This window comes from Mercenaria mercenaria, chromosome 5 (genome assembly GCF_021730395.1).
Source record: "Mercenaria mercenaria strain notata chromosome 5, MADL_Memer_1, whole genome shotgun sequence".
In the NCBI taxonomy this organism is placed as follows: domain Eukaryota; kingdom Metazoa; phylum Mollusca; class Bivalvia; order Venerida; family Veneridae; genus Mercenaria; species Mercenaria mercenaria.
This window is the reverse complement of record NC_069365.1, coordinates 33,350,193-33,401,863: the sequence shown is the minus strand read 5'-3', so window position 1 is coordinate 33,401,863 and position 51,671 is coordinate 33,350,193. Positions and strand designations below refer to the sequence as shown.

Genomic DNA, 51,671 nt, shown 5'->3' with positions numbered 1-51,671 from the left:
CTGACGCTATTCTAGCATAAAACGCATAAAAACTGACAAATAAATTTATTGTCACTCAACGTCACTTTATCCTCACGAAATGCGCGGAATGTTTCAGTCGCTTTTTACATTGACGTCATTTCCGTTTAAATTATCCCTTTTGGGACCGAATGACGTTTACGCTTTGCCACGGAACTCGCAAATATAAAATAGCGTTTAAACACCGCGAGAATATCTTGAGCGGGGAATATCAACATTTGACAGTGTATATATTTAGAAAGAAATCAATGAATAGTATAAACTTGCCAAAAAATATGAAAATCGGACGACAAACAAAGAAGATATGGCAATTTAAATATTATCAATGAATTAAACGGCAGCCATTTTGGGCACAGTGACGCCATCGTCCTTTCCTTATATGGGCATTAGCAAATATTGTAATTAGGCAAATTTATGTTAAATACAGTTAAACATGGAGCTTAAATTTAAGGTATACACTTTTACACACATTCTAAAGTTCACATTATATTATGGCACACAAAATATGTTTCTCTTAGTTGTTATTCACTGATTTTCCATACATGGTAATACCCATGATGTCACTGTGCCAAATATGGCTGCCATTTGTGTACATAAAGGATATTCAAATGGCTATATCTTTTTTGTTTGTAGTCCGATTTTGATACTTTTTACATTAGTGTTAATGATCCACCTAGTTTTTTTCTAATAAGAAATGTTGCCAACTGTTGCATAATCCCCTTTAACACACCTGTTTTCTCTCCTGTTAAAACATCCCCGAAAAGAGACAAGAACAGCAATATTATGTCAATGACTTGTAGAATAACTTCTGAATATTTGTTAAGGCTGAAAAATATATAAAGTAAGAAAGGTAGGCGCTGAACGGAAAGGAGTTTAAGGTATACTTTACTAAACTTGAAGAGTAGAACCATTGAGGATAGCGAACTCAAACGGCTTCAGATTCCGCACAACGATTGACAATGTAGAGCATCTGAAGTTACAGCATCAACAGTTTAATGAGGCAAGTCACAAGATAAATATCAACTTCTTCCTATCATGCGATGTGTGGATTGTCAACAAGTGTACCCTAGAATATCGCATATGATACAAGTTTATAAAAAAGTTACATGACATTGATAAGACAAAATGTTTTCATCATGAGAACATTATACTACAAGAGGTCAAAGTTGATTTTTAAGGGTGCGAAATAGCCAAGAAATAGATTTTGCAGAAGGTTGTGGACTTGAGAAACAAATTTCCAAATCAAGTAGACTTAGCGCAACCAGTAAATGATAATGATTGGTTTTAAGCTTCTCAGCGCAGAGAATAGTAATATGTTAACTGGACGTCAACCCATACACAGAAGGACTTTTTTTTTGAATATTTGATGCAAGATCGTAATAAATACATTCATTAGATATGCATAATAAATTACTTAATTAAGGTGGTATTTTTGTGCTAAACGAAGCGTGACAACTGCTCATGAAGCTCTGATTCGGATCAGTTTTATTCGGATGTGCATAAATTCGGTTGTCGGTATAGAATATCGAACATCTATTTAATTAGTTACAACGTTAAAAGACAACTAAATTGACCCGTCTTTCAAATCTTGAACAGTTAAGCTGATTTTTACGTTGCAAAACGCCACTATAGGTGACACTGACGTAATTCAAATGTTCATTTTAATGAATAGACTTTTGATGCAACAAAAGTCCGGACGTTTTGAAAATAATAGTTGTTCACGAGTTTGTGATCGAATTCAACATATAATATTTAATATTTGTAAATACTCGCAGTGAATTTGAATGACATGAATTTCAACACGATCTACGCGTGCACAGGTGACAATGGCTACGCTTCAAGTATCACGAAAGAAGCAACCATACTGGAAATAGTAAGTAAATATCAAACTATTTGAATACAATTTGCAAGAATGAAATAATGGGCATTTTTAAAGTCCTTGAGAGAATACCAAGTAATATTTGAAAACGCCATTAAATGGTCGTAAGAAACCGAAGTGGTTGATATGTGATATATACCACAAGTAGGGTTTCGTTTGGGCGAGGCTGCATTCTTGAAACGTGGTTATTCATATCCTTTTTTTCTTTTACACTTAAAGGTAGTTAATCAGATTTTGGGCAAGTAACAAATTTGTTCGAAATTTTAACAACTGATCATGCGCTGAGTTTTGTTCAATGAGTGCTAGATACAAGATTTTCACTGGGGTATTTTTAAAATTTGATTTTCCTATCCTGATTGCCCAACTAAGATACAATTATTTTAGCATAAGTATCAATTTAAACATATATTATTGCCTAAGGAATTATGTGAATATAAGCAGTATTGTATGGTATTAGTCAAAGATTTGCATTGGCAATTATTTAGCCTAATTTCATCATCGGCCCTAAGTGTTCCTTCTCAAGAGAAGGAACAACAAGTTAAAGCATAACAAAAGTTCCTTCTAGGGCACATCTATATAAATATATAATGATTATCTTGTAAAATTTGGTTGCAATTTCTTCTTTAAATATTGGTCATCAGTGTGTGGAACACTAGGATTGGACGCAATGATAAGACCATTCTACCTTATTGGCATTCTATAACCCCCGTTTAAGCGCCCCGGGGCGTTACATTTGCACCATGGGGGCGTTTATATCTGCACCAAAATACGAAAAAATGTCATGTCCGCGCTATTTCCACAGTAATTACGCTAAAATAAGTTGTTAAATCCAACAACAAAGTAAATCCGTTACCACTTTTAGTTGAGTAAATACGACAATTAAGAAACACTGGCTGTACACGTTGACCCGATTTAAACTCGTAATGTCCACGTATTATTGGAAAATCGTACACGCGTGTAGATTTTTTGAGAAGTTTATAGAGATGATATAGCGGACAATTAAAAGTGAATAGTGGAATATTTTACGGAACTTGGTGTTTTTTTTCTAACATGTAAAATGGATATTATACGCAAGTGTTTGGTTTTAATCAGTTACTTTTTGAAAAATGTTCATCCCTTCAATAGCTGGTGATGGGATCCTAATTTACTAGTGATTTGGGCCGCCGTGATTTGATGCGCTAACAGTCTTCGACCTCGCACACAACAAATTTAGCAGTCATTAATCAAGTAATTCATGGCTGTAATTTAGTAGTATCTGTCCTAAACATCCGGGCATTCGATTCATTGATCCCCGGCCGCGATCATAGATTGGTAACAAAAGTACTAGGGTATGTAGCAACCACCAGATTTAGGCCATATATGCGCGATCATATTGAATAGGTAAAGTATATGCGCGCTGGGGAAAATATTTCATGATGGACCTGTGGATTCTTTACTTATGGGTGAAACAGGTCTCATAAGCGTAAATACGACTAGCTTCTACTGATTATAAAACATACCGTACGATTTGTTGTGAATTAACTGTTGTTGTACTTTTAGTAGTTCAACCGCCATTCTTGTTTAAGAGCAACATTTAAAAAACACGTTTTTTTTTCATCCTCAAGTAATAAGTAAGTAGACTCGCCCAGTTTAACCAATAACCCACAATTGACCGACCCCTCTGGTACAGTATCTAGACGCATAATCTAACTCTATACATAGAGCGCCTACTTCACCCGATTTACATTCGGAACATTTTCACGCGTTTCGGGCTTTATCGTATGTTTAACATGGGATTTTTGAACCGTCCAAAGATGTTGGAAATGTTTGTCTCATTGTTTATTTTTTTCAATAAAAATGTTACTGCTTTCATTGTCTACCACTTTTTTCCACTCTTGCCTGAAAAAACACTAATGAGTTTGTACACTGTTCAGACAATTGTGCTCTGTAGAATAACTTCTGAATATTTGTTAAGGCTGAAAAATATATAAAGTAAGAAAGGTAGGCGCTGAACGGAAAGGAGTTTAAGGTATACTTTACTAAACTTGAAGAGTAGAAGCATTGAGGATAGCGAACTCAAACGGCTTCAGATTCCGCAAAACAATTGACAAGGTAGAGCATCTGAAGTTACAGCATCGAGAGTTTAATGAGGCAAGTCACAAGATAAATATCAACTTCTTCCTATCATGCGATGTGTGGATTGTCAACAAGTGTACCCTAGAATATCGCATATGATACAAGTTTATAAAAAAGTTACATGACATTGATAAGACAAAATGTTTTCATCATGAGAACATTATACTACAAGAGGTCAAAGTTGATTTTTAAGGGTGCGAAATAGCCAAGAAATAGATTTTGCAGAAGGTTGTGGACTTGAGAAACAAATTTCCAAATCAAGTAGACTTAGCGCAACCAGTAAATGATAATGATTGGTTTTAAGCTTCTCAGCGCAGAGAATAGTAATATGTTAACTGGACGTCAACCCATACACAGAAGGACTTTTTTTTTGAATATTTGATGCAAGATCGTAATAAATACATTCATTAGATATGCATAATAAATTACTTAATTAAGGTGGTATTTTTGTGCTAAACGAAGCGTGACAACTGCTCATGAAGCTCTGATTCGGATCAGTTTTATTCGGATGTGCATAAATTCGGTTGTCGGTATAGAATATCGAACATCTATTTAATTAGTTACAACGTTAAAAGACAACTAAATTGACCCGTCTTTCAAATCTTGAACAGTTAAGCTGATTTTTACGTTGCAAAACGCCACTATAGGTGACACTGACGTAATTCAAATGTTCATTTTAATGAATAGACTTTTGATGCAACAAAAGTCCGGACGTTTTGAAAATAATAGTTGTTCACGAGTTTGTGATCGAATTCAACATATAATATTTAATATTTGTAAATACTCGCAGTGAATTTTGTATGACATGAATTTCAACACGATCTACGCGTGCACAGGTGACAATGGCCACGCTTCAAGTATCACGAAAGAAGCAACCACACTGGAAATAGTAAGTAAATATCAAACTATTTGAATACAATTTGCAAGAATGAAATAATGGGCATTTTTAAAGTCCTTGAGAGAATACCAAGTAATATTTGAAAACGCCATTAAATGGTCGTAAGAAACCGAAGTGGTTGATATGTGATATATACCACAAGTAGGGTTTCGTTTGGGCGAGGCTGCATTCTTGAAACGTGGTTATTCATATCCTTTTTTTCTTTTACACTTAAAGGTAGTTAATCAGATTTTGGGCAAGTAACAAATTTGTTCGAAATTTTAACAACTGATCATGCGCTGAGTTTTGTTCAATGAGTGCTAGATACAAGATTTTCACTGGGGGTATTTTTAAAATTTGATTTTCCTATCCTGATTGCCCAACTAAGATACAATTATTTTAGCATAAGTATCAATTCAAACATATATTATTGCCTAAGGAATTATGTGAATATAAGAAGTATTGTATGGTATTAGTCAAAGGTTTGCATTGGCAATTATTTAGCCTAATTTCATCATCGGCCCTAAGTGTTCCTTCTCAAGAGAAGGAACAACAAGTTAAAGCATAACAAAAGTTCCTTCTAGGGCACATCTATATAAATATATAATGATTATCTTGTAAAATTTGGTTGCAATTTCTTCTTTAAATATTGGTCATCAGTGTGTGGAACACTAGGATTGGACGCAATGATAAGACCATTCTACCTTATTGGCATTCTATAACCCCCGTTTAAGCGCCCCGGGGCGTTACATTTGCACCATGGGGGCGTTTATATCTGCACCAAAATACGAAAAAATGTCATGTCCGCGCTATTTCCACAGTAATTACGCTAAAATAAGTTGTTAAATCCAACAACAAAGTAAATCCGTTACCACTTTTAGTTGAGTAAATACGACAATTAAGAAACACTGGCTGTACACGTTGACCCGATTTAAACTCGTAATGTCCACGTATTATTGGAAAATCGTACACGCGTGTAGATTTTTTGAGAAGTTTATAGAGATGATATAGCGGACAATTAAAAGTGAATAGTGGATATTTTACGGAACTTGGTGTTTTTTTTCTAACATGTAAAATGGATATTATACGCAAGTGTTTGGTTTTAATCAGTTACTTTTTGAAAAATGTTCATCCCTTCAATAGCTGGTGATGGGATCCTAATTTACTAGTGATTTGGGCCGCCATGATTTGATGCGCTAACAGTCTTCGACCTCGCACACAACAAATTTAGCAGTCATTAATCAAGTAATTCATGGCTGTAATTTAGTAGTATCTGTCCTAAACATCCGGGCATTCGATTCATTGATCCCCGGCCGCGATCATAGATTGGTAACAAAAGTACTAGGGTATGTAGCAACCACCAGATTTAGGCCATATATGCGCGATCATATTGAATAGGTAAAGTATATGCGCGCTGGGGAAAATATTTCATGATGGACCTGTGAATTCTTTACTTATGGGTGAAACAGGTCTCATAAGCGTAAATACGACTAGCTTCTACTGATTATAAAACATACCGTACGATTTGTTGTGAATTAACTGTTGTTGTACTTTTAGTAGTTCAACCGCCATTCTTGTTTAAGAGCAACATTTAAAAAACACGTTTTTTTTTTCATCCTCAAGTAATAAGTAAGTAGACTCGCCCAGTTTAACCAATAACCCACAATTGACCGACCCCTCTGGTACAGTATCTAGACGCATAATCTAACTCTATACATAGAGCGCCTACTTCACCCGATTTACATTCGGAACATTTTCACGCGTTTCGGGCTTTATCGTATGTTTAACATGGGATTTTTGAACCGTCCAAAGATGTTGGAAATGTTTGTCTCATTGTTTATTTTTTTCAATAAAAATGTTACTGCTTTCATTGTCTACCACTTTTTTCCACTCTTGCCTGAAAAAACACTAATGAGTTTGTACACTGTTCAGACAATTGTGCTCTGTTGAAATTTAACCAAACACAAATTTACCTGCATAAACAGAAAGCATGATATGTCACCATGCGCGGATCCAGACTGTGTGTGTGGGGGGCGGGGACCGGGGTTCCGGACCCCCTCTGGAAAATCTTTAAAAAAGGAAGCATGTAAAGTATATGCGGCTGCTGCTTCATACGACCCCGACATAATTCATATTATTTATCTAAAAGAAACTAAGAATTTTACCTTCAAGAAAGCTTGATTTTATCATTTTCCCAAATTTAACAGGTTAGTCCATAAAACTGTCCCAGAATGCAAAAAATGAAGTGCTAAATTTCAAAATTTCCAAGGTGGGGGTGGGCGTGGGGGCAGGGGATCGGACCCCCTCTGAGAAAATTGGCTGTGTCCGTGCATGGTCACTATACCTGTCCAGTACTGGACATTATGGTAAACGCTTCTTTCCTGCACAAATGACAATTTCGCAACTTCTGTCCGGCAATGGGGTTTGTTTTCACATTATTAAACATGCATTCGAAGGTAACGACCTTTGTGACAAATGAGATGTTTGTCCTGTTTCAACAACTCCACTTTTCCATCCCCGGGTTTAGTAATGTGTAATCTGCAGAGCGCGTTCAGCCAGAGAGTCGCCTCAATTAGGAAAGAATAATTTAAACGTCAGAGGTTATTTCTAAGGTCACGGAGTATGATTGGCCAGCTTGTAATGACAACAGCTTTCAAGGTCAATACTCAGTCAAGTGTGACTTACCCATTCTAAGTGTTCCATCTCAAGAGATGGAACAATAAGATAAATCGGTTGTTAGTGAGGAAATATGTGCATTTCTGTTGATATTATAAAACGAAATTCTCACGTACTTTGATGTTTAAGACCATTGTATGATTATGACTTATCATTGATAAAGTGTGATACTGATATCAATATCAACATCAAACTTTATACTTTGGAGTTAGTTAAATAAGAAATAGATCTAATTCGTGTCATACATTTTCATTTTTACTACGAAGTTTTTAAATGTATACTTTGTCCATTTTTCACTTAAACCTTTATCACCAGATATTAACTTTAGACGTAAATTGACCTCAGATTTAACTTAATATGGTAATTAGTCGTTGCTAAAAGTGTACATCCATGCCGTGTTTAAATATACATTCATTAAGTGTATTTATTTTTAACCTAACACACAATTCTTGTTATTTTCGTATTTACATACTTTGATACTTTATAGTGATTTTTTCTCAAATATGTAATTTGGGCCATAGTATATATATTTTTACGCGTTATGTCAAATAATAGATGAATCAATCACTGTAATTATAAATAGTTTCTTAGATATGATGTTTGCTACCTTGTTATGGATGAAAAAACTTTAAGAGTAGGAAGTTTGAAACATTAAGTTTGATCAGGAGTCAGCATACAAATGTTATTTTTCAACTGTTCCTTATCTATATAATACAGATATAATTTACTCAGTGCTCAGAAAAAAGATAGAATAATGTTTTTGATTGTCAAAGGAAGATTACTGGTGTTCAGGTTTAATAAAAAATTCTTCTGAAAAAATTATATCGCTTTTAAAAAATACGAGTCAACACCTTTAAGAAAGATACATGAGATAAAAATAAAGCTGACACAATAGCATTAGCTGTCTTGTTGATAGTACTTCAATAGTTTCCTTATGAGTTTACTCTTCAATCCAGAAGATATTATGGCAATTCAGAAGATAATATGGAATGCTTTGTGTAAAGCTTGAGATACTAAGAAATGTTGTACACTGTGAAATTTAATCTGTTTTGCACTTGGTTATGTGCCAACATTGATTACACTGTTTGTTTGATATAAATGCATGGCGGCATTTATGTAAGTGAATACGTACCTAATCGACACAATTTTTTTTTTGGATTTATGACATGAGAAGTATAGATAGATTAAACTAATAAAACGTATATACAGGTATAATTATTGAATTAGAGGAAAAAGACAATGCTATGTTATATGACCTCGGTGATTAAACAGATTAGTACAAAAATTCAAGTGTTTATATTAAGGAAGAAATATGTTAAAATGATTTCGTTTGAAAGTACCTTGTGCCCTACTTTCGTTTTCGAGGACGACATAGAGTGTGACTTTATTTCGGAAGAAAAGTTTCAATCGGTCACTGAATTTACAGATACATTTAACGGAGAGACGGAATACGATTGGAGTAAAGACACAGCTGTAACAAAGAAAAGGCTTCTACTACGAGGTGAACGAGATCCAAGTCTTGCTGAAAGTCGACTGGATTTTGAATTTGATTTTAAAAACAAAAGTATCAGTAACCATGAAACGGTGAGACAAAATAAGAATGAAACAATATTTAATGGGTTTGAAACTCTGTCAGTCGAAGATAAAACACCCTTCACAGATAAAATTTTAAGTCCCGATAAAGACGGAGATAATCTGTTATTCATTGCAATAATTGCTAAACGAACAAGTCTTTCACTTCTCCTTATAGATTTGATCTCACATTATTCGCGCCTTAAAGTCTTTAACAAGTTATATCAAACCGCATTACATCTAGCAGCTCTGACTGACAATGCCGAGGTTGCAAGAAGGTTAGTTATAGCTGGAATAGATGTTGAACTGAGGGATAGAGCAGGCAATACTGCATTACATATAGCTTGTAGAAAAGGATATATTGAAGTAGTAGAAGCATTGGTCACTGCAGTAACATATCAGGAGACAAAACTTAATACATATGAAATTCCATACCAGCCTATTCCACAGAATTTCGATATACGGAATAGCGAAGGACTGACATGTCTTCATGTAGCGGTTATTCATAAACACCGAAATATAGTTGCATTACTTTTGTCAAAGAATGCAAATGTAAATGTTATTGAAATGAAAGCAGGGAAAACGTGTTTGCATATTGCAGCAGAGTCGGGCAATGATGCTATTGTTGAACTTATACTTTCAAAATCTAGACCAAAATTAAGTGCAAGAACATTTACAGGTTATACCGCGACTGAACTCGCTCATTATCGTGGTCATGACCACATTGTATATATTCTAAGGTGTAAAGGTGCACTAGCTGCAAGACCTATTGATACAATAGAAAAACCAAAGCTTGAAGATGATGATATCTTAGATGAGTTTGATGTAGAGGATGATTACGACGATGATTATGACGATGATTATGATGAAGACAGAGACAGTGAAGACAATGACTGTTGGATAATAGACGGATAGAATACTTTAATCTTCTCTTGAAGAGATATAGTTTAAGGCGTGTAAGTTAGATGCGATACTCCAAGCACTTGTTTATTTCAGTTTTGCTTAGCTTCAAGTCATAGCTCAAGTCCACTAAATAAGATGGTTAAAATTATTTCCCCAAAGTTCTTAAACATTTCCGGCTCTTTTAAAAGCTTTTGACAGTTTCGGTGAAACAATTTAAAATCTACAAGTGTACAATGTATGAACTAGTTAACGGATATAACAAATAATCTTCCCTATTTAAAACGATATGTACACGGAAAAAGTAACACAAAATCAGCTGTATTCTCATGTTTACATTTTATAGAAGTTTACATGTATAGTGGCCATTTTAATTTTTGGGATTGAACTAATTCCCACATAAACGTTTTGGTGTGGAATAAGAAGTAAGTAAGGAAATGAAACATAGTAAAAAGTCCTCCAAAAGATCATGGCACATTTTTTTAACTACTAGTATTGCAACTGGAATCCCGATGTAACGTTTAATACGTATTGTGGCTGTTTCTGTGGATCATTTGTTGTATTGTTCTACTACTGGTACACTACAGCATAAATATTTCCATTGAATATCAGAAAAAAAGACATTTTAAGATTTACGTACTGGTATGCTTCTTTTAGTATTTTACCATCTATGTCAGCGTCGGGGTGTCAAAATTTAAAATATAGGTGCCAAAATTCGGAACATATAATTTCTAATCAAATTTATACATACATATTTATAAATCAAACTCGTCGGCATTTCAGTTAAAGGGTTTGGACACCGAACATATGTTATAGTATCTCAAAGTCAGAATGAAGAAACAAAACATTCATAGGAGATTCGTAAAACAAAAAGTATTGACAAAGTTACTGCATATGGGTGAAAAACTTGATAATATCCGTATTTATTCGAAATTCATAAGCAGTTACGGCAATTATTTATGCCTCTTGAAATGCTTTATTATGTTATGCATGAATGTGAATAAAGAAATTTTGTTTAATTGATTTTATTTTAGATAAATTTGCAATTCTTTGTTTAACTTAAATCTGAAGGAAGCTGCCCTTTAATATTACCCATTTTCTTTCCTGGATTTCTTTTGAGGACTTTTTCCTGTATTGCATACTTAACTAAAAAATAAAAACCATCATTAAAACTTCATGTTGGAATTAGTTTAAGGTTTTTTCATTATTTCTAATAATAACGGGCCTAGTGACATTTAACGGGACATCTTCTAGAATTTGGGGAAACAGATGGAGTGAAAAAGGAGTGCCTTGAGGGACACATACATTCTCCATTCACAGCCAAATGCAATGTTGACAGTTATTTTTGCTTGTACTGTTGACAAAGGGTTCTCATCTGTTTTTCTTCTATTATGTATAACCTGAACACCAAAAAGAGCGCGATTCATCGTAACAGTTTCTACATTTTGCTACATTTACCATTGTAATTGAGATTTAATCTTGTAATTTCATAGAAATCTGAAGACATCGTAAATAAAAATCTGATGTTTTTGTGAATTTTGTTTAGAAACTTCGTAGCATTTTGGATCATGGCAGTTTTCCAGCTGTATTTGGTAAAGGCATAATGCGTTTTATTAAGAAGTAGGACACCCTACATGTATATAGTATTCAACTCTTTTACAGTTGGATACCATGGCATATCCGACAGAACAGGTGGTATGCACCGGGACTGTTCGTTTGACCTTCAATTGTGGTTGACGCTCTGTCTTCTGCGAAGACCTTGAGTACATAAGCATATAGTTGGCTTTTTTTTTGTTTTACGTACCATGCCTTCTATTACCATTACGTGTGTAATATATTCACCAGGCGGAGATAGCTATTATTTACACTGTCAGAAAATTTTGGAACATGGTGTATATTGGTGCATATTTAACGGGTGTAAACTATCCAGTAGTGCTTTATTTGCCAATGTCTGTTCCAAAGCGATACCAACCATGTTTCTTTATGTGTTGGTTGCATCCACGTTCTCTATAAGGTATTTTATTTTACTTTTTCTATATATTTTTGTATGCTATGAGGCTACGGGCTGCGTCCTTGGAGAGGCTACGGGCTGCGTCCTTGGAGAGTGGTCTTTCCTGTTTTCGTTTAAAGGTTAGTTGTGCCCTGCTTTAGAAAATACATAGACATACCTCTATTTTAAACGGCTAGGTAGTTATTTACAAAAATACATTAGTGTTATCATCTAATGCAGCATAGTTTTCCTCATTGAAATAACAAAGTAGGTTATGCGTATGTATTTATTACCTGAATTGGATAAAAAATCATTGGGAAACCATATGTAAACAAACATTGATTATGTCAACTGATAGATAGAAATAACGTTGGAAGATCGGTGTTGATTTTGATAAGATAAGAGGTACATGTACAAGAACTTCAACATCAAACACTTCTTGTTTTAGTATTTATCTACAAATGAACGGTGGTAATACGTTAGCCTTAGCTATCGCAACGAATTAAAGACCCACCACAACCTACTTTTACATACCACATGAACTTCGCGAAATATTGTTCTGATAATACAGTTATCTCTTAGCTATACTACAAAATTTAAGGTCTTTCTTAAGTACAATTGTATTCTCACAACATTATCTGCTAAATCTTTTAAGCCTTTTTATTTCAGTCAATCTTTTTAAAGTTTATTTTAAAGTTTTTAAACACAGCAATAAATAAATTTATCCTGTCACTTGCAGTATTTTCGACCCGATATCAGGGTGCCGTATATCTTTCTTGATATACCGTCAGTTGACACGTGACCAGTGATATACGGTCAGTTGATCATGTGATCTTATGATCGATATTGTTGTCATAAGAAATTTTGCATTGAAACCATCACCATTGTGTTGGAAATGTCCGAACTAAGAAAATGAGTGGTCAAATAATGAGTTTTTATTCAAAAACGAAGAAGTTATTGCGATTTTGTCGGTGATTACGTCATTATATAAGTGACGTCATTACGAATATGACGTCATTAAAACGGTTGTCGCACACTTATTTTTGTAAAATAAATTGCCAAATATCGGAAAATGAAGTAATGACAAGATAAATAGATTAATAGGTTAGTGCCTAAGATGGAGAAAGTTTATCTGACTCGGCTCCGGACGTTATCAGGTTCGCCTTTGGCTCACCCGATAACCTCCTCCACCTTGGCCAGATAAACTTTCTCATCTACGGCACTAACCTATTATTCTCTATATCTTTTGCTGTAGAAAAAAAGTGTGATCTTAAAAACACCAAGTTCTGTGTATACTGCTGCATTAGTTTAATAAAACTCATAGCTAGTAAATACAACTATAAGCCTCATTAATGGCACAGTTAATTTGTAACTATAAAACAATTTTCTCAATTTTCCGATGCAAATCATACATAAATCCTAACATGGAAGCCCAACAGAGTACCGTTTTTATGTGGTGTGTCTTAAAGCTCACTTGTTGTAAAGGCTAACGACGTGCTAGACATATTGATACATAGGAGGGGAAGTCCAAGCTTGATGGTACTTCAATTGTAGATGGGTAAGATGTAAACAATATAATTGATTATAACGATGGTTATGACATAGACGTAGACAGTGAAGACAACAGCCACACGATAAAAGGCTGATATACAATTTCTTTTATTTTCAGATAGTGATACAAATTGAGCAACAGAGCTTTCTAAGGTCGAAAAAAGTCTTTAAATAAAACGAACTATTTCTTATAATATAAATACATATAAAATAAAAAAACAGCGTCAATACAGCATACATCTCCATACATATACAGTGAATCAGAATAGCCAAACATCTGTAAAATTGAAAATTCAGCGTGACTTTTTAATTAAGATTCAAAAAAGAAAATGGGCAATACATTGAACGCAATAGTTATACACCTCTTTGTATATGCAGTGAAGCAGAATAGATAGATAACTATAAATCTAAAAATTCGGCGTGAGTTTTCCATTTGAATTTAAAAAAAAGATAATGAACAATTCACTGAACGTAATAGTCATTTGTCCGATATCTGAAGAAAAAGGCTGAGCATATCAGTTGGTACGAAATAAAGCATTGTGATCAGAATAGACCTGAATAATAGTATTTGTATCTATTTGTAAGTTTAACTTCACTATGTATATAAATGGTATGATTATATAATCATTTCGAAAGCTATATATATATTGTAACGTTTAGGTATTGATTAATCAAATAGAAATGACATTAAGTAGATAAGTTTAACATTGATACAATAAGAGACTCGTCTATAAATAAATATCTGTTCTTTTATCAGCAATGAGAACTCTGTCACATCTGTCGCTCACCGTAATCAAAAGCTCAGCACTGCATTAGTCTACACAGTTTGTCCAGTCTTAAGGCTGATCACTACCAAATAGAATGTAAGCCTCCGCAGGTCTAGTCACAAGTAGTCCAAATATAAATAGTACTAATCTTTTTTCCTTTCCTAGTGCATTTTCTCGGCAGCAATGTGCTTACTTTTACCCTACCGCGTTTCAGTATGTATCACTTTGCATTCTATTGAAATCGGCATGTTCCTATCGCATGCTAGATAAAAATGGCGGCGTAAGAATTTAATGTCACGGAAAGAGAAATTGAAAGAAGCGAAAAGTAGTAAATTCAGCGGGTTGTATTTAACGAACTGTAGTTTTCTTATATAAAAGTTAACACCCCATTTTCTTTTTGTTTTTCTAAAGTAGCGATCTAGTTCTTTATGGGAATATAAGTCTCTGAAAATCTGATATGCTAGAAAATGTCGAAAACCCGTTATGAAGTGAGTGAATTTTATATGAAATAAAGAACAGCTGGATTTAGTGGTGTTCAGCCTATAAGGGGCAATACATGGTATTTTCTGAAACCCCTCGAAAATGAATGGAAATGCCATTAATCTATTCTTTATGATGTAAAACGGTAACAAATGGCTAAAAACGCTTAAATTTCTTGTGTTTTTGGAATTTAGATCAAATTTTCGACCAGGTGGCACTATTTTGGTTCGTTTTAAGACCTAGTAAATGTCTATTCTCGCATTTTAGCATTTCAGTTGCCTAAATAATATTGAAATTAGCATGTTTCTGAATGAAAATGACAAACATCGTAACGATTAAATGGATGTTAAATGTAAATTCCACGAATAAGGTAAAATAAATTGAAATATTGCCTGCACAGGGCTAAATTTTGCATATTTTTGGGGATGGGGGTGACCTGTAATGAATTGTCATTTCTCTACATTTTCTTAATATTTTGCACCAAAACTAAGCAGAATCATTGCAAAATAGGTGTACCTTGAAAATGAATGCAAATTCATGGAAAAATCAAACAAAAATTTTCTCTTATAGGCTGATCACTACCAAATAGAATGTAAGCCTCCGCAGGTCTAGTCACAAGTAGTCCAAATATAAATAGTACTAATCTTTTTTCCTTTCCTAGTGCATTTTCTCGGCAGCAATGTGCTTACTTTTACCCTACCGCGTTTCAGTATGTATCACTTTGCATTCTATTGAAATCGGCATGTTCCTATCGCATGCTAGATAAAAATGGCGGCGTAAGAATTTAATGTCACGGAAAGAGAAATTGAAAGAAGCGAAAAGTAGTAAATTCAGCGGGTTGTATTTAACGAACTGTAGTTTTCTTATATAAAAGTTAACACCCCATTTTCTTTTTGTTTTTCTAAAGTAGCGATCTAGTTCTTTATGGGAATATAAGTCTCTGAAAATCTGATATGCTAGAAAATGTCGAAAACCCGTTATGAAGTGAGTGAATTTTATATGAAATAAAGAACAGCTGGATTTAGTGGTGTTCAGCCTTAAGAGAGGGGTACAGACACGCTGCGACAATTATGAGCCGACATACCTTTATATAAAGATTCAAATATCTTGTTTATCAACAATCGTGACAATACTTTTATTATACTCTCATGATCACAGCCATTTGATATACAGATCAATAGTCGCATGGCAATCAATTCAAATACAAATTTTCTGAATCATAGCCCTAGAAATAAAACTTTATTCAGTAAGTATAGAAATGATCGTATCAATTACCTGTACAGGAAGACAGATCACACTTGGGAAACCGTTGGTGGATCAGTATCTAGTGCGTTATGTATTTCATACGTTAATCAATAGATTACTTTAATGCATGTCGTATTATTTGTTATAACCTTGTCGGGTATTTTATGAAGAGTTTCTCTCAAATTGAACATTGTAAAAGAAACTTGCTATATATCTTTATCATGTTTGCATGCTGTTCCTTTTACATTCTGTCTCCTAGTTACTTCCTAAAGTTCTATTGTGTATAGATATATAAACAAAATGTTTTAAAAGAATCCCTAAGCTTTTATGGAAAATAATTTGATTACAACCGAATATGTACTTGAAAGCATTATACAGTGTGTGCTGAAGACAAATATAAAAAAGATAAAAGGTAAGGATAGATTTCCCGGAAGCACAGAGCACCCCAAACACAGTCATAGAGCCTTGCATCAAACCAGCTTATTCAAATAAAGTATTGAGAACTGCCACATATTACACCAGACAACGTAATGGTGATGTATATTGACGCTCAATGAAGTTCTCAACATGACGGTATACTCCAGGAATTCTAATTATTTGAAAACGATATGCCCCATAAGATGTTGCGGAGAACGTATAAATGAGGAAGACTTTACAATACTAAAGTTTATGTCACCAATTTTATCATAGATTTTCAAATGAATTATTGCATAATATATATAATGACAGATGAAATGGAAAAAAGATAAAATTTGATTAGAATTGTTCGTTTTATTTAACTGAATGGTTCAATGTAAAAAATCTATTTCACAACAAGACAAGTCATCACAATCAGTACCCGTGGAAAAGAAAGCCAGATTCCGCCTTTAAGTACATCACAAACCTTACATAAATGTTGTTTAATAAACATAAGAGGGTTTTACAGATTTTCTCCTAGTTCCACATGTATTATATATAGCGTTGCTGCCACAAGATATTTGAAATATCGATGCATATAGATGTGTTAATTGCGACATAATATTAGTGTCATATCCATACGGAATCATGTTGTGCTTAATAAAATTGGCAACTCTGTTACAATACAAGACTATGTAGTTGATAGATGTGACGCGAGTTTAAAAATAAAAGAAAAATATAGGCGCAAAAGTGAAAATGTGCTGTTTACTGTGAAAAGAGGTTTTATTCATCTTTATGTCCAGATATTTAGAGGGAAAGATTTCAGTCAGAATATCATCTCCATGAAACAGGTCTAGTGCATTGTTTTAGAAGATAAAGATGATACGATGAGACAGGTATCTAGTTTTCTATTTCTGTTTGTTCTTTGGATGTCTTGTAAACAATTAAAGTGGAGTTTGTATTTCTAAATGTGATTTCTTTGTTGGCAATAATTATATTCATATAAAATATACATTATTTTTCGTACATAGGAGGGATTTCGGATAGTTATACTGATCCTGGTAACTCTAACAGTTTTCTTCTATCATTTATACATTTATACAAATGACATAAACGGATTTAGAAGAATGAATATTTGTAGATTGGACTGTTCTCTACATCTGACAACTATATCAGAAAAACGCTGATACAGTGTATGTAATTTCCTTTTTTCATAAGCATCTATTCCTCGGTGGACGAATAGTAGAACATTGTGTTTGAGATGTTAACTTTAATTTATTTTGCCATGTACGTTTATTTGCACTAATGTATGCGATGTATCTCAGGTATAGCACTGCTTTTTTAACATTAAGCTTCACCCTTTTCACTTTAAGGTTTTGCAAATGTAGCAAGACACAATTTACACAACACATACTAGGCTATGATATAAAGTATACTGGTACATTAGTAAAATACTGAAATTAAAACAAAACTTTACCGAAATTACATTACAGAAATGTCGCCTTCTCATGGCAAAAGTTTCTGAATTGGAGCAATTTCTTAGTAGTTATTTATTACATTATGTGGTAAAATGGTATACGCGATACATTATCAATTTCAGTTGCAATGTATATTATTTTTGTGTATTGTTACTTGATGCTGTAAGTTAATATGTCGTATAACATTCTAATTTGGTATACTAAAACTATTTTATAAGACAAATATGCATTTTGTCAATTACCAATGCATTGAATATATTTCAGGCAATGCCAAGTAATAATTTTCACCAATTAATATTTGCGCTTGATCTCATCCATTTACTTAATTTGTCGTTCTTGTATATTTATATATGTGCTCTTGAATTCCATCTACACTTGCAGCAGTTTCCGGTATATGTTCACGTGTTATGACCTTTTGTTTTACTTTGTTATTGAAACATTAAGGATATATTTCTGAATTGGCCAGTGAACTGAAGCAAATATAAAAAAACAACGATCCGCCATGAACGCAAAAACTAAAAAAGGCCAATTAAACAACAACTGATCACTCGGAGCCTACACAAACAATAAATGGTAAGTGTATGTTTCCCGGAGGCACAGAGAACAGCAAACAGGACCAGAGCCATGCATCACAAAGTAGGCCCGCAACTAACAGAAATTGTAGTGGGAAGATATAGCAGACGGATTGCTTCAAATAGTCTAACAACAAGTACATTTTAATTATATTTAAGATGCACAAATGGGCATCGGGTAGACAAATAGGTGGAATGTTGGGGCAAGTCGGCCACGCTCTCAAAATTGTATCATGGATATAGAGTATGCACACTTTTCTGGTGGCTTATATTATAACAGTCAACCTCAGGCCTTGTCAGGACACCAAAATTAAAAATGCATCATTTCATTCTAAGAATCTTTTTATTAGTAACATCTAACACTTTTAACTAAAGATAGTCTCTCTAAATGATGACAACTTTTGTTACACAAAATTTGATACAAAATGTATACCTTACAATGAGAAATAACAAAAGAGTTAATACGGGTATCGCACATTTATAACAACCAAATTCGCGTACTTTGTTTTCTCAACGCTAGATATATATTTGATTTCAGTTGCAGTTTCGTTTCTAATATAATTTCAAAATCTTTCGTGCATGTTACTTACAGAGACTAACATAAGTGCACAAATTTAGAAACACCAATTATTGAATTATCACTACACCAAAATGACAAAACTAAATTCACAGAGTGGTCTTCATTGCCTTCGTTATAATCAACGAAAAGCTTATGGTCTTGTCGATCCTAATATTTTACTTACGATGCTAAATTCCTAGCAAGGCGGTGACAGATTAAGCTATTTCTGATAAAATAGTGGGTATACCATGCCTTGTGCTATGATTTTTTTTCTATTTCCATACCCTTACAAATAAGCTAATGTGCAACTGATTTACATTCAGATCACGCCACTATATACCATATTTAGACGACAATGATAATCATACATACTATAGTAAGCATGTATAAGTATTATTTTTTGACTGGAGGTTCTGTGTAGTTTTACTAAGGTATTAGTGTGTTCCTTATTTTATTTCCCCTTTCATTCGAGCTAAGTATTTTTGTCTCCTCCTTCCCCTTTTCCCATTGCGTGAATTATTGAGTGCTTGGTGAACATTAAGCTGGTGTATTATTTTGGGATTGTGCAAAGGGCTAACTAAGTTTATACTGTTGGATTGTTGTTGTGACTGTGCTGTATTAATATGCTGTATTCTTTCCGCACCTGTAACGTAATAAAACGTATTAGCGTCTGATGACCCTTTCACGCTTCCGTAGAATCAACATCTATTATACGAAATTCATTTTGAAAATATTTCTGAAATGTCTAGGTCTGCAGCTCTCAAATACGAAAATATCTTACATCCGAGGCATATATTGACACTTTTAGACAACATCAAAAAGGACGTTTTGAACGAGTTGACGAAGTTCCAAAATCTGTACCCTTGGTCCGTTACGGACCCCTGTGGGATTTGTGTTTATTCCGAGTTCAAACATGTTTTCGTAGATGAAAAGCTGTCATGTCGTGCTAAAGCCCAGGTATTTTCAATTCATTAGAAAATGCTGAAATTTGACTCCCCATTAGTTTAGCATGTCTACTTTCATTTTCTTTACTTCCGGAAATAGCTGAAGGTCGAGTAACGTCATTTTCTGTGTTGTCAAAAACATACATATGTCTGTGGAGATTGCATAAAAATGTGCCCGGTGTCCTAAGGATATATCACCTTCGCATAAATGAAGGATGACAATCAAAACTACAAAAACTCACCACAAGAACTATTCCAAAAGCTGACATTAGTACACCTTCGTAACATATTCAAGGGACTCACTAGTTTTGCATACTCAACAGATTGACTACCGCACGTTCATTGTTATAATATAAGTTACTTTGTGATTTGACATTTACACTGTCATACGTAAACAGTATGATATATTATCTTATGGAAGCAATATGAAATTTGAATATGTTGCTAATAAAGTCTCACGAAACCTATGAAGACAACGGTCCAATAAGAATTGCCACGTTCCGAGAACGCAGCCTCACCGAAACGAACCCCTATAGTAGAGAAAGTAATCTCTGATTATTTCCATAATTGTTTACATCTTATTGAAAATGCATATGTACTTTTTTCAGAAAGTCATAGATATATCGCACTAAGATAAATCATTATTATAACGGATATGTATGCAGTTAAAAATACTGTATTTACTTCGTAAACCCTTCCCAATTATTGTATCAACGTGTAATATTTACAAATAAAATTCTTTTCTAAAAAAGGAAGTATTATTTATGAAACTTTATACATCTAACGTTTTTATCCTCTTAAGTTTATTGTTGATTTGATATGACTTCAATTCCAAGATCCCATCCCGGAGTAATATTAATCGGTGTAAATTTATTCTACATATCTTGCGGTTTGTTTTTCATGGGATAAGTACACCACGCATATATCATGTATGGGTGTGGAAATATGGCATGAAGCACATGAATTAACTGTATGAATACACCTTATACGAAGAAAACCATTTTTTTAATAATATGAACACGTTAGCTTTACCATTTCCTTTTTATATGTTGCGCGATAAATTTGCCCTACCTTCATGTAACCGCAATAATTTCATGTTGTCAATGTTATAAGCTTATTAATAATCCTATTTCGTCTCTCTATTAAAATTTTAAGAACCTAAATAAGTAATATAACATTTGATTATGTACTTTTAATTATAAATAGTTCACACAAAACAAAACAAAAAAAACACAAAAGAAACCCACAAAAAAACCCAACAACCACCCCCCTCCAAAAAAACCCCAAACAAACAAAAAACAAAACAAAAAACTAAAAACAAAAAATGAAAGACGAGCTTTACAGATTCTGCGTCACTACCCTTCCAACATTATTTACTTACTCCTTTTAAACATTTTGTTATGGTATTATGTAAACGAAGCACATGAATTCAATCTGTGTAAACAAGAATCATTTCATGACATTTCAAACACGTACCACATGAAAGTGTTCAATGTAACGTTACGGTGTTTTTTGTGTTAACAATTTTAGTACACGTAGCGTCATTACAACAGTAGCCATAATGCTTGGTACGTCATACAGAGAAGAGAGAATCTGTCTAATCACTCGGATTTGAATTGCGTTTCCCACACTATCGCACTTGACCTTCTGTGATCAGAATATGACATCGGAACAATTAACAAACTTTGTGCAATTCGGCCAGATGATTAAACATACTCCAAAAATCCAAATGACTGTCTGGTTTAAAACCGTTTTTCATTTTGTATTTCCGGTTATAGGTTACATTCTGTTCATTACTTATTGAGCTGGGGTGGGTAGGGGGATCATACATATTTGTTTAAACCGTTTGAAAATTAATATGGTTGAATCCTTATATTTCTTATTGCACAGATATAATTAATAAATCCTTAAAGTTCTTACTGCACAAGTAAAATAAATAAATATTCACCTGGAGGATGAAAACTAAATATATTATATAATAAAAAATATTAAAGCAAAACTGACAGAGTAACTCGCAAAATTAAAAGAAGTTGTACTTGTATGAATACTAGTTCAAAATGTTCTTTTTACAATAATATGTTTGACTGATACACTTAAGAAGCAATATCAAGCTCTATCGCCAGGCTATTTCACAAAATCTGATTTTCTCTCCCATTTTCCCCATTTGCAGTTACTATTTTTATCAAAATCACTAAGAAAAAAACAACAACAACAAAAAAAAAAAAACGATTTTATCAATCTGACACAGAAGAAGAACGTCTCCTCTTTCTCATTTCAGAACCTGTCAACTGTGTGTTTATTTTAGAGAAAAAATCTTGCTCGAATTGCATAGCCTCTTTTTTCTGTGTTTCTACACTTGAAATCCCGCCGAAAGAGACTGCCGCCCCATCATTGATGTTGTCATCACTTTGTATACCCTCATCTGTGTCAGAATGTTCCTGTCTTGACGGACTTGATGTTTCCGAGGTGGTGGTAGATTCTGATGATGACGATGAATCAAATGTTACACCTCTTTCAAAACACTGTCGGAAAAGAGAAAACAAGTTATAATTTCCATTATTTTACAGTACATGAATTACACATTGAAATACATTTTAGATGCAACTCATTGGTATGCTTTACTAGTAAACCATATATGAACAATCAGACTGTAAACGTATTACATTTATTTTAATATTTCACATTATCTTCAATACATTGTTTAACACATTCTAATTTCTTGACATCTGTCTAAAGCGACCATTTTGAAAAAATACTACTTCAGCTTCACAAGCGTTAAGTATACTCCAGGATACTTTGAGGCAACGTAGAATGAGACATAACTGAACGGTAAATATAGATGTTATACTAGTATTTTGTTTTATGATATCTCCAAAGTCGTTTATGAATGGATATATATTAGGGATGGGAACGAATACTGAAATCAATATTCGAATATTCGGTTTGCCATATTCGAATATATTCGAATATTCGGTTTGTTTTTATGGAAGCTTTAAAATCTTATTAAGTGATTGGCATATACACAACGTATTCATGTGTTTAAAGCGTGGATCATCGTACATTCTACCTAGCAAAACCCGCCGATCCTAGCATTTTATTTCACGATTCTATCAGTATAGTCATGAACAGATTTAACTAATTCTGTGTTTTAGCTTCAAAATGATACAAAAAATCAAAACGATTATAATTTAGACCGTCGCAAATTTATCTAAAAATAGCAGGTCGTCCCATTTAAACACGTGACGCGCTGTTTTATTACCGCCGCCATTTTGAAAATTTTCAATCAGCGTGTAAAAATCATCGTGTAAAAAGCAAGTAAGGCAGACTTAAACCTCCTTCAACATGAACTTATGCATCAATCATATGTTATTTCTTGATTTTACTATAAAGTACTTCAAAATTTAATTCGAATACGGCCGATGGCGGATGAAAACCGATTCTGCGGATGGTCTGAAACGTCTTACAAAATATTGTGAAAAGATCGACCATATCTACAAATTTGGTATTGTTTTCGAAAAAAACAAATCTACAACTTGTTACATAAAACAGGCGCCAATAAAAATGAACAAAAGATAAAAAGATATCACATTTACGCCTAATACAAACTGTTAATCCGTAGCGATGACCCCAGGTAATTATGCATTGCAATTTTCTTGTTAATTGGACATCTTTTGACATGCATCTGACACATTGACGCCTGTTGCAAACTGTTAATCCGTAACGATCACCCCCTACCAATTATGCATTGCTATTTTCTTGTTAATTGGACATCTTTTGATACGCGATAAACAAACATGACATGGTTTTATTCTGTAGAATTAGCATGCTCATATTGCCCAAAATCAATGATACTTATTTTGAAAAAAAAAACAACAATAATTTACGAATATTCGAATTTGATTTTCATATTCGAATATTCGACCGATTTTCGAATATTCGAATATTCGAATATTCGTTCCCATCCCTAATATATATTCATTAAAGTCGTTTTTCTTCACATGTCACCAGAAATTACCTCACAAAACGATTTTATGATTTTCGCTTCGTCTTTCTTCACTTCATTTGCAATCTGCTTATACAATGAAATAAATCTGGATTTATCCCTTCCAGTTAAACTGGCTCTACCGTCAGATCGTATTTCTTCCTCTGCATGCCGGAAGCAAAGTACAGCTTCTTTCAACAACAGTTTTGCATTTTCTGTAAATTTAATGATATCTATCTCAGAAACATAACCATTTGAATGAATATGAATAAATTTGCATTTTTGAATATCAACGAATTACTGTTTGATCCTCCTGGCGACCTTGACTTCTCTTTAAATAGAAGATAGTTTCATAAGTAGATAGTTCCATAAGTATTATGCATCATTCTAAAACAATTCACAGGGGTGTAATAGGAACTTTTAAATATTTGAACTCTTTTGAATTGGTACCTACCGTTATAAATGGCAGCAGGTTTTGATACCATGTATAAAAAGGTCAATTTCGTCTTTATCTGTGAATGCGAAACTACATTTTTTGCCCATAGTAATGACATTATTCAAGACACCTACAGATTAAAAAAGATTATATAACCATCATCGGAGACCTTTAGAATTATGTATACTAGTAGTTTATATCTGGATCATCCAAAATAAAGTCGCAATGCTAGATAACCCCTGTTTTGGATTATGTGTATCAAACAGTAACTCAGATTTTAATACGGAAGAAAATACATGTATACAAACATCCATACCTGCATCAGTTTTTACTTCCTCACGCCAAAGTAGAAATGTCCTCCCTGTATTGTAGTATGCTAGTGTTATATTCCGATCAGGTGTTTTGAACGGAGCTATTTTGATTTCAAGCGATCTTTTCATATCACTTATTGCTGCTTTAAATTGTTTTAGATAAAATAAAGCCTTTGCTTTCTCAGACAGCTTATTACCATATCTTGGCATTCTATCTGCTCCCATTTGGACATCTTTAGCCATAGAATCTTCGAATATTTTAAGGGCTTGTTTGAAGTATTTGCTTGCATCTTCAGTGACACATTTGTAAATTGAAATTTCTTGACGTGCCTTTGCGAGATATATAGTACCAACGTTAAATTCATACACGGCTATATCTGGATGTATTTTGCCGGAAGAAAATTCTCGTAACCTATTCGCTGCTTTGTTATGATAATCTAACGCACTGTCATAGTCCCCCGAGTCAAAGTAAGCGTTTCCAATTGCATTTAAAGCAATCGCAGCCTCAGGGACATTTTGTATATTCCGATAGATATACAGCGAGTTTTTGAAATATTCGATAGCTTTATGAAGTTCTTTGTCCTTTTTACAACGGTAAAGTCGACCGCTGACGTAATAGAAACGACCTTTCAGATCTACACTAGAATCGTCCTCACTTTTCTTTTTAAAAAATGTTTTCTCAAGAGTGGAAATTTCTTCTTCTGCGTCAGAAAACTGTTCACAGTCCACCATCATCCGTATTTCTTCAAGTTTCCAAAACACAAATGGGTGTTGCCTACCATTAGATTTCATTTGTTCAGTAATATTTTTGTAAAGTTGCTGCTTTTCCAAGTGTGTCATTTGAAGAATCTCTTGCAGCTTACTCAGATATCTATTTTCATTTGCCGAAAGTGAATCATTTTCATAATTCTCTCGATTCGAAAGAACGTGAAACAGAACTTTCAACAACGGCTTATTGGTTAAAATTTTCGAGATTGCCTCCGCGTAGTTTCTATCTACATTTGCTATGTATGGTTCAATCCGTTGAAGCATATGCTTACAAAAATTGTTTTGAGCCTGCTTGTAGAATCGGTCATACTTCAGAAGATTATGTAAATATTCGAATATCAGAGGGTGGAGGCAATATTGTATATCCTTTTGTCCGGTATATATTCTTTGAATAATGTGTCGATTAGTTAGTTTCATCATCAAGAAAAGTGCTTCTTCATCTTTGATTTCTAGTACAGCTTTTACTATTTCAGTATCGAACTGGGATGTTTCCACAACAGATAACAAACGAAGTTGTTGCTTCTCCGTCTCTTTAAGAGACTGATACGAATATTCAATACATCCTTTCATTTCATTCTGCAGTTGTGCATTGCATACTGACTTCAGCATGTCGTCAGAGACATTTTGTAGCTCCAATGACTTCACATTAGATGACAAAAGCCGAATGGCAAGTGGACTCTCCCCAGTTATGTCAAGAAGTGTTTGGCATTTTTTCTCTGTTAACTCAATCTGAACATGACAAAATCAGTAAGAAATCGTTTAGAATCATACAATGATACTAAGCCAATTAATAATATACGCTTTGATTTAGTATTTTCATGAGAGGTAATGGAAGGTATATCATCTCCCTCTCCCCTAGCACCGGTGCGAAAATAAAAGCCATGGAAAGAATTGTATTAAAGCGGTTTATTGAATGGACATCATAGTTGTCATCTAGTTAAAATCGATTAGAATATTCTTTGGGAGAGCATGTAATGCAACCAAGGAAAGTAATAAAGGCAAGGCTTGAGTATGTTCGTGATAAGTTATGAAAAATGCAACAACCCTCACACGCTTAGGGAGTCTTAAGCGGAATTTTATTACAGACTTGTATTGCACGAGCCTTAAGGAAACCTATATTATTTAACATCTCTGATTGTCAATAATCATTAATATGAAGTTAAATACATACTGGTCGAAGTGAAAGCTTCAATAATGTCATCGCGCTTTTTCTCTCTAGTGGTAGCAGTTCTACTTCTTCCATTCCCTTGATTTCAGCTCCGATTTCCATTCTGGATGTCACAATCCATTTAATCTATAAATAGATTAAAATATCTGTGCTAGTGCGTTTTAAACTTGAAACTGTCATATAAGGTGGTAGAATAATATATAAAGTGACAAAAGGTCTAGATTATGAATACGTAAAGGCAAGCAAGAAATGAACTTATAGGGACACTTGTAATATTGTTGTCGGTAAACTGAGATTGTGCTACAAAATCCTTAATTTCAAATATCACTTTATCTGTCAAGCAGTATTAAGATGTTAACAATTTTTTTTACTGGTTGGTCTATCTTGTAAACCAATATTTGATAACAAGACGGCTATTCATGGTACTGTAGACTCGAAATGAGCATTGAACAAAATCGGGGCAAAGTGTGATACCTAGAAGTTGTTGTTTCATGTAAACCAAGTATCACCGAACATGAAATATGAACATTAAAGGTGTTTGTAAAATTTGATCGTAGTTACTTGCCGGATTTATAGAAAAGTTAAATAAAATCTTAAGATTTACAGTATTAAAGAAATGCCATTAACGTAATTAAAAACAAGAGGACCATGTTGGTCCTGAATCGCTCACCTGTCCACATGCAACCCAGTTCATTGTGACAGCAGTTGACCCAGTTTCGAACATGACCTAGATATCAACAAGGTGAAAATTCTGACCAATTTTCATGAAGATCCATTGAAAAATATGGCCTCTAGGGAGGTCACAAGGTTTTTTTATTTTTAAACCTACTGACGAAGTTTTGAACCGCATATGACCCAATTTCGAACTTGACCTAGATATCATCAACATGAATATTCAGACCAACTTTCATACAGAACCCATGAAAAATATCGCCTCTAGAGAGGTCACAAGATTTTTCTATTATTTGACATACTGACATAGTTTTTGAGGCACGTGACCCAGTTTCAAACTTGACCTAGATATCACCAAGGCGAACATTCTGACCACTTTTCATGAAGATCCATTGAAAAGTATGGCCTCTAGAGAGGTCAAAATGTTTTCTAGACCTACTGACCCAGCTTTTGACTGCAGTTAATTCAGTTTCAAACTTAACCTAGATATCATCAAGGTAAACATTCTGACCAACTTTTATACAGATTCCATGAAAAATATGGCCTCTAGAGAGGTCACAAGGTTTTTCTATTTTTAGACCTACTGACCTAATTTTTGATTGCACTTAACCCAGTTTCAAACTTGACCAAAATATAATCAAGGTAAACATACTGACTAATTTTCATGAAGATCCATTGAAAGATATGGCCTCTAGAGAGGTCTCAAGGTTTTTCTATTTTTAGACCTGCTGACCTAGTTTTTGACCGCAGTTGACCCAGTTTCAAACTTGACCTAAATATCATCAAGGTGAACATTGTGATTAACTTTAATAAAGATCCCATGAAAAATGTGACCTCTAGAGTGGTAACAAGCAAAGGTTTACGGAAGCACGGACGGACGGTCGACGGACGACGGACGTCGCGCGATCACAAAAGCTCACCTTGTCACTTTGTGACATGTGAGCTAATAAGAAGATAAAGTGTCTTAACATGAGTGCAAGACTGTCACAAAGTACGCCCGTCATCCAACCTGGTCTTATTCAAGGGGCATAATCAAAGAGTGATTAGGGCGATTCGGCTGGTTATCAAAGTTAGCCATGATATTATGCCAAAAAATATTGTCAGAAAGTTTGGTGAAGATCGGATGAAAACTGTTCGACTTAGAGAGCGGACAAAGCTAAATTTGCTGTTTTTCGAGTAATTCAAGGGCCATAATCCAAAATGACCTGGGCGGTATGGCTGGTTATTAAAGTTGGCCGAGCTATAATGCCCATAAACATTATCCGCAAGTTTTGTGAAGATCCGATGAAAACTGTTCAATTTAGAGAGAGCGGACATGCTTTGAACGCCGACCGACCGCACGCCGCCACCCACCGCCGCTCGTATAAAATTAGCATTTACTGGCATGTATGCTGGACTATCAAGGCATCTTCTTAGAATATTCAGAACTTCCTTTCTGTCAGACTGATAAACGTCTTCTATGTTATCCAGTAATATACATGTGTCTAGAATATATGAAAAGAAAAAGAAGTCTTTGATGCGCAGGCACTGGAAGATTACAAACATTTTGTAATTGTTATAGTTTTTAAAGTTCAATATATAACATATGAATAAAGTTCAGATATAAAGTAATATAGTCGGACACGCATCCTTGTTGTAGTGAGGAAATCCATTATCTCACGCAAAAATTGGAAGTTAACAAGTTTCTAGGAATCTACTATTGAAATATGATCCGTTGTGTTCTTTCTTTTGCGTTAAAAGAAAAATACGCGTTATATTCCATTCAAAATTTTGCCAACATATGTAAGTTACAGATACAAAACATTATGCATATCATATACATATTAGGCAACGTTAGATATATATACTGCATTTATCGCAATTCAACACAAAAATACTAAATGCAGTCAAATGAAAGACTTTACCATTTGAAATTGACTTAAGGTGATGTAAAAGTTCGTTCGTCAAATTTTCTGTTTCAGATGGAATTGTATATACTGTGAAGTTGTCAAGAAGTTTTCGTAAAAAGTCACCACTGCTCGTCACTTGTCTAAAATGATCATAAAATGATAACCAGTATGTGTATGTGTGATTGTCAAAACCGTATCAAACACTTTTTATAACGTTGTTATCGTCAAAACCCGTTATTCTGCTAATTAAAAATAGCTTCGTACTTCGAATAAGAAAGACGATGAGCGTCGTCTACTTACTATTTGGTTGTAGCAAGAATTGTAGCAGATGTATATACATGTTTTGTACATAACATAAATATTGTTAATAGAATATATGGCCTTTAACTACAAATATTTTGTTTAGACAGAAATATCAAATTCTACTTACTTAAGATCAAAGGAAATACTTGACGTTCTGTTACGTGAATAGGAGAGTCTTGCACATATTTCATTTGCTAGTACTGTCTTTCCAAGGCCTCCAATTCCATGAATCCATAAACCTTGCAGTAACGAAGTAAATACGTTATTCAATATCAGAATAAATTTTGTTTGTACCATTTATTTTACTATCTAAAAACTGTCAAAAGATGAGGAATCGAAGAATGAAATGAAAATTATTAAAATTTAAATTATTTATTTTTTCTATTTACATTGCTCTGAAAAATACAAACATATATTTGGACAAGTACTCAGGTGAAAAAAAAGTCATTGGACGAACAGGCTGGGTACGAAAACATAATCATCGCATATTGTATTCAACAATGTTAAATAGCGTTTTATTCCTTTGCAAGGCTATCCTTTAAATCAAAGTGATCTCGAAATGACTTATGTCAGAAACGTATTAATGAAGAACACTACATTAAGTCATTGATGATGGTACTTTAATCGGTCAACAGCAATTCTCTTTGATTTCACATGAGCTGAACCGTTAAATATAGGAACAGAATAGTCTTCTTGCATAAAAACCCAGAAAAAACGGAAACCTATTGTAGGGTCATATGCTTCAAGAGCAAATCATATATATATATATACATACGGGTAGAGAATAGCAGGATAAGAAAGCTAATTCCATTTATAGTATGTCCAATACATGTAATTTTAATCATCATACAAAGTGGTGATGAGCTTCTCTCAAATGGACATGAGCATACATGTAATGTTAATCTTGATACAAAGTGGTGATGTGCTTCTCTTAATGAACATAAGCATGGACCAAAAACAAAATCGAAAACAAAATTAATTCACAGTACCTTTATAACCTGAACTGTCCAATCTCTTGATGGCTTCATATATTTCTTGTTCTCGCCCAATAATATTCGGGCATCCAAATCTTTTCCTTGCAATCATATAATCTCTGATTATTTGCCCAAAACTTTTTTCTTTGTATTCAGGATGAAGGTCCATTATATTAAAAACGTGCTCAACTGTGGACAAGGCATCCTCAATTAGCATATTATTTTCGAGTATATTTAGTAGATCACTAGGATTTTCAATCGCAAGTCTTTCAAATGTTTCTGTTTCAATTTTGTCTTTCATAAATTGTTTAACCTGTAAAGACATATTGGCTTTATAAGTGGATAGTATTTGAAATATTTTATATGAGAAATGAGACACTTGCATACGTTCTGTTGTTGAAACTAGGCAACAAAATTTAACTATGCCTTCACACAAATTATTTTCGTCATTAACAATTATTTGAAATGTCGTACAAACCCTTTCAGTTTCCTCTTGAAGTAATTCTTCATTCAGTTTCTGTTTTAGGCCTTCCCAAAACCCCTGAACATCTTCTTCTATGTATGTATCCCGTAGTAATTGTTGTTCTAATTCCATCATCTTGTAATATTCTATCATTCTGCGTTAAAAAAATATATTGTCTCGTTAGTAATAATATTCTAGACCCCCAAATAAAACTTTCTTGAGTCACTTAATATGGATACTTGCTCATATGCAAAAAATATTTTATTAACATGGTTTTACACCAACATTGACCAACATACAACCAGTATTGTAACAGTGATAGAGATTAGAGACTTATTGAAGTAGTTTCATTTTAGGCTGCAAAGGTTCGCTAAAATGTGTTAAAATTTTATTTTCTTAATGTGGCTTTTAATTGTGCGAAACTCCTGCAATTTTGTAGCATGACTGAGGATACAATTTTGGTTCGGTTCGAACAATTATCCGGTTTGAACTCTCAAGTGGTGTTTTTGTTTCTTACCGTTCCAGTGTTCTGCTCTACTGCGTTTGTTTCTTTGTTTGTGCATATACATACACATAATGTTGTAGGGTTACGGTATGGGGAGATGCAGCTATGCAATTTGACTTTTATCCTTGTTTTAATATCAAATTACAGATATATGAAATTAACTGAGTATCCATGTAAAGTACCAAAACACAGGCATGTTTTCAAATGAGTAAAATGGTGAAATTAACATAGCAGCCGATGTGAAAGAGACGGTAATTATTTTCTTTTCATGTCTTTTAATCATACGAGTACATGTGGTAACAATGTTTATTTAAATAAGAAGGAACAATAGAAATAAGAGGCAGCAACACATACCGTCACTTCAGTAGCTAATCCATGAATGGTTCATAGGCGTGAAATAAAACACGATCTTCTTTCCAGGATAACGTCCAGAAATGTACAATAATGTAAACTAAATGTATTGTCTAATTAATTTTTATTGTCATTCATATTATGAACTATGAACAAATGGTCTTTTGTGAAGTTTCAATTAATAAGTATCGCTTGTCTACTAATGCAATAATATAAACACAGTTTACATCATAAAAATGTGTCGATAAGCGGAAGTAGTCCTTCAAATTCAGTAAAATGTCGCTATGTAGTTCACTATCTGTTTTATCTTGTTTTGAGTAATGTACACATTGACTTTTTGTACTGTTTATAAAATATTCAAAATACGATAAAGTTTAACAATGATATTCACAGTTTAAATATGTAACTTAAGACGACACGGTTTAATGCAATCGGCATATTATCTAACCTTGTTTATGAAAAATAACCTTAACACGTTGGATGCAGTGAATAGAATATCCTATATACGGGTATAAACATGCAGACGCTAAACAAAAGGCAATCAATACAGTGTCCTTGATGATATAGATTAATTTATTTATTAAATCATTAAACTAAGATTTAAAAAGTAGCTGTTGAGTTTTTTTGTTTGTTTCTTCTTTTTCTGTTTTCTTCCTCTTCTTTAAACAATTATGTGCAGGACCACAGGAAAACGATCAATTTTGCATTTGCTAAAGTAGTTTAGTAATGTTAACGTTGTTGTTTTATTTCTGGAATTTAGCGGGAAAAGTTTTATATCAGCGGGGAACAGCTATGATATATTTACATCTAAACCACCTATCTCTCAAAAAATCTTACACAAGACAAAGTAAGAAAAACCTATACACAGAAACTTCCACATCATAAGGCTAAATTATATTTTGCAATTGAATGATTTTATAGTGTGATTATTTATAGTCCAAATGCTTTTCCTATACAACTGATGCATATTAGTCTCAAATCAATCTTGTAACCCCAAATGGCACAGCATTGATTCCAGAGATTACATCCCTCGATTGTCTATGATTTCTTATGCTTCATCGTTGAAGTACCACTGAAGTTGCTCACAGAAAGCGTCCGTTTTGATTCGTCGATAGTACGTTGATAGTCTAGCAGCAGTCGTTAGCTGATGATTTTAACGTTAGGTCAAAGGTTTGCAACATTCAATCAAATAAATCATTGTTAAATAGAGAAAATACAAAACTGTTGATGTATAAATAATAAAATATGGTTGCAAAAAGCATTAGGCTTTTTAAAGTATGAGCGAATATCTATTATCATTTCAGTCATTTTGCTTTTTTAAAATTGAAAACTCAACGTGACTTTTTAATTAAGATTCAAAAAAAAAAATGGGCAATACATTGAACGCAATAGTTATACACCTCTTTGTATATGCAGTGAAGCAGAATAGATAGATAACTATAAATCTAAAAATTCGGCGTGATTTTTCCATTTAAATTTAAAAAAGATAATGAACAATTCACTGAACGTAATAGTCATTTGTCCGATATCTGAAGAAAAAGGCTGAGCATATCAGTTGGTACGAAATAAAGCATTGTGATCAAAATAGACCTGAATAATAGTATTTGTATCTATTTATAAGTTTAACTTCACTATATATACAAATAGTATGATTATATAATCATTTCGAAAGCTATATATATATTGTAACGTTTAGGTATTGATTAATCGAGTAGAAATGGCATTAAGAAGATAAGTTTAACAGTGATACGATAAGAGACTCGTCTATAAATAAATATCAGCAATGAGAACTCTGTCACATCTGTCGCTCATCGTAATCAAAAGCTCAGCACTGCATTAGTCTACACAGTTTGTCAAATCTTAACAGATGGGTAAAGAAACGCTGCGACACTCATGAGCCGACACACCTTTTTAAGAATATTCAAAAATCGTGTTTATCAACAATCGTGACGATACTTTGATAGTACTCTAGTTTTTGATTTCCTTAGAATATCATGATCACATCCATTTGATATACAAATCAATAGCCACATAATCAATTTAAATACAAATTGTATGAATCACTTTCATTAAGTATCAATTACCTGTACAGGAAGACAGATCACACTTGGGAAACCGTTGGTGGATCAATATCTAGTGTGTTATGTATTTCATACATTAATCAATAGATTACTTTAATGCATGTCTTATTATTTGTTTTAACCTTGTCGGGTATTTTAAGGATAGTTTCTCTCAAATTGTACATGGTAAAAGAAACTTGCAATATAACTTTATCATGTTTGCATGCTGTGCCTTTTACATTCTGTCTCCTAGTTACTTCCTAAAGTTCAATTGTGTATAGATATATAAACAAAATATTTAAAAAGAATCCTTAAGGTTTTATGTAAAATAATTTTATTACAATCGAATAATGTACTTGAAAGCATTATACATTGTATGCTCAAGATAAATATAAAAAAGTGATAAAAGGTAAGGGTAGATTTCCCGGAAGCGCAAAGCACCCCAAACACAGCCATAGAGCCATGCATCAAACTAGCTCATTCCAATAAAGTATTGAACTTCCATATATTATATCAGACAGCGTAGTGCTGCTATATAATGACATTCAATGAAGTCTTCAACATGACTGTATACTACAGGAATTCTAATTATTTGAAAACGATATGTCCCATAAGATGTTGCGGTGAACGTATAAATGAGGAATGCTTTGCAATACTAAAGTTAATGTCACCAGTCTAATCATCGATTTTCTAATGAATTATTGCATAATATATATAGCGAGAGATCGAAAAAAGATAAAAAATTATTAGAATTGTTCGTTTTATTTAACTGAATGGTTCAATGTAAAAAATATATTTCACAACAAGACGGAAACAAGTCATCCCAATAAGTTCCGCCTCTAAGTACATCGCAAACCTTACATAAATGTTGTTTAATAAACAGAAGAGAGTTTTACAGATTTTCTCCCAGGTCCATATGTATTATATATAGCATTGCTGCCACAAGATATTTGAAATTTCAATGCATATAGATGTGTTTGTCTTCTAATTCAAATGTGAATGACAGCAATTTCTACATAGTATTGGTGGCATATCTATACAGAATCATGTTGTGCTTAATGAAAATTGCATACTTCGCATATTAACAGGATCAATTGACAACTCCAAGACTATGTAGTTGATAGATGTCACGCGGGTTTAAAAATAAAAGAATAAAAGAAAAATATAAGCACAAAAGTGAAAATATGCTGTTTACTGTGAAAAGAGGTTTTGTTCATCTTTATGTCCAGATATATAGAGGGAAAGATTTAAGTCAGAATATTATCTCCATGATACAAGTCTAGTGTATTGTTTTAGAAGATAAAGATGATACGATGAGACAGGTATCTAGTTTTCTATTTCTGTTTGTTCTTTGGATGTCTTCTGATAATTTAAAGTAGAGTTTCTATTTCTTAATGTGAGTTTTTTGTTGGCAATAATTATATTTATATAAAATATACATTATTTTTGGTACATAGGAGGGATTTCGGATAGTTATACTGATCCTGGTAATTCTAACAGTTTTCTTCTATCAATCATATACAAATGACATAAACGGATTTAGAAGAATGAATATTTGTAGATTGAACTGTTCTCTACATCTGAACACTATATCAGAAAAACGCTGATACAGTGTATGTTATTTCCTTTTTTCATAAGCATCTGTTCTTCGGTGGACGAGTAGTAGAACATTGTGTTTGAGATGTTAACTTTAATTTATTTTGCCATGTCCGTTTATTTGCACTAATGTATGCGACGTATCTCAGGTATAGCACTGCTTTTTTTAACATTAAGCTCCACCCTTTTCACTTTAAGGTTTTGCAAATGTAGCAGGGCACAATTTACATAACACATACTAGGCTATGATATAAAGTATACTAGTACATTGGTATAATACTGAAATTAAAACAAAACTTTACCGAAATTACATTACAGAAATGTCGCTTTCTCATGGCAAAAGCTTCTGAATTGGAGCAATTTAATAATAGTTAATTTATTACTTTATGTGGTAAAATGGTATACGCAATACATTATCAATTTTAGTTGCATTGTATATTATTTTTTTGTATTGTTACTAGATGCTTTAAGTTAATATGTCGTATAACATTCTAATTTGGTATATTTAAACTACTTTATAAGACAAGTATGCATTTTGTCAATTACTAATGCATTGAATAAATTTCAGACAATGCCAAGTAACAATCTTCACCAATTAACATTTGCGCTTGATCTCATCCATTTACATAACTTGTCGTTCTATGTTTATATATGTGCTCTTGAATTCCATCTACACTTGCAGCAGTTTCCGGTATATGTTCACGTGTTATGACACTTTTGTTTTACTTTGTTATTGAAACATTAAATATGATTTGTATAAGAATGCATGTACAGTTAGAAACGATACCTATTCGAGATTTCTCTAGTTCAACTGACCAGTGAACTGAAGCAAATATAAAAACAATGATCCGCCGTGAACACAAAAACTTAAAAGGTCAATTTACCAACAACTGATCACTCAGAGCCTACACAAACAATAAAAGGTAAGGGTATATTTCCCTGAGGCACAGAGCACAGCAAACGACCAGAGCCACGCATCACAAAGTAGGTCAGCAACTAACAGAAACTGTAGTGGGAAGATATAGCAGACGGATTGCTTCAAATAGTCTAACAACAAGTACATTTTAATTGTATTAAAGATGTACAAATAGGCATCCGGTAGAAAACCGGGTGGGGTGTTGGGGCAAGTGGACCACGCTCCAAGCATTTTGTCATGGATATGGAGTATGCACACTTTTCTAATGGCTTACGTTATAACAGTCGGCCTCAGACCCTGTCAGAAAAGTTAGGTGCACCAGAATAATTAGAAATGCATGACTTTTATTCTAAGAAATGTATGACTTTATGATTTTTATTAGTATCACTTTTAGCTAAAGGCAGCCTCTCTCAATGATGATAAATTTTGTTACACAAAATTTGATATAAAATGTATATCATACAATGAGAAATAACAAAAGAGTTGATACTGGTATCGCATATTTATAACAACCAAATTCGCTGTACTTAGTTTTCTCAACGCCGCCGGATATATATCTGATTTCAGCCGCAGTTTCGTTTCTAATATAATCTCAAAATCTTTCGTGCATAATACAGAGACTAACATAAGTGCACAAATTTCGAAACTCCAATGTTTGAATTAGCTCTACACCAGAATGACAAAACTATATTCACAGAGTGGTCTCCTTTGCCGTCGTTATTCAACGAAAAGCTTATGGTCATTTTACTTACGATGCTAAATTTCTAGCAAGTCGGTGACAGGTTAAGCTATTTCCGAGGATACAGTCCTGTTGTGTATATCCGATAAAATTGTGGGTATCCCATGCCTTGTGCTATGATTTTTTTCTATTTCCATTAAGGTTACTGGTAATAGATATTAGTGTGTTCCTTATTTTTCCCCTCTCATTACATCTAAATATTTTTGTCTCCTCCTTTCCCTTCTCCCATTTCGTGAACTATTTATTGCTAGGTGAACATTAAACTGGCGCATTATTGCGGCACTGGCAAAGAGCTAACCATGTTTATACTGTTGGTTTGTTGTTGCGGCTGTGCTGTATTAATAGGATATACCGGTATATCACCTCGCATAAATGAAGGATGACAATCAAAACTACAAGAACTCACCACAAAAACTATTCCCAAAGCTGACATTAGTTTACCTTCGTAACATACTCAAGGGGTCAAGGGACTAACTATTTTGACATACTCAATAGAAACTAAAACTGAAACTGATTTATTTGATTAAACGACTATTTCTATAAAATGACATATTCAATGGCGTTGTACATTCAACTTAACAAACCTGAAAATATTAATAATGAAATGTAAAACTCACATAAAATAAAAAAAACTAACAACTGCTGTTATCGCATATAAAACAATTATCAAAAAATTTAAAACAATGCCATGAATGCTCTAAAATACAGTGTCTTAAGTTTATTTTGAATATATCAAATGATTTACTTTTGCGTAATGCTAAAGGCAGTTCATTCCACAGTTTTGGACCAATAGTACAGAAATTTCTGCCATTAAATGTTTTGCACTTGTTGTTTGGAACAACATAACGACATTCAGATTTCAAACCTTATCTACTAGGAACATACACTGTAAGCAGTTCTGTTAAATACATAGGTGTTTTGCCAACTATACATGAAAGAAAGTATCTTAAACTCAATCCTTGCTTTCATCGGCAACGAATGTAAGTCTGTACTGCTTAATTTCCTCCTGTTAGGGACCAGTTTTGCACATATGTTTTGAATACCTCGTATCTTACGCACCATTCCTTTAGCTACACCATACAGTATGACATTGCAGTAATCCAGATGTGTAATAACTAGAGACAAAACAAATTTCAGTGGCTGCTTTGGTTAAATATTTTTGGATGTTCTCAATTTGTAGGTAATTCAACATGGCTGTACGACATTTGTGGTTTACATGTTCTTTAAAGTTCAAGGTTTCTTCAAGAAATGCACCAAGATATCTAATTGATATCATCACCAGCAATGTTAATCGAATTTGTAAAAAATTCAGCAAAACTGTAGACTGATATGTAATTGGGAATGACATCAAAAAAGAGTTCCAGCATAGGTTAGATAAGCAAAGGTCCAAGGCAACTGCCTTGGGACACACTACATTCAAGCTGGCGGTCCGATGAATATATATTGTTTACATTAACCTTACAAGTACGAGGCCTTAAGTAGGAGTCTATCCATTGAAGAGCTGGACATCTAGCAGAATGTCGTCGTCGACAGTGTCAAATGCCGCACTTTAGTCAATTGCAATAAGGGTCGTGACTTCCTGTTTCTCCGTACCACTTACAAGATCATTAACCAACCGAAGCAGCGTAGGTTCACAGGATTGATATTTTCTATATGCAAACTGTTTCTTAGGCAAAATACCTTTTAGATTTACATGTTTGTTTAATCTGTAAAGAACAGCTTTCACAATAAGTTTTGACAGAAACTCACAGGACGATAGTTGGAAAGCTCTAGTTCAAAACCTGTTTTTTTAGCAAAGGTCTAACAAGAGCTTGTTTGTATTTCACAGGAAAACACCTTATTGCAATGAGAGATTTACCAATTTAGTGATACTAGGGAGAAGTTCGTCTTCATGGGATTTCAGAAAACGTGTTGGTAAAATATCTAGCTTTGAAGAGGTAGTATTCAATTAACTGATGAGTTTTTTCACTTCATCTTCAACCATTTCAGGAAATTTGTCTAAATGTTGTACCTTAAGTACTTGAGGTTTAAAGTTTTGGTATTCACTTAGGAACTGACGTATTTTTGAGATTTTTCCATGAAAATGTCAGCGAATTCTTCGCCCAAATAAATAATAGACTCTCCTTGAGAAAATGGATCTTCAGATTCGGTACTAGTTAGTTCAAATACTAATTCGTACAGAGTCTTGGAATTATCTTTAGCGTTCTCTATCTTTTCACTGAGTGTGTTTCTCTTTTGACGATTGATTTCAAAATTGTATTCATTTCTTACTGCTTTATACGACTCAAACTGATCTATTTTACCGTAACGTCTCCATGCTTTCTTACTTGTTGTTTTAGACTATCACACGTTTATTATTATAATGTAAGTTACTTTATGATTTATCTTTTACATACATAAAAATATGATATATTAACTTATGGAAGCGATATGAAATTACAATATGTTGCTAACAAATGTCTCACGAAACCTACGAGAACAAAGGTCCAATAAGTATTGCCAAAGTAATATCTGATTATTTCCATAATTGTTTACATCTTATTGAAAATGCATATGTACTTTTTTAGAGATATATCGCACTGAGATAAATCATTAAAACGGATATGTATGCAGTTGAAAAATACGGTATTTACTTCGTAAACCCTTCCCGATTTTTGTATCAACGTGTAATATTTACAAATAAAATTTTCTTCTAAGAAAGGAAGTATTATTTAAGTCTTATGAAATTTTATACATTTAACGTTTTTATCATTTTAAGTTTATTGTTGTTTCGATATGACTTAAATTCCAAGATCCCATCCGGGAGTAATATTAATCGGTGTAAATTTATTCAACATATCTTGCGGTTTTTCATGGGATAAGTACACCACGCATATACCATATATGGGCGCGGAAATATGGTATGAAGGCTATTGAAAATGTATGGACACACATTATACGAAGAAAACCAGTTTTTTTAATAATATGAACACGTTAGTTTTACCATTTCCTTTTTATATTGTTTATGGTGTTAATTGCGCGATAAATTTGCTCTACCTTCATGCAACCCGCAATAATTTCATGGGTTTTACCTTTTATTGTCAATGTTATCAGCTTATTAATAATCATATTTCGTCTCTCTATGAATATTTTAAGAACCTAAATAAGTAATATAATATTTGACTATGTACCTTTAATTATAAATTCTGTAAAATACGACAGTGAATACAATGAAGTCCGTATCATGCGTCAGCAGAATATCTTAAAAACAATAACCAACTTCAATGGCATTTATAATATGTATACGTCAAATGGCGGGAAGGGAAAACCATGAGATTAGTTGGAGTATTTTCATATAAAAAATATCATGAAAAGCATGAATTATATGATAATCACAATTTATTATGTTGCCCACATGAAAATTGTGGAAATCATGTAGTTAATGTTATGGCGGGAAAAATATTACAACAATGCAGACATATGGGAGCATAATAAAGAAATTAAAATATGTAACATTTGCTCCAAAAGAGCAGCAATAAACATTTTGCTCCCAATTCAAAGTAATACAGTTTAATGCACTCGCACTATGCGACACATGACACAGTTCTATAAATATTTCACACCCCCCCCCCCCCCAAAAAAAAAACAAAAACAAACAACTCCAAAACAACAGCAACAATAACAACAAAACAACAACACCCTCCTCCCCCTCCTCTCAAAAAACAACACTAAAAACAAAAAATGAAAGACGAGCCTTACAGATTCTGCGTCACTACCCTTTCTACATAAAATTTCAAATATTATTTTCTTACTCCTTTTAAACATTTTGTTATGATATTACGCAAACGAAGCACATTAATTCAGTCTGTGTAAACAAGAATCATATCATGACATTGCAAACGCGTACCAAATGAAATTGTTCAATGTAAAGTTACGGTGATTTTTGTGTAAACAGTTTCAGTACACGCAGCGGCTTGATCATCTACACCTTAATGCTTGATACGTCACACAAAGAAGAGAATTACTGAGATTTAAATTGCGTTTCCCACACAGATAACCGCACTTGACATTCTGTGATCAGAATATGACATCGGATCATGATTAAACATACTTCAAAATCCAAATGTTCTTGTTTAAAACCGTTTTCCATTTTGTATTTTCGGTTATATGTTACATACTGTTCATTACTTATTGAGCAGGGGGTGGGTAGGGGGATGAGACTCGATTTAGCACGACTTCTTACGTATTTGGGTAAACCGTTTTAATATTAATATGGTTAAATCCTTATACATGTATTTCTTATTTCGAAGATATAATAAATAGATTCTTAAAGTTCTTACTGCAGAAATGTAATAAATAAATCCTTATATTTCTTAATGCACCAGTATCATAAATAAATATCCACCTGGATGATGAAACCTAAATATATTATATATTTAAAACTCTTTAAACAAGACTGACAGAGTAACTCGCAAAATTAAACGAAATTGTACTTGCAATAATACAAGTTCAAAATGTTCTTTTTATAATAATATGTTTGACTAAACTAAATATACTTAAGAAGCAATATCAAGCTCTATCACTAGGCTATTGTGTGAATAGATTTCACAAAATCTGATTTTCGTAACAATTTTCATCTAAAACACTAAGGATAAAGAAGTGATATGAAGCCGTGCTTCCAAACTATATTAATCAGTCTGACTCAGAAGAAGAAGAACGTCTCCTCTTTCTTATTTCAGAACCTGTCAACTGCGTGTTTATTTTAGAGAAAAAATCTTGCTCGAACTGCATAGCCTCTGTTTTCTGTGTTTCTACACTTGAAATTCCGGCGAAAGAGACTGCCGCCCCATCATTGATGTTGTCATCACTTTGTATACCCTCATCTGTGTCAGAATTTTCCTGTCTTGATGGGCTTGCTGTTTCCGAGCTGGTGGATGATTCTGATGATGCCGACGAATCAAATGTTACACCTCTTTCAAAACGCTGTCGGAAAAGAGAAAACAAGTTATAATTTCCATCATTTTACATTACATGAATTAAGTTTTATTGCCGACACTTGAAGTACATCTTAGATGCAACTCACTGGTATACTTTACTAGTATACCATATATGAACAATCAGACTGTAAATATATTACATTTATTTTAATATTTCACACTATCTTCAATAAATTGTTTAACACATTCTTAAACAATGTATTTAATTTCTTGACATTTGTCCGAAGCGACCATTTTGAAAGATTACTATTTCAGCTTCACAAGCGTTGATTAAGTATACTCCAGGATACCCTGAGGTAACGTAGAATGAGACATAACTGAACGGTAAATATAGATGTTTTACTAGTACTTTGTTTTATGATGTCTCCAAAGTTGTTTATGAATGGATATATATTCATTAAAGTCGTTTTTCTTCACATGTCACCAGAAATTACCTCACAAAACAATTTTATGATTTTCGCTTCGTCTTTCTTCACTTCATTCGCAATCTGCTTATACAAAGAAATGAATCTGGACTTATCCCTTCCAGTTAAACTGGCTCTACCGTCAGATCTTATTTCTTCCTCTGCATGCCGGAAGCAAAGTACAGCTTCTTTCAACAACAATTTTGCATTTTCTGTAAATTTAATAATATTTACCTCAGAAACATAACCATATGAATGAATATGAATATAATCTTAAGAGTAATTATTCGCAAAACAAGAAAATTTGCATTTTTGAATATCAACGAAATACTGTTGATCTTCCTGGCTACCTTGACTTTTCTTTTAATAGAAGATAGATCCATAGGTATTATGCATCATTCTAAAACAATTCAGAGGGATGTAATAGGAACTTTTAAACATTTGAACACTTTTGAATTGGTATCTAACGTTATTAATGGCAGCAGTTTTGATACCATGTAGAAAAAGGTCAATTTCGTCTTTATCTGTGAATGTGAAATTACATGTTTCTGGTCACAGTAATGACCTTATTCAAGACACCTAAAGATTGAAAAAGATTATATAACCATCATCGGAGACCTTTAGAATTATGTATACTAGTAGTTTATATCTGAATCTTCCAAAATAAAGTCGAAATGCTAGATAATCGCTGTTTTGGATTAGTGTATCAACAGTAACTCAGATTTTAAAACGGAAGAAAATACATGTATACAAACATCCATACCTGCATCAGTTTTTACTTCCTCACGCCAAAGTAGAAATGTCCTCCCTGTATTGTAGTATGCTAATGTTATATTCCGATCAGGTGTTTTGAACGGAGCTATTTTTATTTCAAGCGATCTTTTCATATCACTTATTGCTGCTTTAAACTGTTTCAGATAAAACAAAGCCTTTGCTTTCTCAGACAGCTTATTACCATATCTTGGCATTCCATCTGCTCCCATTTGGACATCTTTAGCCATAGAATCTTCGAATATTTTAAGGGCTTGTTTGAAGTATTTGCTTGCATCTTCAGTGACACATTTATAAATTGAAATTTCTTGACGTGCCTTTGCCAGATATATGGTACCAACGTTAAATTCATACACTGCTATATCTGGATGTATATTGCCGGAAGAAAATTTTCGTAACCTATCCGCGGCTTCGTTATGATAAAGCAACGCGTTGTCATAGTCCCCCGAGTCAAAGTAAGCGTTTCCAATAGCATTTAAAGCAATCGCAGCCTCAGGGACATTTTGTATCTTCTGATAGATATCCAGCGACTTCTTAAAACATTCGATAGCTGTATGAAGTTGTTTTTCCTGTTTACAACGGCAAAGTCGTCCTCTGACGTACCAGAAACGCCCTTTTAGATCTACACTAGTATCGTCTTCACTTATCTCATTAAAAAGTGTGGTCTCAAGAATGGAAATTTCTTCTTCTGCCTTAGAAAACAGTCCACAGTCCACCATCATCCGTATTTCTTCAAGTTTCCAAAACACAAATGAGTGTTGTCTACCATTAGATTTCATTTGTTCAGTTATTTTTTTGTAAAGTTGCTCCTTTTCTAAGCGTGTCATTTGAAGAATCTCTTGCAGCTTACTCAGATATCTATTTTTATTTGCCGAAAGTAAATCGTTTTCATCATTCTCCCGCTTAGAAAGAACGTGGAACAAAACTTTCAATAATGGCCTATCGGTTGAAATTTTCGAGACTGCCTCCGCGTAGTTTCTATCTACATTTGCTATGTATGGTTCCATCCGTTGAAGCATATGCTTACAAAAATTGTTTTGGGCCTGCTCGGAGAATCGGTCGTACTTCGGAAGATTATGTACATATTCGAATATCAAAGGATGGAGGCAATATTGCATATCCTTTTGTCCGGTATATACTCTTTGAATAATCTGTCGATTAGTTAGTTTCATCATCAAGGAAAGTGTTTCTTCTTCTTCAATTTCTAGTACAGCTTTCACTATCTCAGTGCCGAACTGAGATGTTTCCACAACAGATAACAAACGAAGTTGTTGCTTCTCCGATTCTTTCAGAGACTTATACGAATACTCAATACATCCCTTCATTACGTTCTGCAGTTGTGCATTGCAAAATGACTTCAGCATGTCGTCAGAGACATTCTGTGGCTCCCACGACTTCACAGTAGATGCCAACAGCCGAATGGCAAGTGGAACTTCGCCAGTTATGTCAAGAAGTGTTTGGCATTGTTTTTCTGTTAACTCAATCTGAACATGATAAAATCAATAAGAAATCGTTTAAAATCATACAATTAAACTAAGCAAATTAATAAAAGCTTGGATTTAGTATTTTCATGAGAGGTAATGGAACGTGTATCATCTCCCTCCCCCTAGCACCGGTTCGAAAATAAAATGCATGGAAAGTATTATTAAAATGCTGTTGTGATGTAGATAAAATGGTGTGCGCGCGTGTGCGTATGCTTATTGTTCGTCTTGTCCTTATGTGTTGGCTTTGAGTGTGTGTGTGTGTGTGTTGTTCGTTTTGTCCTGATGTGTAAGCTTTGAGTGTGTGTGTGTGTGTGTGTGTGTGTGTGTGGTGCACGCGTTTGCGTGCTGGGGGGTTCGTTTTGAGGAGGCTGCGCTTTTGGTGCGTGGCATTCCCTGTTTAATATTTCTCTTTGTTTTTAGAATGTTCTTTTGGAAAACATGTAATGCAACAAAGGAAAGTATGATAAGATAAGTTATGAAAAGTGCAACAACCCCCATCGCTTAGGTCAGTCTTTAGCGGCATTCTATTACAGATTTGTATTGCACGGGCCTTAAAGAAACCTGTATAATTTTACATCTCTGATGGTAAATAATCATTAATTTGATATTAAATACATACTGGCCGTAATGAAAGCTTCAACAATGTCTCCGCGCTTTTTCTCTCGAGTGGTAGCAGTTCTACTTGTTCCATTCCCTTGATTTCAGTATCAGCTCCGATTGCCATTCTGGATGTCGCAATCCATTTAATCTATAAATGGATAGAAAATATTTACGCTAGTGCGTTGTAAACTTGAAACTATCATATAAGATGATAGACTAATATATAATATGATAAAAGGTCTGACTTATGAATACGCAAAGACAAACAAGAAATAAACTTGCACGGACACTCTAGTAATATTGTTATTGGCAAACATGCGAGTGTGCTACATATCCCTAATTTCAAATAACATTTTGTCCGTCAAATAATATTTTCATGTTTATACTTACTGACTGGCCTATCTGGTAAACCAATATATTTTTACAAAACAACAATTCAAGGTATTATGGATTTAAAATAAGCGGGCAAAATGAGATATCTAGAAGTTATTGTTACATGCTATCTTAAGAGGTGTTTCTAAACTCTTGGCTGGAATAACCTGCTAGGGTTATATATTTGTGACATTTAAATATTGAGATTTACAGTTATGACATTAGTAAAAAAACAAAGAAGAAATAATTTGTTAAAAAGGTGTTTTACTGGCATGTATGCTGGACTATCAAGGCATCTTCGTAAAATGTGAAGAACTTCTTCTCTGTTAGACTGAAATACGTCTTCTATGTTATCCAGTAATATACATGTGTCTAGTATATGTGAAAAGAAAAAACAAAACGTCTTTTGAATAAAAACAGAAAGATTCAAAACAAACATTTTTTATAATTCCTTTTTTAAAATTTCAATTTTGTGCATGTGAATAAAGCTCAGATATGAAGAAATATAGTCGTACACGTGAGCTTGTTGGAGTGCGGGAAACTCCAAATGCGCTTTCCAAACCATGTATCAGATGTATAGTAATATAGTCGAACACGTGTGCTTGTTAGAGTGCGGGAATCTCCAACTACGCTCTCAAAACCATGCATCAAATGCAAACATTGGAAGCAAACAAGTTTGTAGGAAGTTACTACTTAAGTATGATCCATTATGCTCTTTCTTGTGCGTTAAAAGAATTAATACATATTACATTCAACGTTTTTCCAACATATGCAAGTAACAATTTCAAAACGTATGCATATACATGTTAGGCAACATTAGAAGTTTAATTGCCTTGATATTATCATCCAAAATCTAAATGCAGTCAAATGAAAGCCCGTACCTTTTGAAATGGTCTTAAGGTGGTGTAAAAGTTCGTTCGTCAAACTTTCTGTATCGGATGGAATTATATACACCGTGAAGTTGGCTAGAAGTCTTCGTAAAAAGTCGCCAGTGCTCGTCACTTGCCTAAAATGGTCATACAAAGATAACCAGTATGTGTGATTATCAAAGCCGCATTAGGCACTTTTTATAATGCTTTTATCATCAAACTCGTTTAAGTAGTTTTGTAGTTCGAGGAAAAACGACAACCAGCGTCTACTGAACGTTTGACAGTAGCTAAAACTATAGCAGGTTAATATACGTGTATTAATAATTGTATGCAAAAGATATGGTCTTTAACTAACAATAGAACAATCAAATTCTACTTACTTTAGATCAACGGAAATAATTTTTCTGTTACGTGAATACAAGAGTCTTGCACATATTTCATTTGCTAGTAATGTTTTTCCAAGACCTCCATTTCCATGAATCCATATACCTTGTATTGATAAAGTAAGTACGGTATTAAATTAAATTTTACTATTTAAAATTAAAAAAAAAACGTATTAAAGAAATGAAATATAATTATATTTGAAATTTATTTACATTGCCCTGCACAATATGAAGATACATTTAGACAAGTACTAAGGTGAAAACCGATATTGAACGAACCAACAGGCTGGGTACAAGCGCAAATATATCTCATATTGTATTAAACAATGATTAATTACGTTTTATTCTTTGCTATGTTTCCTTGTTAAGAAAAGCCTTTCAGAGGGGAGCGACCTAATAATCACCATGGTCTCGAAATGAGTGATTTCATAAACGTATCAAAGAATAACACTGCGTAAAATGGTATTTTAATCGATCAACAGCTTTTCTCTTTAATTTTACATTAGCTGAACCGTTCAGTAAAGGAATGGTATACTTTTCTTTTATCAAAAACGGAAACATATCTGAGGGTTACTTGCTTCAAGAGCAAATCGTGAACTGGAAAATATAAACGGGTATAGAATAATATGACAGGAATGCTAATAACAACTATAGTATGCAAAATACATATAAGTCATGATACAAAGGGGTGATGTGGTTCTCTGAAATGAACCCAAGCATGGACCACAAACAGGATCGTAGGTAAAATTTATACACAATACCTTTATAACGTGAACTGTCTAATCTTTTGATAGCATCATGTATTTCTTGTTCTCGTCCAATAATGTTTGGACATCCAAATCGTTTCCTTGCAATCATATAATCTCTGATTATTTGCCCAAAACTTCTATCTGAGTATTCAGGGTGATGGTCCATTATATTAAAAACGTGCTCAACTGTGGACAAGGCCTCCTCAGTCAGCATATTATTTTCGAGTACATTAAGAAGATCACTAGGATTTTCAATCTCAGATCTGTTCATAATTTCTTTTCCAATTTTGTCTTTCATTAAAAGTATAACCTATAAAAACAAATCGTTTTTTTAATGAATATTATTTGGAATGTTATATGTGAGACATGAGACATTTACACAGCACTGCATAGACACATCTTCATTTAAACTATGCGACAAAATTGAATTATCCCTTAACACAAATTACTTTCGTCATAAACTATTATTTTGTTTGAATGACTTGTCATACAAACCCTTTTAAGTTCCGCTTGAGTCAATTCTTCATCAAGTTTCTGTTTTAGGCCTTCCCAAAACCCCTGAAAACCTTCCTCTACATCTTCAGCATCTATAGCTGCATCCCATGGTAACTGTTGTTCTACTTCCATCATCTTGTAGTATTTTATCATTCTGTGTTCATATAAAATGCATTGTCTCGTTAGTAATAATATTGTAGACCCTAAATGGAATTTTTTTGAGTCACCTGACGTGAATACTTGCACATATGCAAAAACTATTTTATTAGCATGGTTTTACACCAACATATAATCAGTTTTGTAAAGACTGATAGAGATTAGAGACTTATTAAAGTGGTTTTGTTTTAGGGTGCAAAGGTTCGCTCAAAAATTATGTTAAAACTCTATTTTCTTTTAATGTGGCTTTTAATTGTGCTAAGCTCATTGTTCTTTCTTCTTCAAATGCATTGCCTAGATGAATATATGGTTCAACAGGATTTTTTAAAATATATTTTACATATATAGTTTCTTGCCGTTCCAATACGGTGCTCCACTGCATTTGTTCCTTTGTTTCTACATTATAAATACACACACTGTTGTAGGGCTAGGGGAATGCGGCTTTGACATTTGACTTTTTACCTTGTTTTAATATCTAACTACTGACAGATGAAATTAAACTGAGTATTCATGTAAAGAACCAAAACACAACCCTGTTTTAAATGAGTAAACGATGAAATTAACATATACATGTAGTAACCAATGTGTAATTATTTTGTTTTCATGTTGTTTTCAACGTTCTTTTATATATACAAGTACATGTGGTAACAATGTTTATTTAAATAAGAAGGAGCAATAGAAATAAGAGGCAGCAATACATACCGTCACTGCAGTAGCTAATCCATGAATGGTTCATAGGTGTGAAATGTAACACGATCATCTTTCCAGGATAACGTCCAGAAATATACAATAATGTAAACTAAATGTATTGTCTAATTAATTTTTATTGTCATTTCATATTGTGAACTATAAACAAATGGTCTTTGAGAAGTTTCGAGTAATAAGTATCGCTTGTCTACTAATGCAATAATATAAACACAGTATACATCATAAAAAGTGTCGATAAGCGGAAGTAGTCCTTCAAATTCAGTAAAATGTCGCTATGTAGTACACTATCTGTTTTATCTTGTTTTGAGTAATGTACACATTGACTTTTTGTACTGTTTATAAAATATTCAAAATACGATAAAGTTTAACAATGACATTCACAGTTTAAATATGTAACTTAAGACGACACAGTGTAATGCAATCGGTATATGATCTAACCTTGTTTATGAAAAATAACCTTAACACGTTGAATGCAGTGAATAGAATATCCTATATTTAAGAAATGAAATGATTTTTTTTTCGCTGTTCATGCGAAATGAATAAGATCGGCAAATTCATGAATCGCGCAAAATTTGCCGATCCTGTTTTGTTGTTCATTTCGCATGAACACCGAAAAATTAGCTTCTTCTTTTATATTTACCTTATATTTCCTTTCCATTTCTAAACAAGATTATAATATAACTTGCACATATTTTGCGACACTAAACATTAAAATCAGCTTCCCGGCCACTCTGTTCACCAGACGGAACAACTGCGAAGTCATCTAAGGAACATTCTCCCTGACTACACGCGGACGTCGTCAAAACAGCAATAGGTTATCACTAAGCAGCGATGACTCCTTTCCTATTGTTGTTCATATGAAATAAACGACATATTTTTAATTATACGGATATAAACATGCAAACGTTGAATAAAATATTGACAATTAATACAGTGTCCTTGATGATATCGATTAGTTTAATAAACCATTATACTAAGATTTAAAAATATTTGTTATGTTGATTCATATAGCGGTAATCAAATGCATAAAATCAAATGGGTTCTTTAACAGAATCCGAGTTGTTTTGTTTGTTTTTTCTTTTTTGTTCCTTCTTCTTCTTTAAACAATCATGTGCAGGACAACACGAAAACGTTCTATTTTGCGAGGACGAAGTATATTATATTATTATATGCTTTTATAGTAGAATTATTTATTGTTCAGATGCTTTTTCTATACAACTAATGCATATTAGTTTCAAAATTATCTTGTTACCCCAAAGGCGCAGCATTGATTTCAGAGATTACATCCTTCGATTGTCTATGATTTCTTTTGTTTCATCGTTGCAGTACCACAGAAGTCCGCTTTGATTCGACGATAGTACAGTGCTCCCTCTCTAACCGGCTCGGTAGCCTAGTGGTAGAGTGTCCCTTTCGAGTGCGGGAGGTCGTGGGTTCGATCCTCGGCCGCGTCATATCAAAGACGTAAAAATGGTACTAGTAGCTTCTTCGCTTGGCGCTCAGCATTAAGAGGGTAGTGCTAGGACTGGTCAGCCCGGTGTCAGTATAATGTGACTGGGTGGGGTATCATGTCACGTGTCTACGGCGTGATATTCCAGTGAGGCAGCACTATAAAGTTGGGTATTGTGCTCACTGCTACAAGTAGACACCGTCGTTTATATGACTGAAAAATTGTTGAAAAAGACGTTAAACCCGAACACACACATACTCTCTCTACAATGGCCCTCTGAACAACAATTCACTCCTTGCAACAACACTTGCTACTGTCTCCAAAATATGCTCATTGTTCTTTATTTTACCTCTCTACAACAACTCCCTCCGAACAACGACCAAATTTTCTGTCTCCCAAAGGGTGTTGTTGTAGAGAGGGAGCACTGTGCGTTGATAGTCTAGCAGCAGTCGTTAGCTGATGATTTTAACGTCAGTTCAAACGTTTGCAACATTACATAGAGAAAATACAAAACTGTCGATGTAAATAATAAAATGTGGTTGTAAAAACACATTAGGCTATCTAAGTACGAGCGAGTCTGTTATCATTTCAGTCATTTTTGCTTTTTCAATGACCCTAGTAATCGTAATGAGCAAATATTAATATTATGTACATGCATATATTATATTCACATGTAGAATACTACACCCACTTAATTCTACTGAATTAGTGATGAATCCCAATCCAATTTACTTTACATCAAAGCTATGTTGACTAGTTTAGGCTTATTCAACTCTAAACCTTTAACAGACTCTATGAAGCATATAAAACGACATTTTAAGTCATTTAGTATCGACTGAAGACTGAAAAATGTCATTCCGTACTTGTTTTTATTACATGTTGTCTTCTCGGATTATGGTGTCCGTTCAATGCTTTAATGTATAATACAGTTTCGTTTAAACTGGTGCTGGGGGCGTAAATATATTTGTATTGCCGCTGAGGGCCCTTCTGTCCGTCAGTCCACTTGGTTTCCGATCGATAACTGAAAAACGCTTTAGCAGCCTTAAACTTCGTAGGAAGGTTGGTTCGTTATCAGCAAATGACTCGTATTGATTTGAGATTGAAA

At 33.6% G+C, this 51,671-nt stretch overlaps 3 protein-coding genes across 7 annotated transcripts; 1 reads left to right on the top strand and 2 right to left on the bottom strand.

Annotated features, from left to right (window-relative positions):
* Positions 1 to 8,234: 8,234 nt before the first annotated feature.
* Positions 8,235 to 11,573, top strand: LOC123556818 (NF-kappa-B inhibitor alpha-like). The gene has a single exon (XM_045347814.2). The coding sequence runs from the start codon at positions 8,805 to 8,807 to the stop codon at positions 10,050 to 10,052; it is 1,248 nt and encodes a 415-aa protein (XP_045203749.2). The 5' UTR covers positions 8,235 to 8,804; the 3' UTR covers positions 10,053 to 11,573.
* A 9,623-nt stretch (positions 11,574 to 21,196) lies between these two features.
* LOC123556819 (uncharacterized) lies at positions 21,197 to 32,732 on the bottom strand. Of its 2 annotated transcripts, XM_045347815.2 has the most exons (10): positions 31,845 to 32,732; positions 31,001 to 31,139; positions 30,538 to 30,835; positions 29,676 to 29,787; positions 29,261 to 29,385; positions 28,737 to 28,840; positions 26,688 to 26,810; positions 24,754 to 26,245; positions 24,035 to 24,216; positions 21,197 to 22,541 (listed from the first exon to the last, which is right to left on the bottom strand). In XM_045347815.2, the coding sequence occupies exons 2-10, from the start codon at positions 31,136 to 31,138 to the stop codon at positions 22,254 to 22,256; spliced, it is 2,862 nt and encodes a 953-aa protein (XP_045203750.2). In that variant the 5' UTR covers position 31,139; positions 31,845 to 32,732; the 3' UTR covers positions 21,197 to 22,253. The 2 variants fall into 2 exon arrangements, with proteins under 2 accessions (XP_045203750.2, XP_045203752.2); XM_045347817.2 differs by lacking the exon at positions 31,845 to 32,732 and having other exon boundaries at positions 30,538 to 30,711; positions 31,001 to 31,135.
* Positions 32,733 to 37,651: 4,919 nt separating this feature from the next.
* On the bottom strand, positions 37,652 to 49,957 carry LOC123556820 (uncharacterized). 4 transcript variants are annotated; one of them, XM_053543140.1, is made up of 11 exons: positions 49,760 to 49,957; positions 49,114 to 49,171; positions 48,256 to 48,409; positions 47,773 to 48,070; positions 47,009 to 47,117; positions 46,641 to 46,765; positions 46,028 to 46,131; positions 45,407 to 45,535; positions 43,296 to 44,787; positions 42,563 to 42,744; positions 37,652 to 42,114 (listed from the first exon to the last, which is right to left on the bottom strand). In XM_053543140.1, exons 3-11 carry the CDS (start codon positions 48,406 to 48,408, stop codon positions 41,824 to 41,826), a joined length of 2,883 nt encoding a protein of 960 aa, XP_053399115.1. In that variant the 5' UTR covers position 48,409; positions 49,114 to 49,171; positions 49,760 to 49,957; the 3' UTR covers positions 37,652 to 41,823. The 4 variants fall into 4 exon arrangements, with proteins under 4 accessions (XP_053399115.1, XP_053399113.1, XP_053399114.1 ...); XM_053543138.1 differs by having other exon boundaries at positions 49,114 to 49,451; positions 49,760 to 49,956; XM_053543139.1 differs by having other exon boundaries at positions 49,114 to 49,210; positions 49,760 to 49,956.
* Between the last annotated feature and the right edge of the window lie 1,714 nt (positions 49,958 to 51,671).

What these genes read in the sequence shown, in the direction of transcription:
- LOC123556819 (XM_045347815.2), bottom strand. Translation starts at nt 31,138, where the DNA reads ATGATAGAATATTACAAGATGATGGAATTAGAACAACAATTACTACGG. An exon ending in TTCAAGAGGAAACTGAAAGG is followed by an intron (nt 30,836 to 31,000) that starts GTTTGTACGACA and finishes ATGTCTTTACAG; the next exon opens with GTTAAACAATTTATGAAAGA. An exon ending in GGACAGTTCAGGTTATAAAG is followed by an intron (nt 29,788 to 30,537) that starts GTACTGTGAATT and finishes CGTTACTGCAAG; the next exon opens with GTTTATGGATTCATGGAATT.
- LOC123556820 (XM_053543140.1), bottom strand. Translation starts at nt 48,408, where the DNA reads ATGATAAAATACTACAAGATGATGGAAGTAGAACAACAGTTACCATGG. An exon ending in ATAGTCCAGCATACATGCCA is followed by an intron (nt 45,536 to 46,027) that starts GTAAAACACCTT and finishes ATCCATTTATAG; the next exon opens with ATTAAATGGATTGCGACATC. An exon ending in TCATAAAATTGTTTTGTGAG is followed by an intron (nt 42,115 to 42,562) that starts GTAATTTCTGGT and finishes CTTTTCCGACAG; the next exon opens with CGTTTTGAAAGAGGTGTAAC.
- LOC123556818 (XM_045347814.2), top strand. Translation starts at nt 8,805, where the DNA reads ATGCTATGTTATATGACCTCGGTGATTAAACAGATTAGTACAAAAATT.